The sequence below is a fragment of the Notechis scutatus genome, chromosome 11, assembly GCF_049901735.1.
Source record: "Notechis scutatus isolate UNSWTSFEM ecotype Mainland chromosome 11, rNotScu1.2, whole genome shotgun sequence".
Taxonomy (NCBI): Eukaryota; Metazoa; Chordata; class Lepidosauria; order Squamata; family Elapidae; genus Notechis; species Notechis scutatus.
Genome location: NC_142019.1, coordinates 9,603,004 through 9,668,879, shown reverse-complemented (window position 1 = coordinate 9,668,879; position 65,876 = coordinate 9,603,004). Strand labels below are relative to the sequence as shown.

The 65,876-nt window shown below is 41.9% G+C and overlaps 1 protein-coding gene across 2 annotated transcripts; it reads right to left on the bottom strand.

Moving 5' to 3' along the window:
* Positions 1-5,774: 5,774 nt before the first annotated feature.
* On the bottom strand, positions 5,775-41,988 carry MFGE8 (milk fat globule EGF and factor V/VIII domain containing). Of its 2 annotated transcripts, none has more exons than XM_087972763.1 (10): positions 41,742-41,988; positions 29,385-29,510; positions 28,225-28,350; positions 25,756-25,869; positions 22,797-22,978; positions 20,098-20,253; positions 17,528-17,672; positions 15,093-15,295; positions 11,612-11,767; positions 5,775-9,254 (listed from the first exon to the last, which is right to left on the bottom strand). In XM_087972763.1, the coding sequence occupies exons 1-10, from the start codon at positions 41,812-41,814 to the stop codon at positions 9,111-9,113; spliced, it is 1,425 nt and encodes a 474-aa protein (XP_087828889.1). In that variant the 5' UTR covers positions 41,815-41,988; the 3' UTR covers positions 5,775-9,110. The 2 variants fall into 2 exon arrangements, with proteins under 2 accessions (XP_087828889.1, XP_087828890.1); XM_087972764.1 differs by having other exon boundaries at positions 15,093-15,277.
* Positions 41,989-65,876: the final 23,888 nt, after the last annotated feature.

Here is a 65,876-nt window from a genome sequence, read left to right as displayed (position 1 = left end):
GGAATACTCTTTTTCAATATTCTTATTCCTCTTCCAATGTGTAGATTAGCCTATCCATCCTATAGTGTATTTGCCTTCCTTTTTTGCCACCTCTTTTTTCTGCTACCCCTGATTCACACCAAGTCCTCACCCATCACTATAATGACTACCTGTGGTGGGAACTAACCCCAAGAACCATTGCCAGCATGGGCAGTAGTTTAAGGTGATGGATCTGGAATGCAGCAGCAATTGCCTCGGTAGCACAGTGGTTAGAATGCAGTACTGCAGGCACTTTCTGCTGCCTGCCAGCTGACTGCAATTTGGCAATTCAAATCCCACTAGGCTCAAGGTTGACTCAGCTTTCCATCCTTCTGAGGTGGGTCAAATGAGGACCCAGATTAGTTGGGACATGATGCTGACTCTGTAAACTGCTTAGAGAGGGCTGTAAAGTACTATGGAGTGGTATATAAATCTAAGTGCTATTGCTATTCTCCTCTTCTGAACTATGTAGAATCCCTTGCTTCTCATGTCCTGTCTGATCTGCTCCCAGATGTTTGAAGGTGGCTCATTATCCTTCCATATTGGATTAGATATTGATGGATACATGTCAAGGGTTCTGTTAACTAAAAAATGGGTGAGCAGCAGCAGCTGCTGCCCATTGCAGGTTTGCAAGCACCAACTAAAACATAAAAAGATCTCTTATGCACAATTGGCATAAACATTGGGTTAAGCATCTAAAAACACTGGTTTTTTTTTTTCCCAAGAGTGTTTGCTCTTGTTTCTCTGCTATTTTTGGAAGTGTTGCCTTCCCTGACACCTCCACAATCATGGGATACACAATTTCCTAAAGCCAAAGATGCTGAGTCACCTACTCCATTGTTTCAGGTAAAGGAAAACACTGCCTGCTGTCTTGTGTGTGGCAATGGAGCACAAATGGCTCCCAGGAGGTTTTAAGGAATGTCCTGAGGTGTGCACAGCCTGTTCCTTTTCTTCCTGGAAACAGAACCAATTGAAGATTCATGGTCTTGACAGCAGTTCCTTGCCAAGCATCACAAATCTCCACAATGGTACGAGGGCGAATTTCTTCAGTGTTACAGAAAATACCTTTGGCTTCCATTGACTGGATTGGTGTGACTCAAAAGGATCAAGATAGCTCAACCCTCTGCCAACATGATTAGCTGGCCTCTCCTTACATCACAGAAGGGGGAAATGGCCATTGGCTGCAACCACCTGAATTGGCGGTCCCCAACCAGTCCAGCCCAGCCCAGTGCAAGGCGGGTATGAATGGCAGGCTCAAACTCATAGTTCCATTTGTGTGAACGGTGTGCACATGCGCCCTCTGCTCATGCAAATTGAACTTTGCACATGAGCAGAAGGTGCTTGCACTCTTGCAAAAAGCTCCTCTCACACGAGTAGAGGCTGCTTGAATAGAGGGTGCTTGGGCTCACGCATGAAGCCTCACTCGCATGAGCAATACCTTGGGCTGTTTGTGTGGGTGTAGGTTTCACATACGCGTGTGTATACTTGCCCATTTCTCCCACAGCCCAGTTTTGAACAGGCCGCAGCCTGGCAGATGGGGACCCCTGTCCTGAATTATTATTAGCCAAGAGAGTAGGGTGATAAGGCAAAGTCTAATGACCTTGGGTAGGAAAGGCCTATTGGAAAATATTGACAAACACATTGTTTAATGACCCAGGTCCCATTCCTTTTTTCCCCCCTTTAAAAGCATGTTAGAAAATTAAGTCATTATCAAAGCTGGAAGGGACCTTGTAGGTCATCTAATCCACCCCGACATCCAAGCAGGAGACCCTACACCACTTCTGACAAATGGCAGTCCAATCTCTTCTTAAAAGCTTCCAGTGATGAAGCTCCCATAACTTCCATTGGCAACTTCTGTTCCATTGGTTGATTGCTCTGTCAGAAAATTTCTCCTTACTTCCCGGTTGAATCTCTCCTTGATCAGTTTCCATCCATTATTCCTTGTCTGGCCTTCGGGTACTTTGGAAAACAGCTTGACCCCTTTCCTCTCTGTGGCAGCCCCTCAAATATTGGAATGCTATCATGTCTTCCCTGGTCCTTCTCTTCACTAGACTAGCCTTGCCAGTTCCTGCAACAGTTCAGAACTCCTTCAGAAGGGGTGCACCCCAGGATGGTTATTGTTCCTGGAAATAATTCCAGGGTAAGCATTCAGCTGTCACAGATTGGCAAAAGCATCTAGGTCACCATGACCCCACACATCATATTTAAAGCTGGAGGTAGATGCCTACAGAAGGAAAAGTTGAGCTTAGTCCTTTTTAGAGTCACCCATTGCTCAAATGTGCAAGGACTTCCCTTATTCATGTCCAACAATGATTCAACAAGATCAAGGCACTTTGAGTCTTGATTCTGTATGAACATTCTTACTTTGTTTACTGTGCACAGTTACATGACCTCTTCTCCTACTACAGCCTACCCTGCCAAGTTTTTGTGAGGATAAATTGGAAATTCTGGTTTTTTGCTCCTTTCAGGAAGCGGCTTTCATGATGGACTTCAGACAGAGTCTTTCCAGGGCATTGCTCTCTGGTTCAGCACCATATCTCTGACCAGGAATTTCCTTCTTTCAAGGGAGGATGGCCAGAGCCTTGTGTTTCCGGTGCAGATGTCTTCCAGACACCTGGCAGCACCAGATTGATATGCAACAGTGAGAGACAATGTCTGTCTCTGCAGCACGACCTACAGAGAGACAGGATTCCCATGTATTTCCTGCTTTGATATTCTGGAGACTTTATCAGTTTCTGCTCCACAGGGGGAAAAAATGTTGGAAGGTTGCTGGTAGCAAAAGTCAGAGGTTACCAGGAAAAGTTTGTTACAGGCCATTCCCTGTTAGGTCCATGGTCTGGAAAACATCAAAGTGTCAGTGTATTGTGAGCCAGCTATCTATACACACACAGACAGAGAGAGAGAGAGGGAGAGAGAGGGAGAGAGAATCTGAAATATCTTGTGATATTTGCAAGAAAAACCTGGAAACTGCAATAGACAAAACTGCAATAGACACAACCAAACTGTATCCAGTAAATTCAAGGGAAGGGAGAGATCCAAAGTACAGACTTCACAGCTCTGCTTTCCAACCATCGGTCATGAGGTCTTGCCTGTTTTATGTAGAGGATTAAGGATCTTTGAAAAGCAGCTCTAAGCTCATGAGTGCACCCAACTTGATCACAGAATACCTCCATCGAAAGCCAAACTGTTAACAGTATTATTATTTTTTAAAGGAGCAGAAATAAAGACATTCTCCCAGTATAATGTGAGATCCATAGGTGAGAAAAAAAATGCAGAGAGAAAGACTATACTGAAGCATGAGTTAGATGTGCAAGTGTATGAAACTTTAATCAGTTAATTGATCTGCCAAATGCCAGATCCTCTGTTTTGTTTAACGAGCTGACAATTGTATTTACAGCTTGTGGAACAGAGGTGCGAGGGAGGGACTGACTGAATGGCAGCATGGGTAGGGAGAATGGAAGGAGTAGGGAGAGTGGAACCAGCTGGTAGAGCCATTCTCTCACCTTGGCACCGACTTTTATGATAGCTGTGCCTGTCTCGGACAGCATCCAGGGCCCCGGCATTTATAAGTTAGTGGCTGAGCAATTAAGAATGTCCCATCCTCCCTCCACCAGGAGCACCTCAAAACCTTTGATTCTGGAAGAGCTGCAATTGAATAGTTTCGCTGATTTCCCAGGGAGAGAAGCAGCTCCTTCCCGGACGGGCTATGAGCCATACCCAAATGAGAGCACCCATGAAGCATGGCAGGATGACAAAACCTTGAAGTAAAGTACAATTAAAAATAATGATATGCTGAAAAGATGCCCCTTTTCGAATGGCTCACAAACTGTGAGAACAAGATGGATTTATTCAGCCCACTTTGAAAGGCACTCAGCTTCGGTGAGTGTATTCGCACGATACACTTGCATGTCGTTAATCGTAGTTTCTCCAGCCAATTTTGCACAGTTCACTGAACTACAAACTAATTTCACAGCTTGAGTGATGCTAAATTGCAATCAGTAGTTGGTGGTGTTTGCACAACACAATTTAGCTGTTGCGTTGAGGCCCTGCGAAAATTTCCCACAAAGTGATGGAGAATCTTAAGAACCATTCTAAGAATTGGAAATGGCGTTTCTTTCAGAAATTGAAGTCTTTCTCTCTTCATGGTGCAAACAATTGAAATGGGGAAGAAGCACAGCTTAGTATCACAGCAATCCCTTGCAGAGTCAAGGTGCTAGGTCTCACCTACTTTAAGAGTTTAGCTACCAGTAGTCAATGCAAGAATCCATGTCTAGTTCACACATCACCCAAACCATAGTTTGCTTGGTATTCACACACCTTAGTCAACTATTAGCCATGGTTTACTAACATCACAAAGGCTTGATTCAGACAACACGCTGAGTTACAATATGGCCCCTTGGGTTTCGTTGAAGGGCAAAGTGTAGACTCAGCTGGTAGTTGCTTTGGTTTCTACAGATTTTGAGGTCCAGATGAAAGCACTCTGCAATTTTTTAAGCCCTGAACTGTCTCCAGTGAAGGGTTTAATCCTCTAGAGATCTGCAGTGCATCTGGCAGAGATACTAAGAAAAGGATTTTTCAGTGATGCTATTAAGTTACATTTGGAAAGAAGACGTGGCCTTTGCTTAGGAAAAAAAAGAATACTAAAGATAAACACAAGGGGGAGTTGGGGAAATTCAATATTTTGACCACTGGAAAAGTAAAAGAGGATTAGCAGAGATGGCTGGGTGGAGCTTATTGGTTCCCATAGCGTTCTTCCAAAGTCTCTCAACCGTGAATTTGTTTGGACTGTTCTTCAAATAAACAGTTTGTTATTAACTCCGAGTACCTATCAGTGCTTACCTTGCTACAAGGTTTCTTCACTGCATAAATATCTATCCTCAGCATCTTCCAGCACAGCAAGATTCACACACTTCCACGCTGCACCACCCAAAATCCCCGGAAGATAGTCTGGAGATGCTTCTACTGTAGTCTCACACATCCTATATTCCCCAGCCAAGCACAATTCAATTATTCACTTCTTACTCCTGAACTACATCTGTCCCCTCTTTACTACTTCTTGTACATTGGATTTGTTCCCTGTGCTGTCACTCTCTGCTTGGCTGCTTTGAAGCCTCGCGGGTTCAATTGTCCTAGTTAAAAAAAATGAATATGGAAAAAAGAGAATTGCCCTACAGTAAATTGTCAGAATTTCTTAGTGTGCCTTTGTGACTTCATTGTGTGAAGAGCACAAGGTGTGCTGCCCTTTGCTGCAATACTCAAGGGAATTATTGATTGTGGAGCATTGAAGTTCACACCTGCTTAACAGAAGAATCTTAGCTACATGGGATCAGTGACTAATAGCTGGTCAAGTCCTGCTTAAATGCCTCCACCAAAGACAGGACCACTACCTCTTGATGTTTTTCTTCATATAATATGCTGCACCCCAACATATTGACCATATTGTGATTTAACAGAGCCCTGGAAGAAGGCAATATTGTAGGTTAATTCTGCCAACTGCCAGCAGTTCAATCCAGACCAGCTCAAGTGACTCAGCCTTCCATCCTTCCAAAGTTGGTAAAATGAGGACCCAGATTGTTGGGGTTCAATGTGCTGACTCTTTAAACTGCTTATGGAGGGCTGTGAAGTGGTATATAAGTCTACGTGCTATTGCTATTAATTTGATGGTTTAATCCATAGAGATAGAAGAGGGAAGTCCTACTGGGGACATTGTTAGTATACAGTAAATTTTGGAGGCAATAATGGCTGGGTTATTCAAATTTTATGACATTTTTTATTGATAGCATTTGCAGATGTGGTTTTATTGATTTGGTTTTCATGAAATGATTCAATAATGTTGCACACTGCTTAGAGTGCATAGTGGAAGCAGTTTAAAAGCACTGGGTGGATGGAAGGTCAAGGCGGGCTCAGAAAACAATCAAATCAGAACATGTTGACTTGTGACACAACTGTATCCCAACAACAGGAAGGATGCCCAAGGATTCAACTTGTCCTCCAATTTAACAACCCTTTTTTAACCATGTTTTTAAGCAAAGCAATTGCAATTGTTAAGTGAATCACATGGTTGTTCAACAAATCCAACTTCTCCCATTGAGTTTGCTTGTCGTAAAATTACTGGAAAACTCAGAAATGGATATTCAATGACACCAGGGCATCACAACCATCATAAAATACATGTCAAGAGTCCAATGGTCTCCAACCTCATCCCTCCTCTACCTCATTTCCCTGAAGTTTCTTCCTTTCAATAAACTGAAAGTCCTCAGAAAATAGAGTTCAGGTTCTTAGAGAAGCAGTACACCCCTAAACTCTAAATAGCAACTTCAAAATTTGGGACTTGCAGACTGATATTGTCATCCTAAAATCCATCTTTGAGAGCCTAATCTTCTTCTTTTAATAACCCCATAATCCTTTGCGGGGTGGAGTCGGGGCAACTGAATAGAGCTGAGTATTTTTACTGGCCGGATGCCCTTCTTGTCACCAATGTGGAGTTTTGTTCAGCAGATATATTCTCATTGTGCCCAGAGAAAGAAATATCTGCCTCCAGGATTGAACTCACAGCCTTCTGAATGTGAGGCAAGAGCTCCACCTCTAGGCCACCGCACCACTCATTCAATAGCCTAATGAAAACTCACAATTCCTTTACCTTGTTCTCTGCCTAGCAAGAGTTCAGCAAAAGAAAAAAAAGAGCAAGAGAGAAGTCCACTTTGAGCCAGTTTCAGGTTTCAGAATCAGTTGGGCAAATTAAAAAAAAAAATCTTTTAGCTCTCTTATTTTCCAATGTCAAGCTTCAGGAGAACCCTTGCTTTATAAGGCTTCCCTGACTAACGCCAGTGGCAGAGAACATTCTGATGACCAAGAAACACACATCTCTTTTTTGAGAAAAGTCAAAAGCCATCCAGAGAGGCTGCACCACACATATGGGCAGGGTTGAATTAGGGGAAAGTTTGAGTTTTATTGTTGTTTGCTCAGGTTTTTATGATGGTGCTTGGTTGCCCAGTCTGCCAGATGTTTAGATTGGATTTGGCATTATTATCCATCTATCAAGTCCTTCCCAAGGATCTGGATAGCCAGATGTTGTTTGAAGCTGCTGAAGGTATGATTGCAGGGTTATTTTGCATGCCACACCATCGAAGCTGACAGCGCATAGAAAAATTCAAAGAAATAGTGCAAGATCAGAAGATATGGCAAGACCTGGCCCACAGAATCACCAAGAGTCAGATGTGACTGAATGGATATCATCATCACCACCACCAATGTATGCCACCCAACTTTTCAACAATGCTGGGCTTTGAGCTGTGGTGGCGCAGTGATTAGAGTGCAAGTACTGCAGGCTACTTCTGCTGACTACTGACTGCCTGCAATTTGGCAGTTCAAATCTCACCAGGCTCAAGGTTGACTCAGCCTTCCATCCTTCTGAGGTGGACCCTGATTGTTGAGGACAACTATTCTGATTCTGTAAACTGCTTAGAGAGGGCTGTAAAAGCACTGTAGAGCAGTATATAAGTCTAATATGCCATATTGGTAAAGTAGTCATTTCCATCTGCTTCTTGCCTTGATATGGGGAGAAATTGGGCAGTTTTCTCCAAGTTTAGCCTGACAGGGCACTAAATGGAGATGGAGCTGCCCATCGCTGATGTAGCTTGAATTTCCAGAGATACAAAACTTGGACAAAAGTTTCAGAGAGTTTCTCTGAGTTCTAAAAGTAACCCATCTAGGAAGATGCCTTTTGATGTGTACCACCCCAGCTCCCTTACCCTCCCCACCCCATTGGTTCTTTCTTTCTTTAAAAGCTTTTTTAAAGTTCTTTCTGAGTTCCACACATGGAGAGAGACATCAGACATCAGAGTTTTAATATTGCCCGTCCTTCTTTAACACTGCATCCCATTGCGAAGTCACAGCCGTCCTCAGAATTGCTTACAACTTTGGATTCCTTTGCTCTGGGTTAATTACTTCCAGAACCCACATCCTCATTTCTCCCCACTCCACCCCATAGCCAGCCACTGACTACAGAAAGACATATGTCCCAACCCTCCCCTCCCTCAGCCCTGCCAAAAAGAACGGCCCGCATCTATTTGCGTTGTTTTTTAAATGTTTTTCTTCCCCTCCAGAAAATTCTGTTACTTCTTAGCATCTCTGCCAAGGATCGAGTTGACATGATGGAATAGAATCCTTGGTGGCAGCTGGGATGAGGGGAGAGGGGAGAGAGAAGAACATCTCAGTTCTTTCAGTCAGCAAAAAGTGTAGTACTTGGGGGAAGAGGAAGTGATTGAGTGGCTTCAGAAGAGTCCGGACGGGAGGCTAAAAGAAGACAAAACAGCAGGATCTGTGCAAGTGAAAAATCTCATTCTTGTGGCTAAAAAAAGGGAAATAGTTTCTAGCCCTCATGGTGGCAAAAGTTAAATAGAAACACAGGTGGGAACTGCTTGCACTGGCACGAAGCCGAAAGCACCGGCCTGAGGATGCTATTTAATTTTCAAAACCGGGATGGCAAAACTACCTGTTCCTTTGTCCATAAAATGCACGTCAGCTGTCTAAAAACAGAATCCTGAGAACTGTAATTTCTAGAGAAAGAGTGGATCTGTGCTAGAGAATTCGATGTTTCCCCAAATTACAGTTTTGAGGGTGCCTTGGAGAGAAGGAATGACTGCTAAGCTCCACTTAAATCTACAGTGTATGGTCATGCTCCAGGAGAACCCAAAACTTGGCAGGACCTTAAACATAGAGTCCTGCCACAGAAAAAAGGTCCTTAAAGTGCAGGGCTAGGAACCCATTGAGGAGGCCATCCAGAACTGGGCAACCATGCCTCAAAGAGCCAGCCACATAATTGGAGAAAGTAAGAAGGGCCAGAAAAGGACCAGGTAGGGCATACTAAAATCCCTTCTTTCACCAGCTCTTGGTATCATCTCTAAAAGTTTAGCAATGCCCAACCTGTGAAAGGTAAGACCTCCTTATGAACGGTGCAAAAATAAAAGATGTGGAGGAGATGACGCTGGGAACTGTAAGCCCCGTGGGATCTTGGGGGGGGGGGAAAGAGCATCCGTGGGGAGAGGTGGAGCAGTCTGATTCTTGACACCATCTCTCCTATGTTCAACCATCTACTCGTCGCATCCCAGAAGTTCCATTCGCAATGTGATGCGGTTGTGCCAAGCTTCAGGGAAGATGCGGATGAAGCGGGCATAGATGGGCACATCAAACACATTCTTCTTGTGAGAATTGTTGTCATGGTTACCTTGGAATATCTACGCGGAGAGGGGAAGGAGGAGAAAAGAAGAGGTACATTTTTAAGAAGTTAGCAAAGATCTCCCAAAGGTGCTTTTTTTTTTCAAAGAGGCAACTGGACTTTCTGGTTTTTTTCCTTTGAAGACGTTTTGCTTCTTCAGCTCAAGCTTTTAGGATGAGAAGCAAAATGTCTTCAAAGAAAAGAAAACAGAAAGTCCAGTTGCCTCTTAGAAAAAAGAACCTTTGAGACAACCATGACCTGGAGGACTGAGAATCTCCACAGACGTTTAGCAAAGATCTGAAATTCTCACTAAAAGGTAAAGGTAAAGGTTCCCTTCGCACATACGTGCTAGTCGTTTCCAGCTCTAGGGGGCAGTGCTCATCTCCGTTACAAAGCCGAAGAGCCAGTACTGTCCAAAAACGTCTCCGTGGTCATGTGGCTGGCAGGACTAAACGCCGAAGGCACACAGAACGCTGTTCCCTTCCCACCAAAGTAGTCCGTATTTTTCTATTTGCATTTTTTACATGCTTTCGAACTGCTAGGTTGGCAGAAGCTGGGATAAGTAACAGGAGCTCACTCCATTATGTGGTGCTAGGGACTCGAACCACCAAACTGCCGACCTTTCTGGTCAACAAGCTCAGCGTCTTAGCCAATGAGCCACCGCATCCCTTGAAAGTCTCACCACCCTTCACTAAACAACTTTGGCAAGAAAGAAGCAAAACTTACTTACCCACCGTCTTGCTTAGCAACAAAAAATTTGGGCTCCCCTTGCAGAGAGAAGGGCAGCAAACCAATTTAATAAATAAAATAAGTAACAATATGCAGATTGAGATAACCAAGTTAAATTCATCTGGGATGGTGAAAAAAAAACCAAGCTAGAAACACATTTCTGTTGCCCGAGAGACACACTTTACTTATTCTTATGATGCCTTATATTCATAGACTGACTCCAGATATTTTTACCAAGGGAAACCACAGGCAATTAGGCAAGGGACACCAGTTAAAAAAAGGTAAATGTTAATGAAAGTCTTCAAATGATATTTAACTCCAAATGACTCTGTTGCTTTCTTGGGTACACTATAGAAATAATTTGTTATTGGCTTCTTTCTGGCTGTCTTTAAAGCTTCCCCATCTAGTTTATTGCCCTTGGATTTCCTGATAGTCTACTTTCCTAATAGTACCAAGCAGATTTGACCCTGTTTAGCTATTGTTAGATTAAGTGCTGCCACCTGGTGTGACAATGAAAACACTCTGATGCTAGAGGGCAAGAACACAGACTTGGAGATGTCTATGGAGATTCTCAGTCATCCAAGTCATAGTTGTCCCAAAGGTGTTTTTTCAAAAGGACAACTGGGCTTGGTTTTTCCTTGAAGACGTTTCGCTTCTCATGCAAGAAGCTTCTTCAGTTCTGACAGTTCAGGACTAAAGAAGCTTCTTGGATGAGAGATGAAACGTCTTCAAGGAAAAACAAAGCAAGGCCAGTTCCCTTAAGGGGCATCATTGGTGAATTACATTTTGTCACTTTTTTTTTTTCAAAAGGAAATCTTACAAGCTAACCAAGCCTGGGCAGAAGAAAGGTTCCAAAATTTCATAATATGCCATAACTGAGAAGTCATGAAGAAGAAGAAGAAGAAGAAGAAGGAGGAGGAGGAGGAGGAGGAGGAGGAGGAGGAGGAGGAGGAGGAGGAGGAGGAGGAGGAGGAGGAGGAGGAGGAGGAGGAGGAGGAGGAGGAGGAGGAGGAAGAAGAAGAAGAAGAAGAAGAAGAAGAAGAAGAAGAAGAAGAAGAAGAAGAAGAAGAAGAAGAAGAAGAAGAAGAAGAAGAAGAAGAAGAAGCAGCTAAGGATTTGAAAGAGAGGACTCCGTATCATATCTGAGTGAGGATTAGAAGATTGCTATTATTTCTTCAAAAGAAAGCTGGAAGTCATATTTCATAACTTTTGTTCCTTCCCTCCCTCTCTCCTTCCCTCTGTCCCTCCATCCGCTCCCTCCTCCTTTTCGCCCTTTCACAGAGGAATAAAATTTTGAAGAAACTACAGGAAACATTTCAGGACAGCATTAATGGAACAGTCTAAGAACTACTCCATGACATATACAAAATGTGCTGTGGGGAACAGTTGGGTTATGAAAGAATTAACAATATTCTGGTGGTGTTGTATTTTTGATTAGATATTTGTTGTTTTCATTTCCTTATGTTTGTTGGGAACATTATAACTTTAACAGAAGCTTTTGTCAACCTTTTTGCAAACTGAGCCTGTGTTGAATGAATGAATGAGTCAAAAAAAAAAAGAATAGATGAATGAATGAACAAACAAACAAACGAATGACAGACTCTGCACTGACTCCCAATCCTACAAAAAGATTTTGCCCAATTCTACCTTAATGCTGTTTGTACTGTTGTCATGGTAGAAAGTCCAGGTTTTCCCATCATTGCTGTAGGCCACTTTGTAGGCTGCTACGTACTGAATGTGCCCAAAATCTCGTGCTCCCTGAGTTATAATCCCAGTCACTTTTTTCAATTTCTGAAGATCAATCTGCAGAAAAAAAGCAGAATAATTCCACCGGTAGAAGTAAACCAATCAATCAGAATAGAGCTGGCAGGGACTGTGGAGGTCTTCTAGTCCAGCCCCCTGCTTAAGCCATTTCAAAGAAGTGTCTGTTCAGTCTCTTCTTAAAAACTTCCAGTGATAAAGCCCTTCGATGATTCACTTAACAACTGTGCCAAGAAAGGTCATAAAATGGGACAAAACTCAATAAATGTCTCACATAACCACAAACATTGGGGGCTCAATTTGTGGCTGTTAGTCGAGAACTATCTATGCATACATTTATATGTGAGTCATAAAAGATATAAAAAGTGATAATTTAAAGGAATTCCATAATAGATCCATACAAAGTGTAAAAAGTAAAAAGCTAACTAGGAGTTACTTTTTAACTAAAAAAACCTAAAACTGCCTAGAATCATTGGCAGTTGGGCACCATATACATTAAATTTATTAATCATAAAGAGGATGATTATAACATATCAAAAATATAAAAAATGAGATGGGAGCAACAGAAGAGTATAAGGGAATAAGAGCTACGGAACTTCAAGTCTTTAGCACCCTAAACTGCACTCAAGAGAGGTGGGTTGTGTTTTGCCGTTGTTTGGATCAGAAGGAATATTACCCTTTAAAAACTAAGGAAAAACAGACTGAGCTTGCATCCTTCACATCTCTCCCATCCCTCTTTCCTTTTGTGCTAAGGTATAAAGCAGGGGTCCCAAACCGCCGGTCCGCGGACCGGCACCGGGCATGCGGAACAAGCCTTACCGGGCCGCTGGTTGCTGGCGCCGCCATCTTTTTGGTAAAAAAGCAATTTTTCGCAAAAAGATGGCGGCGCCACGCTCGTGAGCTTTTCGGGTAGAAAGCCATTTCTACCCGAAAAAGCTCACCGAGCGCTGCGCCGCCATTTTTTGACGAAATCGCTCCGGTGATGTCACCGGAAGTGATTTTCGTTAAAAAAATGGCGGCGCCAGCTGCGCGAACCGGCCGGCGCCAGCTGACGCCGGAACCAGGCCGCGGCGTCGAAAAGGTTGGGGATCCCTGGTATAAAGGCTTTGCAAACTCAACATTCTTTGAAATGAAAAGAGGCCCTGAAAAACTTCAAAATAATAATTGGAAACCTGCTGAGATTCACCAATTCTATGAATGAACAGTTGGTTTGGGCCAAGATTTGAGGTTGGAAAGAGGAGGAAGGTGTTTTAAATGTATTAAAGGAATTGCTAAATGAAAAAGGGCTTAATTAAACACTGATGGTCAGTTAAAATATACCCGTTCAACCAAACTGGCATATCCTTAATGTGTTTTTCTCATTACAACACTGGAAATCCTCTTTGAGACTTAATATTTTGGGGTGAGGGAGAAGACGGGGATGCTAGTCTAATGAAAACAAGGACTAGAAGAGACATGATAGCAGTGTTCCAATATTTGAGGGAGAGAAGCAACCAGGAATTAAATAGAAACTTCCTAACAACAAGAGCAATTAACCAGTGGACACCTTGCCTTCAGAAGTTATAGGAGCTTCATCCCTGGAGGCTTTTAAGAAGAGACTGGACAACCATTTATCTGCAATAGTATAGGGCCGTGATGGCGATCCTATGGCACGTGTGCCACAGGTGGCACGCAGAGCCATTTGTGCCAGCACACAAGCCGCAGGCAAACTTACCTCACTGCGCACACGTGTGCCTCACAGCTGATTTTTGGCTGGTTTGAAGCCTTGAAAAAGTCTTGAAAAAGGCCTCTGCAGGCTTTGCAGGCCGAATAATAGGCCTGTTTTGTCACTTCCTGTATTTCCAGAAATGCCGGAAGTGACGAAACAGGTCTATTATTCATTCTGCAAAGCCTGCAGAGGCTTTTTTCAAGCCTCTGGGAGGCTGAAATGGCTTCAAACTGGCGGAAAATCAGCTGTGAGGTGCAGTGCGGGTAAGGGGGCAGCAAGGGGGAGAATCGCATGCACATGCACAGGGGGCATGAGGGGGCTGTGCATTGCCTTCTAGGTGCTGGCACAGGAGCCCAAAAAGGTTAGCCACCACTGGTATAGGGTTTTCCATTCTAGCTGTGGGTTGAACTAGATCTCTAAGGTCCCTTCCAACTCAGTTATTCTATGTTCTCTTCTTCCTGAGACATTAACTTTGTTTAATTGACTCTCCAATAGGGTATGAATCCAACATATTCATTTCTCTCTTTAAAAAAAAAAAGCAATACTACTTGCAGATAGGATGAGAGACAAGCTACTCATACACATATTGAAAAATGAATCAGATCCCAAACTGATCAAGTATAAACCTTTCTGATTTCAAGCAAGCTATTTTTCTAAGTGGAAAAATAACTTCTCTGAGTTGTTTGTTTTTTTTAAATAGTACAGGTGATCCTTGACTTACAGCTGGCTGCTTAGCAAGTTGTTAAGTTAGTAAGACAGCTGTGGCTGAGTTGTTATGGGAATCTGGCTTCCCCATCACTTTGCTTGTCAGAAGGTCGCAAAAGGGGATCACATGACCCCGGGACACTGTGACCATCATAAATACGAGCCGGTTGCCAAGTGGCCAAATTTTGATCATGTGACCATGCAGATCTTACACGGTCGTGTGAAAAATGGCCATAAGTCACTTCTTTTCAGTGCTGTTGTAATTGAATGGTTACTAAACACAAGATTCTAAGTTGAGGATGGCCTGTAATAAGTTCTTCTATTATAAACCATGCTTTTCTGACCCAGCTCCCCGAACACAACAAACCCTCTATAGTTAAATTAATGATTCCTTTGTTAGGAGCGCCAGCAAACCTGGCAAAAAGCTTCTCTCTCAACACAGGCTAACAAGTCTGTCTGGCAGAGAGATGAATAGTTGTTTGCCACATCTATTCATCTCCGCCCCCTGCCTTTTATCCCCAGAGCCAAGGTGGGGCTTCGCTAGCAGCAGTGGCTCTTCCGTCCCAAGGACCGGCCCATAAATTTCCACTGCTCTCCTCTCCTCTGCCTTTTGTGCATCAGGCACTGGACCCAGCTGTTCCTCCTCTTCCTCATGAACCACCTCCAGACCTGGGGGTGTTGACTCTCCATCTGAGGGCTGACGGACAACCCAGGCTCCATATCTCGTTGTGCATTGAACCAGAAATATTTACATTTTTTATTTTATTCATTCTTCGACTTTAGTTTAAAGCTCTCTCTCTCGCTCTCTCTCTCTTTCTCTCTCTCTCTCCCACAACACATGCAAGGAGGCTGGATGGTTACAATAAGGACCACATTTATCAGCCCTATCCCACAGATTCCACTTAAAACAGTTTCTTCTTACGGCAGCTTTTATCCTCTCTGGCAAAGACATACCTGAAGCCACTCGCCTGCCTTGTTGGTGAGGGCAGTCCAGGCATTGGATTTCCCAGTGTTATCAAGGCGAGCGTAGTAAGGGTACCACGACATCTTACTTATGCCCCAGGTCTTGTACATGCTGGAGGCTGTGATATGCCGGTCAGAGATGAGACGGGACTTCATGCCCAGTGGATCAGAGCAACCTGCCGTGTTGAAATACACTGTAACACAACGATTTATAGACATAGTGAAAGGCAAGAGTTCAGAAGGAAGGTGACTGTCCCACAGAAGGAGACTCTCCCAAGGGTGGTGCCTTTAAGGAGACCCCCCCCACCCCGTCCAAAAAAAGTCCCCCAAGAGGAAGATCAATTTTTAAAAGCAGCAACAGTCATCTAGATAGAAACCATCACCAGAGGGTATCTTGATGATTGCTGATACAGAGGATTATTCCAGGTTAGCATTTACGCAGTAACAACCTGCCAGAATTCTACACTCCAGATTAAGGATGTGCATTTATTTATTTGTTTGTTTGTTTATTGAATTTATATTGCCACTTATTCATCCATGGCGACTCGAGGAGGCTTACAGAATGTAAAACCACATTTAAAATAAAAAACAATAAAAAACTAAAAAAAGAATCAAATAAATTAATAAAGTACGATAGAACAAATCTGGAGAAAAAATAAATAAAAAATAAAAAAATCACGCCCCACCCCAACGACAGCAGATTACACAAGCCATTTGATGGGCTCCATCCCGCTGTGGGTTCCCCAGACCTGCTGGCAGAACCAGGTTTTCAGCGCCTTCTGGAAGAGTATTAGAGAGTGAGGACAGTTCTAATCTCTAATCTAATCCATTTAAAAAGAGGGGAACTGCTGGGGAAATGCTTGCCCAAAAGGACATACTTCCATGAATATATAGAAAGGCAAAGTATTTGCAAAAATAATTACTAGGCAAAACTGCAAATGACAGTGCATATTTTGGGGAAATGTGTGCCAAAGATGAGCGCATTTTGGTGCAAATTTTTTTAAAAAATGAAATCAACTTGGAGATTTATAACTCTAGGCCCTTTGCAGAACAGATGGTTTTGTCTTCCATTTGTCATTCTTCTGTATTTTCCTGCCAATTTCATTCCCCCCCCCTTTCTACTAAGGGCATGCAAACATTTCATTTCAAGCCATTTTATTTATAACATTCACATACATATATAATCAAGTCAGGGCAGCCCCCAATCAAAACAGGAGAAAAGCCATATTAAAACTATGAAAAAAACCATATGGCTTCACATTTGGCAATGTGAAACTATTTCAAGTGCAAAATGACCTGTCTTGGGCACTTGGGAATGCACTTGAAACAGGATAGATCACAAAATGCTTTGAAATGAAGTCTTCTGAACATCTCTTTCTACCTAGAAGTCTACTAAGGACAAGGAGGTGGGACTGAGACAACTTCATGGTGTCTTATGATGCTTAGGGACTGTCCATCTGAAAGCAGTAAATGAGAAAGAGATCCAGGCCCGTTTAAGATGGATTATAGAGACTTCACAGTTCCCAGGACCGTTAAGTCAAGTTCATTGAAGCCCAGTTTAACTCAACCATACAGGCAAGTCCCATGCTTCAGCTGAAGGTCCCCTTTTCAAATGATGAGCAATGTCAAATATAGAAGACTTGCCTTCTAAAGAAAATACTTAGCATCCCCTTTGCATCAACATGTCACCATCTAATTAAAAGAGTCAAGATGGTCCATCATTCTAGCCTTCCCCATTTTTGAAGCAGAGCCCCAGATTATGCAAAAAAGCTGACCATGATCATTTACATCATTTATACAGTTTGCAATATTCTGCCTTTCCTGAAGGGTAATTTAAACCATCCAAGCACCCTTTTATTTATTTTTAATACACCAAACTGGCCAATTGTCCCAAGTGTTCCAGGTGTCAAAAAAAAAACACAAAAAAAAAAACCAGGCCCAATTTTCAAAGGCTATTGGAAAGTAGATCACCAAAATGAATTTTTTTATTCCAGAGAACCTATCCAGGGGTTTCCATAATAGCAATAGCAATAGCATTTAGACTTGTATTCCACTTCACAGTGCTTTGCAGCCCTCTCTAAGCGGGTTTTACAGAGTCAGTCTATTGCCCCCAACAATCTGGGTCCTCATTTTACCCACCTTGCAAGGATGGAAGGCTGAGTCAACCTTGCACCTGGTGAGATTTGAACTGCCAAATTGCAGGCAGCCGGCAGTCACAGAAGCACTGCACAGAACCCACTGCACCACTGCGGCTCACCAATCTTCTGTCAGCATTTTTGCTTCCCTCTTCTCAGTCCCCAGTTAAGAAAAAGGATGTCGTACGGAAACAAAAAACTATATGAAGGCATGGGAGCCCTATTGTCCAATTATCCATGCAAGAGTATGCGCCCCCGCCAAAATTCATTAGACCAATGGGAAGCATTTACCATTCATTTCACAGCCAATCAGTTCAAACCGCATAGTGCAGCCACGATAGCACTCCCCTGGATGGATTCGGAAATAGTGGGTGATGATTGGAGTACTAAACATGTTGGTCACTGGGGTATGTTTGTCTTGATTGCCCGAGAAAATCTGCAGGAAGGAAAATACAAAACGAAGAGTATCTTAAGAGTAGGAATGTGAATCCCTTTCCAATGCTACACAGCCCTGGAGATACAACAACATTCCAGATGGACAGATCTTTGATATACAAAATACTTACTTACCCTCTGATCCTAATGACAGCACCATAGGCAAATTTCCTGTGGCAGAATTTAAGACACATCAAGTACTAATATCCTCGATTGCTCTATATTTATTTGTTCTCATAAGCTTTTACATCTTATTGTGCATGGATCACTGAGCAAAATAAAGATTGCATTGTACTAAGATAAGCTGCATGCTTAGGATAATACGACTCAACAATGATACCATTATATATTATTGCTTAAAAATAACTAAAAACAATCCCTATAATTGATGAACTCAAGAACATTCAGCCTTGCAACTGATTAATGTAGAGAAATAAAAACCTGTAACTGACAGATTTTTGTTTCTTTTAATGACCCTGTAATCCGTTGTGTCGGGGTTATTGAATGGAGCTGAGTGTTTACTGACCGGATGCCTTCCTGTTGTCTATGCAGAGTTCACAGCAGATATTTTCTCTTTATGCCCAGAGAGAGAAAAATGCCTGCTGCTACCTCTGCATAGGCAACAGGAAGGCATCCGGTCAGTAAATACTCAGCTCTTGGGATTTTCGATTGTATTTCTATTTATGTTTTTATTGCACTGTAAGCTGTCCAGGGAGATATAGTGAGATGGGCGGCATATAAATTTAATAAACAAAATAAAAACTAGTTAAACCCACTTATAGCATGTGGGATTTTAGTATTTAGCATTCAGCTCAAGAAAAAAAGACTTTTGTTTGTAATATTGAACAAGAGAGCAAGGATGCAACAGTTAATTTAACTAGATCAACAAACTTTGGTTGATTTAGTAAAACTTAGTCCTGGGTAAATATGATGCTGGAAAATTCAAATAAAGGCTTTTTCTAAGAGTTTCAGCAGTTCTGATTGCTCATTAATACAGGGACTTGGAGAATAACTTACAAAGCCATTTTTTTTTAGAATGAGGTCGATTCAGCATTCAGTTTTTTAGAGGCTACACCCAACATGCCTTAAGTTAACACTGGAACTAACTCACTCAAAGGTGCTTTGTATCTTTTTTCCCCACAAGGTGAGAAGACCTTAAATGGGGGCAGAGGGGGGAGAGGAAGAGAAAGGAAGCCCAAGAGGAACTGACAAAGTCAATGATGCTTGAAGAGAAATGTGCTTCTGGTTATCTTGCTAGTCAGGGCTTGCAAAAAATAAATAAATTCAGAACTGCTGGATTTCCAAATATTTAACACCCACTGGAGCTCTTCAAATACCCTCAAGCTATAAACTGAGTGCTACCCATCCATCTGGAGCAGGGTGAAAATTAAATATAATTAGCGTTAAGTATAGGGGAAGGCAAGGTGCTAAAAAGTCAGTCTATAGGAATGGAATTCTAGTAATGCAGATACTAAGTAATTCCCCCCCCACACACACACCTCAAATTTTGTTCCTGTTTGTTTACAATATCACATAACGTATAATTTTCTATACAAGAGCCAGTTTGGTGCAGTAGTTAAGGTGCCAGGCTACAAACCAGGAGACTGTGAGTTCTAGGCCCACCTTAGACCCAAAACCAGTGGGGTGATTTTGGGCCAGTCTCTCTTTCTCTCAGCCTGGGAAGCAGGCAATGGCGAACCTCTTACAAAATCTTGCCAAGAAAACTCCACATGCTACTATTGTAATCCGGACAGTTGTCAGGAATTAATACTAACTCAAAGGCACCCACCCACTCCCCAAAAAACCCGACCCTCCAGGGCTTGGGGAAAAATAATCACAGAACATTTTGTCCCCATGTATGTTTATAATATTTCGTAATGTAGAAAGGATTTCTGTACATCTTACAACAATTTACACCAGTGCTCAGATAAATTGCCAAGGCCTTTCCCTTCTTTTGAATGTAAATCACACTACTTTACACATTTAACTCATACATTTTCCTGATGGGAAACTTGTTCGTGTGTGTGAGAGACAGAAAGGGAAGGGAAGGAGGGAGGGAAGAAAGAAAGATGGAAGGAAAGAAAAAGGAAGAGGAGGGGAGGACAGGGGGAGGGAGAGAAAGGAAGGAAGGAAACAGGAAGAGAAGAGGAAGGGAGGGAAGGGGAAGACTTTAGGCTTTTGTTTCACTAGAAAGAAGAATTAAGGGAAGAATTAACGAAAAGTTAAAGGAAACCAAAGTTTTCCCTTCTGTAGAACACCTGAAAATGCTTTTGTTGTCCAACTTTATGTTCTTGAAAGGATAACATTGTGATGTAAATAAAGCAAATCTGATCATTCCAAAATGCTTACATATCATAAGTGTGGTTTAAAAGAATCCCTTTGTTTTTCTTTCCTTCTTTTGCCTTCAGCCGCTCTCTCTTACCCACCTTTTCCTGGTTTTGGTTCTCATCTTTGTAGAATGTAAATACTCGTCCATCTAGACTGTAGGAAACTTTGTAAGTCTGGACATACTCTGAGAATCCTCCACGGCCTGCCCCTTGAGTAACAATCCCAGAGAGGAACATTGTTTTCAACAGATTTACCTGCATGGAATTAAAATAAAAAATAAAGGGGGGTGTTAAAAGAGGCAGAATGAATCAAATTGGCTGGGTACTTAAAAGAAAACATCAAATGAAAAAGCAAATGAAAGCAACAAAACCGAGTATTTGATCCTGTGTCTAAAGTCAGACTGTATTGAAGTTACATTATTCTTTGAGTCTGTTCTGCATATGTAAACTCTGTTTTGTTAATTAGCTCAACACAGTAGTTTTCATAAGAAAAGGTTAAATTGTAATCTCCCTAGGGCATGGGTCTGTTTGTTTTTTTTAAAAGAAAGCCACTGCCATCTAGAAATTAAAAGTAACACTTATGAACTTATCACCCCAAAATGAAAAATTCTGTAAGAATTCCCATGACAAGCTCTATCTAACGAAGGACTAACTCAAGCTTTATTGTTGTTATTGTTTTTAAAAATGTAAGATAGTTTTGTTTGCCATCTCATTATGAATAAGAGATAGGCTTGTTAAAATTGGTATACTTTTTATATTGCAATGTTGTGTTTCTGTTTCAACGTAGATTAAGAGGTTATTATGTATTTGGATCTATACTGAAGAATGTTGGAAGTCACTCTTTTTGTATTTTTTTTCCCATTCTTTACTTTTTTTTCTTGTCCTTTCTAACCTCTTGATTCCCTTCCTTCTTTTCCCATCATTTTATATTTTATCTCTTTCTAAAACTAATAAAATTGAGTAAAATAAAAAGAGGTAGGATTATAAGGAAGCTTAACAAGGGAGAAGTTTACCTTTCCTTCCTCAGATCTATCACATCACCACCAGCAAATCCTGACACTGTGTTTATGTTTTAAAGAAAGCATTTGTGATATCAAAGGAAGCATAAAAAGATGTTTAATCTTGGCAGGCATGTGTAGTTCTCCAGATGTTCTTTAACTCCATCAGCCTTACTAGGCTTGTCCAATTAAAAAGGTAAAAGAGCTGCAATCTAAGAACACCTAGTTGACTCCATAAACACATGGCACAACACAGGAGAACAAACCCATCAGGACAAGATTTAGCAGTCCATCTCTTTTGAAGACAGTAAAGTCCACATCTTGGACAGAGAGGACCACTGGTTTGAAAGTGGAGTCAAAGAGGCTATCTATGTCAAAATTGAACAGCCCTTTCTCAACAGAAGGGGAGAGATACAATGTCATGTATTGTTGTGGTTCGCTGGCAGCCTGTACAGACGGCAGCGGAATCAGAGAGTGGGGAAGAACGGGGACCAGGCAGGGAGTCTGGAGATGACTCAGATGAGGGTCCTGCATCTGATGCAGAGATGGGGCCAGGACCATCTGGGACTGGGGTGCTGACTCCAGAGCCTCTGGAGTCTGGCAGCAGCGAGGCAGAGGACCCAGGGGAGCCTGTTCCCAGTGCGCATGTGCGCAGAGCTGCTAGAAGGCAACAGCAGCTGAGACAAAAGGGGTGACTTGAGAGTAAGGCTTTGAGATGATTGCCTCTCCCATAAGGTAAAAAAGTCAGGCAAAGATGACAATACCTTTGCAGGAAGCAAAGTAGTTTGATCGGTTCAGAGTCATGCTTGAAGCTCTTTGTACTTTGGTTGGTTTTTTTTGTACTTCAGTTGGCTTCTTTTCTAGTTCATTTGATACTTCTGTTTTTTGGCAGCACTTCACAGAACTGAAAGGTGTGTGCTTATCTTGGGGGACTGTTTGAGTTTAATTCCGGCTGGGAATGAAAACAATTCCCAGCATTGCAATAAAATAAGTCTTGTTTTTAAAAGACGTGTGTGTAATTACAGTTTGGAAGCCTTGGTCAGAACATGTATCTGAAGTCTACCACACAGTCCTTTCAACAGTTCCAAGAAGGTTCCGCACCCATTTGCTTCACTCAGATGACCCTGAGGACACCGATAAACCTCCAGGTGGCGTCCTTCAAGGACTCTCTAAAAGAATGCAAATGGCTACCTTTCCATTCCTCACCATCCAGTCAGAGTTGAAGAAGCTTCTTGGATGAGAAGTGAAACGTCTTCAAAGAAAAACAAGAAAGTCCAGTTCCCTCTTGAAGTGGGAGGGGGAGCACCTTTGGGACAATCATGACCTAGAAGATGACTGAAAATCTCCAAAGAAACTCTCTGCTAATGGTTGCAAGTCTCAGGGTGGCTGCAGGTTGGGTGAAAGAACCCACTGTGTCATGTCATAATTAGCAACATCCACTCAACTCTGAGCCCAATTCATACAGTGATAACAGCAACACCAATAGAACTTCAACTTATATACCGCTTTACAGTGCTTTACAGCCCTCTCTAAGCAGTTTACAGAGTATTATATTGCCCCTAACAATCTGGGTCCTCATTTTACCGACCTCGGAAGAATGGAAGACTAAATCAATCTTAAACCAATCCGGATTGAACTCCAGACTGTGGGCAGAGTTAGCCTGCAATACTACATTCTAACCACTGCGCCACTATAGATAATGGCCAAATGTTTCCATTCCCCTTTGTCAGCCCTGGAGCCATTTTCAGCCCTGACACCCTACTTGCCCCCTGGAACAGAGGCTTCTTCTTGCACCAATACCTGAATCCAAGGGTTTTTGTCATAGCTGCTGGCTGTCCAGGCATTCACAACTCCTCTGTTGTGGAGGCGAGCAAGTTCAGGGCCCCAGCGTTGCACACCCAGGAAGCCATAATACACTGATGACGCTGTAAGCTGAGTGTCTGCAATAGCTCTTGTCTGCATGCCCAACTCATCTTTGCAGCCTGGAGTGGGTGAATTTTGGGGAGGGAGAACGAAGAAAACAAGAGCATTGGAACAAAGCTGGAACAAAAGGGCAGAGGGGAAATGTAAGAACCAGAATTTTAAAATACAAAACAAAACAGGAGACTTTCCTATAAAATTAGGACCCAATTATCCAATGTACTCCTTGGGAACAAGGGCTCCAAACAAGAATTTGGCTTCAATGAAAGGAGCATCATTCACACGTCAGGTAGTTCAAGAAATAATTCAGAAGGAACCTGAATTCTGCAGAGGTGTTAAATAAATTTTAGGGGTTGGGGAATATCTGTAAGGTGGCAAAAGTCATCTTTGATGAGATGGATGGCATACAAGTTAGGAAGGAAGGGAGAAGGGAAGAAGGGAGGGAAGGGGGAGGGAGGGAAGGAGGGAGGGAGGAGATGGGAAGAAGGAAGGAAGAAGAGAGGGAGGAAGGGAAGGAAGGAAGGAGGGGAGGGGAAGGGACGGAGGGAAGGAAGGAGGGAGAGAGGAAAGGAGGGAGGAAGGGGAGGAGAGGGAGGCAGGGAGGGGAGAAGGGGAGGGGAGGGCAAGAGGACAGGAAGGCAGGAGGGAGGGAGGAAAGGAAGGAAGGAAGGAAGGAAGGAAGGAAGGAAGGAAGGAAGGAAGGAAGGAAGGAAGGAAGGAAGGAAGGAAGGAAGGAAGGAAGGAAGGAAGGAAGGAAGGAAGGAAGGAAGGAGAAGCGTGAGCAGAAAATCCCAGTTACCTCCTGAATTAAAAACAATAATAAATCACCAAAGAACGAAGTGGTTAGAAAAACGTCCTTCAAATTTTTAACCCAGATTTCACACATGCTGGACAGCCTTGAGTAAGCCATTAACCGCTGCAATACAGCCTACCTCACTGGGCAGTTGTAGGATTAAACAAACAAAAAAGACAAAGCTCTTTTTGTGCTTTTTTAAAATGCATTTCAAAAAAAAAAAAAACCTGTAAAGCACAATGCCCTTTTGTGCGGCTTGTTTTGTTTTGCGCTGTGCTGCACTGCACTGCCAATGAAAGCAAGCTTTAGCATTTGTTCAGAAAAGCAGAAAACGTCCTTATGACTGAGCCCCGTAGGTTCAAGTGGGAGTATATGTGTGTGTGTGTGTGTGTGTGTGTGTGTGTGAAATCACTCCACTTTGGGCTACAAGGACTCGCTAAAAGGAACAAGCAGATCTTAACCAAATACCTATCTAATCCATTAAAAAGAAAGAAAGAAAGAAAGAAAGAAAGAAAGAAAGAAAGAAAGAAAGAAAGAAAGAAAAGAAAGAAGGAAGGAAGGAAGGAAGGAAGGAAGGAAGGAAGGAAGGAAGGAAGGAAGGAAGGAAGGAAGGAAGAAGGAAGGAAGGAAGAAAGAAAGAAAGAAAGAAAGAAAGAAAGAAAGAAAGAAAGAAAGAAAGAAAGAAAGAAAGAAAGAAAGAAAGAAAGAAAGAAAGAAAGAAAGAAAGAAAGAAAGAAAACTCATTGTGAGGATATCTGCGAGGAGCTACACTGATTGGGAAGAGAATTTTTTTTGCCCTGAAAATTGCTAACTAGGGCATATACCCAGATGCACATGGAATTACATTCTTGCTCCTACAAATTCCCAAATGTTTCCATTTCCTCCATCCCAGGGTTCTTGAGCAGGAATGTTTAAGGCAGGAAAAGGAGGCTTACAAGTTCCCCCCACCCTAAATGCTTGCAGACTGTTAATTTTCCAAGGTGAGAAACAAGTGACATTGAGAAGTGGGGGAGAGCTGGCAAGAGGGCTGGAGAGGACAGCCAGATTGGTCTCAAGACCTCTGTTAATGGCAGTAAACAAGCAACCTTGAATGGCTGGGGGAAGGAAGGAAGGAATAGAGAAGGAAGGGAGGGAGGGAGGGAGAGAGAGGAAGGAATAGGGAAGGAAGGAAGGAAGGAAGGAAGGAAGGAAGGAAGGAAGGAAGGAAGGAAGGAAGGAAGGAAGGAAGGAAGGAAGGAAGGAAGGAAGGAAGGAAGGAAGGAAGGAAGGAAGGAAGGAAGGAAGAAATCCTCTTCAATCCCTAGCTGTAACATCTGTCCATCTGTAGTTTCCACTCTAATATTTTTTTCTCCTTTCACAAATCTTAAAGATTTCCCCAAGCCTGCTGGTGTCTCCAGGATGAGGTCCATCGGGAACAAACTCTCGGAATATAATTGTTATCAACAGAGTATAGACAAAATGCTTCCTGTGGGACCTCTAGCTGAGCATGCCCACCTCTTCTTCCCAATAGCCATCAATATTCATTTGCTTGTCTCTCTTCCCTTCTTTGTGACTGGCTGGGTGAGATCTAGAGGGAAAGGACAAGGTGACAGAGATGTGGGTGATCTCACTGCTATTCAGTAGCTCAGAAGGACAAGCAGAGAGGTGAGAAATGCAAAAAGGAGATTGTGAAGGTCTGAACTCAAGTTGGGTCAGACCTACTTAGGACTTGGATACGAGAAAGGACAGTGAGAAGTAGCCTTCAAAATCAAAAATCACCCTGGAAGAAGCATCAATTGCAACCTTGAAAATTGCCTTGGACATCTCCACCAAATCCACCAGGAATTAAGATCCAAGGAAAGGTTAACTTATGAGTTTAATGTTTTGTGAACCAAAGCTCAGCATTCCTTGAACTACAAGAACTGCCTTTCTCAAGCCAACGCAGGTGACTTTTGTCTGGAAAAAAAAAATCCTGTCTTCCCAGTGCAGACAGATGCAGCATTGGTGCTCTGAGCCTTCTTCATTTCTTAACTCTCTTCCAACTCGCTATCAGGACTAAAGACTTACGTATCTGGCAGGTCTTCCCCACAAATGGTGAGGAGCATTTACAGTTAAAGTTGCCCTTCAAATCCAGGCAGGTCCCTCCGTTCTTGCAGGGCTGGGAAACACATTTATTGTCATCTGTGGCAAAAGGAAATGACAGAGTGCAACACAATTACTCCCAGGTTTCATCAGATCTAAGTCAGATCAAGCCATGCCTAGTAACAGTAGGACTACAGTCAAACACTTTCCATTATTTGAAAAAGGTTACGGATCCGTGTCTCAAAACACAGCACTGGCTCATATGATATACCCGTGATGGCAAACCTGTGGCACGCAGAGCCACTTCTGCACCTGCGCACATGCGCCACTGCCCATCAGCTGATTGTTGGGTATCTGGTGTGCATGTGCAGGGGGCGGGGGATGCGCGGGAGACACACACGCATGCACAGAAATGCACGGTGCATGTGGGGGGGTTGTGCACGCATGCACAGAGAGGCATGGCACGCGGAAGGGTCGTACGCACATGTGCAGAGGTGCATGGCGCATGTGGAGGGGTCACACACACATGTGCAGGGGGTGTGAGGGCCCCCAGCACGCATTGCCTTCTGGGTGCTGGCACACAAGCGTGCACACAATTTTCGGCATGAGAGCCAAAAAAAGTTAGCCACCACTGTGATATACAACATTCATTTAGAAAGACATTGTGTTGCATCTTCATTGTTTTCTGGAAAATCCAGAAAATGTTAAAATGAACATGATGTTTGTGCTCTTTTTCCAAAGAGATGGTTTGGAAGAAAAATAATAAGAGGACAAATGAAATTAAATGTTTTTATGATTACAAAAAAAAAAAAAAAAGGTCGGTCCTTCAAGGTTGGAAGGATGCCCATTGTTTGTTAGTTGTATAACTAGCTATTAAGAGGGCAAAGTTCAGGTCGGTCACACAACAATTTCTCTCTCTCCCTTTCCCCCCCCCTCTCTCTTGTGGGAACACACATTGCATGGCATTACACTATAGCTTTGTTAACCATGTTTCACTGAACATGGTTTCCACCACCATTTCATCATGAATGTTGATCAGGCTGAGAGACACTTTTGTCAGTCCTGCCCCGCAATGAACAGATGTGAACCTGCCCTAGGGAATGGAGGACTAAAGAAAGCACGAGGAGGAGGTGTGTGGCTTTCAGAAAAGATTAAAAGGTAAAGGTTCCCCTTGCACATGCATGTTAGTCATTTCTGCCTCTAGGGGGCGGTGCTCATCTCCGTTATAAAGCTGAAGAGCCAGCACCATCCGAAGACATCTCCGTGGTCATGTGGCCAGCAGGACTAAACGCTGAAAGCGCACGGAACGTTATTACCTTCCCACCAAAGGTGGTCCCTATTTTTCTACTTGCAGTTTTACGTGCTTTCGAACTGCTAGGTTGGTGGAAGCTGGGACAAGTAACGGGAGCTCACTCTGTTATGCAGCGCTAGAGATTTGAACCACCGAACTGCCGACCTTTTCTGATTGACAAGCTCAGCGTCTTAGCCATTGAGCCACTGCGTCCCCTTCAAAAAAGTAATCAGAAAAGATTACTCAGTCCTAAAAGGAAGAAAGCATGATGGAACTGATGATGTTACCTAGTTTGGATAATGAAATGTCTGCAAGAAAACAACCAAGCTCAGAGAGAACCAAGGATCTCGCAGGAAAAAGGAATTCAAAATAACCTAACCTTTGTTTGGTAGAAGACGGACAGAGAGAGAGAGAGAGGAAAAACCTGGACATGCTTTCAAGATTCTGTCATCTACTTTACTACAATGAAAGATATTCTTGCAATTCCTGTGGTGCCTGTTTCTTAACTTGGCCTATCTCAAAGGAGTGACATCCTATCACAAAATGCCCTTTTTATCATTGCAAAAAGAAACACAAGGAGATAAGATAAAGGATGAGGGAATCCGAAATACTGGCTCATTGTCAGGTTTTGAATATCACTGATGCCATGAGGAGAGACAAGGCTCTTGGTGAGTCTTGTAGGTCAGGGGTCCCCAACCGCCGTCCGCGGACCACCGGGCCGGAACAAGCCTTACCGGCGCTGGTTGCTGGCGCCGCCATCTTTTTGGTAAAAAGCAATTTTTCACAAAAGATGAGGGCGCAGTGGTGAGCTTTTCCGGAGAAAGCCATTTCTACCCGAAAAGCTCACCAGAGCGCGCGCCGCTATTGCGAAAAATCACTTCGTGACATCACCGAAGTGATTTTCAAAGATGGCGGCGCCAGCTGACGCGAACCGGGCCGCGGCGCCAGCTGACGCGGAACCGGCCGCGGCCGAAAAGGTTGGGGATCCCTGTTGTAGGTGACAAGAATGGCACAAATGGTGACATTTTTGGATGGACCTGACAGGTAGGAATGCCCATAGTTTTAAGTCCCACTTATGAGCTTCTCAGAGACTGCTCCGAAACTAGCATGAGCTGATCTTCTGTAACCTGTGGGATATCTTTCCAGAAGAAAATCATACTCACAGTACTGGCAGTGTTTGCCATTATACCCAGGACGACATATGCACATGTATTCACTGAAAGCATCACCCCGATTGGGAAGTAACCTGCATTCCCCATCATTCTTGCATGGATTTGGTTGGCAGGGACCTAAAGACATAAGATGCAGAAGGAGGAAGAAATTGGGAAGAAAAGGAACACAATCAGCTTCTGCAACATCCATCTCTTAAGAGTAGTATTGAGCCTTGGTGGCACAGTGGTTAGAGTGCAATGCTGCAGGCTACTTCTGCTGACTGCTGACTGCCTGCAGTTCGATTCTCACCAGGCTCAAGCTTGACTCAGCCTTCCATCCTTCTGAGGTGGGTAAAATGAGGACCCAGATTGTTGGAGGCAATATGCTGACGCTGTAAACTGCTTAGAGAGGGCTGTGAAACATTGTAAAGTGGCATATAAGTCTAAGTGCTATCACTATTGCATTTAAAACAACCCAAAGCAGCTACATAACCCTCTCCCCATTGCCTGCATCTTAACTCAGGATAAAGAATGAATGGCTGCTGAATCCTAAATGTGATTAGCAAACCATGATTTGCATATTATAATGGCCTTTAATTGTGGATATTATTTCCAAACAAATGACTTCTGTAAAGCCTCCATCAAATCTGATTAGAAAACCAAACTGATACAGGAATATATCACAGCTTGTGGCTAGGCCCATTGGTAGGGAAAACAAACCGCAAAGATTGCAGCTTGCAAGTAATCATTAAAGAAACCATCCAGTGAGGTTGAATCATGGCAACTGGGCCAAACTTTGTTCATCTGAGATGTTTCATTGTTCATCCAAGCAACTTCATCGGTCAGAGCAAAATTAGTCTTCGCTGACATCCAATGAGCTGTCCAGATTGGCTGAGCGATCCTCTCCTGCCCCAGAAGCTTAGTGGAAGAGATATGCTATCAATGAAGGCAACATTGACAAGAATTCTGCCTTAGTGGACATTCAAACACGGCCTATTCTATAGCAGAGGGCAATCTGCGGCTCCTGGACCTCTCCTCCATGGACTTAGGAGTCCTCTCTGCTCTGGCAACTAAAGTTCAGCAGCACAGTTGCCAAAACTGTCTGCTACTGGTCACACCACATCTGGAACATTTAGAAGAGAGAACATCTGGGCTAAGAATGTCATACCTACCTTTCTCAGTTTCATTGCAGGTAGGCCCAGTGAAGCCGTCTGCACAGATACAGAAGAACGGAGATTGATCTAGACTCTTGAGGCAAGTTCCTCCATTCTGGCAGTGATTTACATCACAGAAATCACCTATTAAACAAAGATACACATCAGCGCAATAGAGAAGAAAGGGGTTGCTGTCTTCCTATCTGCCCCTTTGAGCATTTATCTAACCTTCTTCTCTTATTTCCAGTGAAAACGGGGGGTGCAGCAAAAGAACACACACACACTTCCATACAAGGGCAGGAAAACCCATTCCAGGCCAAGGGTTGCATTAACATTTTGAGTGACACGATGGCCAAGGCAAGGCAAGAGCAAGATTGCACTTCAAGGCAATGAAGCTTTCAATATCTTTGCTGCTGAGCTAATTATTTATTCATTCCTTTGTCCGGGGGTCAAAAATTACCACGTGGATCTGACTTGGGTCACACCCAACTCACCGAATAGGCACACAAATCTATAGAGTCACAAATGGCAAGGGAAAAAAACTACTGGATCAGATCAAAAGCTGATCAGTTTTGACCCTTCTGTTCACAAAGGAATGAGGAAACAATTCCGGGCAATTCACAACCAGGGGCCTCTCTTGTTTTTACAATGAATGGCATTCAGAGTTGTAGTCATTCTGACCTTAGACATAATATCCACCATCCTAGCCAATAAAGATTGAAAGTCTTATCATCCATGAATTAGTTTAATCCCTTCTAAAAGACTTGGAAAAGAGCTCCTGCTTCCAAACCTCCGGATATATAATTTCCCTTTTCAAGCTAACCATTGGTAAATGCCTATGGAGATTCTCAGTCATTTTTTAAATTTTTTAATTTATTTATTTTGTCAAGTGATTATAAGATAACCGGTATGTATAAACATAGTTATGAATACATGAAATGGATAATTATAAGAAAAATAAAAAGAAACAATAGGACAGGGACAGTAGGCACGTTGGTGCGCTTATGCACGCCCCCTATCAGATCAGAGTTGTCCAAAGGTGCTTTTTCCAAAAGCAACTGGACTGTTTTTTCCTCGTGGTGGTGGTGGTGGTGGTGGTGGTGGTGGTGGTGGTGGTGGAGAAGGAGAAGGAGAAGGAGAAGGAGAAGGAGAAGGAGAAGGAGAAGGAGAAGGAGAAGAAGAAGAAGAAGAAGAAGAAGAAGAAGAAGAAGAAGAAGAAGAAGAAGAAGAAGAAGAAGAAGAAGAAGAAGAAGAAGAAGAAGAAGAAGAAGAAGAAGAAGAAGAAGAAGAAGAAGAAGAAGAAGAAGAAGAAGAAGAAGAAGAAGAAGAAGATTTCATTTCTCACCCAAGAAGCTTCATCAATTCTGATGGTGGGGAGATGGATGGATAAGTACTGACAGTTGAGACCCCCATCAGAGCTGATGAAGCTTCTTGGATGAGAAGCGAAACATTTGCTTCTTCTTCCTCAAGGAAAAAAGAGTGCAGTTGCATTTTGATAAAAGTGCCTTTGAGACTAACCATTACTAAGTCAAGTCAATGTTTATTACAGTCAAAGGCCAGAGACTTGAGCAAGTTAAAAACACCCAAGGAATATCAAGTTTTAAAATCTAGAATAAAAGTAATGAATGATAGATAAAATCTACATTAAAATCACAATTTGGCATCCAGCCTGTCAGCTGCACATGAGCTAAACACAGCATAGCCCAACTATAATATAATATCAATCCTTAAACTGTGAGACCCGTAGTTATTATATACTAAATTACCATTGGTAAATAGCTACCTTGTCCATACCAAATCACTCATGCTTACTTACTGCAGGTTCTACAAAAAGAAAAGACTAAAAAAAGAGAGAAGTCACCATCACAAACTCAAACCCTCTGAGATCAGACCGATGGGGTAGCTTCCCACACACTGGCTCATGAAATGCAATTTTCTTTGGCTTAAGCTACTCCCAAGATCTTTTTATAGCACAAGTTCTTGGGGTTAATCTCACTTCCTGCCATTCCGCAGACTTCATGCAGACTTTGCCAAGGAACTTGGCTTCATACAGGGAGTTCAAAAGTGCTGGTGTGACTCCTACAGCCAATCCTGGAAAGAAAGAAAAAAGGCAGCAGAACTGGGCGAGAGTTCAAGTACTTGCTTGTACTGCTGCCCTAGCTGGTTCTGGATGATTTCACCCTCTATCTATGCATTACCATGAGATAGAGGAACCAAAGGAGAAGAGCTTGGCTTTTGGAAGAAAGCAAGAAACTGTTTTCATCCAGTTCAGACCATCAAAGGCTGGGAAGAGAGTCTCACTCTTGAATGGCTTTCAGCCAAGGATCTCTAAGGTTGTCTGCCAAGCTACTGTAAAAACCCTAGGAAGACAGGAAATGTTTGAATAACCATATGCCTTTATTTGTTTGGATTCTTTCTTATGATTCTTGACTCTTGACAAATGCATCTTTTCTTTAAATGTACACTGAGAGCATGTGCACCAAGACAAATTCCTTGTGTGTCCAATCACACTTGGCCAGTAAAGAATTCTATTCTGTTCTGTTCTGTTCTATTCCTTCAAGAAGTCAAGGTTCATTCACTCACTTCCAACAGGTGGGAAATCTCAGATGCAATGTTATTAAAACTAATTTAAAAGAAGAAGATAAAAATTAATGCAAGCTCAGATAAAGTAAGCAAAATAAAAGGAGAAAGAAGAAAACAAAGAAAACGCTAAAAGTGCAAGAAAGGTGGGGGATTAAAAGAAAGTAGAAAAGAAAGAAAAACGTTACTAAGAAATCCAATGTAGAATAATAGAATTGGAAGGTACCTTGGAGGACTTCTAGCACAACCCTGCTTGAGCAGGAGACCCTATACCATTTCAGACAAATGGTTATCCAATCCCTTTTTGAAAGCCTCCAGTGATGGAGCATTCACACTTCTGAGGGCAACATATTCCATCGGTTGATTGCTCTCACTGTTAGGAAATATCTCCTTAGTTTTAGGTTGCTTCTCTCCTTGGTTAGTTTTCCATGCATTGTTTCTTGTCTTGCCTTTTGGTGCTTTGGAAAATAGGTTGACCCCCTCATCTTTGTAGGAGCCCCTCAAATATTGGAAGACTGCTATCATGTCTCCCCTAAATCCTTCTGTTCATTAGATTAGACATACCCAATTCTTGTAACTGTTCTTCGCATGTTTTAGCCACATTGTTTGGCGGCGGCTACACACTGTTGGCTACCAAACTTTGGCAGTGATAAGTACAATTATATATGTGCATCTTATCCTATGGTTACAATTTAACTCTCTTCTTTCTATCATCTACTAGATAATGTTTAGCGTAAATATTTACTTTCCTAAACAGATAAACAAAATGGCCATGGCTGGGCAAAAAAACATTGACTTTGTTTGTGGGAAACCAGTGGGGAATGTCAGAAATCCTGATCACAGGACCACAGCTGACCATGGTAACAGCCAGAGGTTATGCATACAGCTGGTCTGAAGATCCTTGAAATTTCAATGCCATGGGAGTAATGAGTCCCCAATTTTGTATGCAATCTTTAAGTTAGTGGATTTGAGGCAGTGGTGGGATTCAAAAAAATTTGCTACCGGTTTTCTGGGTGTGGCTTGGTGGGCATGGCATGGCTTGGTAGGCATGGCTTGGTGGGCGTGGCAGGGGAAGGATACTGTAAAATATCCATTTCCTCCCCACTCCACTAACCTGCTTTCCAGCTCCATTCTCCTGTGCAGGGCAACAAAAGGAGACCCAGCCAATCAGCTGGGACTCAATGGGAGGCAGATAATAGATGGGGACGGGGCCAGTCAGAGGTGGTATTTGCCGGTTCTCCAAACTACTCAAAATTTATGCTACTGGTTCTCCAGAACTGGTCAGAACCTGCTGAATACCACCTCTGATTTGAGATAGTTTGATTCAAAAACTGCCGCACTAGGATGCTAACTAAATAGCCAGGACAGTTTTAGTAGTGAACAGATTCTGCGTATAATAATCTCACAGCAATTGTCATATATAAAACAAGAGTCACCTTGAACAGTGGGATATTATCCATCAATCAATCAATCAATAAAAACTGTGACTTTTTTCCAGCTTTGTCCATCAAATCCCCCCAAAGAAAAACCTCTGATTTCAATTGCATATTCATCTTCAAACTCCTCTGGAACCCAGTACAGGTTGTTAAAGGCAGGAAAACTGAATTACCACCTCACACTGCTCAGATGCTTGCAAAGTTGATTTCATCTGACAGGTACAATGTGAACAGGGAGGATTCATGCCCCAGACAGTCAAAAAGGTGACCCTACTTATCCCTTATTGTCTTTGCTGTCAACAGTAGTTGCATTTCTCTTGCAGAGATCTCAGCCTTATACAGAAATCTCACGGAAGAGACATTTGCATGGAATCAAGTTTTGGCCTCGCAGGTCCTTCTTCTACACAGGTAGTCCTTGATTTGCAATCGCAACTGGGACCAGAATTTCTGTTGATAAGCAATGTGGTTGCTAAGTGAGTCACAACCAATTTTATAACCAGACTCCTCTCTAGAACACTAAAAATCTCCACAGACCGTTCTTATCCTGGACATTCATATTTCGATCTGTTACCATCAGGGAGGCGTTATAGGTGTCTTAAAATGAGGACTAATAGATTGAGAAACAGTTTCTTCTCCAAGGCAGTAATTGTATTGAATCAAACAGTGCATTTGTGATTTAGTCCTCCTATTATTATTATTATTATTATCTTAATTTTTAAAACTCTGTAGTGTGATTGTAATGTGGTGTTTGGGGCACTGTTCTGGAGTATCTTTCAAATTTCATTGTATTCATGGAATGCAGTGACAATAAAAGTATTCTATTCTATTCTATTCTATTCTATTCTATTCTATTCTATAACCTTTTATATATATATATAATATACATGTGACTGTTAGATGTATCCGTGCAGATGAAGTGTATCCAACTTCCTACATTGACTTTGCTTGTTGGAAGCTGGCTAGGAAGGTCTCATATGGTGATCACTGCAACCACAAGAAATACAGGTAGTCAACAGTTCAAAGTTACCACGGCAGTAGAAAAAGTGACTTACGAACGTTTTTCACCCAGCCTTTCCAGCATTCCGATGATCATGCGATCAAAATTCAGATGCTTGGTCACTGGTTCATACTTATGACCGTTGCAGTGTCCTGGGGTCACTGATCCCCTTTTATGACCTTCGGACAAACAAAGTCCTTGAGGAAGCCAGATTCACTTAATAACTGGGTAGCCAATGTATCCACGGCAGCGATTCCCTTAACAGATGTGGCTAGGAAGGTGGTAAAACAGGGCAAAATCCACTGAACAAATATCTCACTTAACAACAGAAAATTTGAGCTCAACTGTGGTTGTAAGTCAAGGACGACCTGTCAGTTGCCCAATGCCCAAATGTCAGCCTTGGAAGCCATATTTCACTTAGAAGCTTCGAGGCTGCCATGTTCAGTGCCTGAGAATTTGGGAGGGAGGATTTCATAGAGAGTTGGACAATTAAACACAACAACATTCTTTCTTGGAAGTCAAGGTCTAGAACCCTGCACCTGGAGAGGAGTGTCAGGAGGAATGTCTCCAGTTGGGACAATGTTTGATTGAGTCATGTGATCGACTGGTGGGTGCAGGGGATGGAACTTTGATTTACTTTTGGGAAGGGAAAACCTGGAACTCTCAGATTCAGGTTTTCCAGATGTGCCAATATAACAATTCTAATAAAATGGAACTTTGAGAAAATGCCTGTCTCAGAGTTTATTGGTTTGGAGTTGGTTAGTTGAACTGTTATAAGTTGAGGACTACTTGTAGTTAAGGATTATGAGCATTGCCATGCACATAAAATTGCAGCATGCCAGACTGGAGAAGGTTGAAGGGCATCTCTTTCAGCCCTCTTCTCTTCCTGCTTCAGTAAGCCAAGTATGGTTGGGTCATTTTGATATTTACTTTCCAAACACAAGCTCATTTCTGTCCCTTAATTAAGCAACCATCCTGTCCCTTAAATAAACAGCCAAGGAACAATGGAAACAGAAACTTTATCTGGCAGCAAGGATAACAAGCTAACAAGGGAAGCATTGCCTAAGGATTGCAGCTTCGGGTCAAGAAAGCTGGATTCAGGCCAGCTTCTTGTTGTCATAACTTTGCTCATTATTCAGAAATTGGATGATCAGCATCCTAAATATATATATACAGCCTCTATTATGCAGAAGCTACTCCCTCAAATCTATCCATATTTATGGAGGTTGGAGGGGGTGAACGCAAGAAAAAAATCAGCCAGCTTCAAAAGTAATACTAAGGCATCATCATTTCTCCAAATCTGGCTAAAAAAATTGAATTTGTTGCTCTACAACCTCCTTAAGGCACTTAGAATACAGAATTTGCATATAGGCCTCCTCATCAGATGTTCAACATCTTAATACTGTGTGTCTTTTCCTATCTCTTTCTTTATCTTTCTTTCTTTCTTTCCTTCTCTCTCTCTCTCTCTCTCTCTCCCTCCCTCCCTCTATATCTGTCATATGCTCATTTGCATAATGACCTGGTCATTGGAATGACACTCAGTCACTAAATGGAGAACAAATACATACCTCTTAAGGAAACTTAAAAACTCCCTTTCATCTAGTAATTACTAAATAGACAATAGCACTAGCAGCTACTGCAGAGACCATCCCTTCATTCCTCCCCACTCAGAACTTATTTCATTCCAGAATTATCAATGGGGACAAAGACCATTTAATGCATTTAAGGACCTTGAATTTATCCCTTGATCCGTTCTTGGTTGCAGAAGCTGAACCAGCAACAACTGAAGAAATGACTTCTGTGCAGTACCATGTCAGAAGTGAGAAAATGCGCTTTTGATAGCTGTGTTGCTACCTTCTTCAAGGAGGATCTAAAACCCCTTTATCCATTCCCTCGCTTCTCACAACATGGGACAACCAGTGGCTAACTCTCACACACGTGGTGTTTCCTAAATCTCTTTTATGACTGTTTCGTTCAAAAAATGCCTATCCTATGTTCTTTAACTGGATCTTCCTTGGATAGTTTTTAACTTCTGCAATCCAGGGAACATCTAGTTTGTCCCTGACTTCCTCCATGTTTTATTTACAGAAGTTTCTACGCTGTCCTGCATTTCTTCTGCCCCTTGTTTTTCTCATGCTAACAGCCACACCTGTGATGACAAAAGGCTTGCAAAAAGATATTTGATTGTTTAGATATTGGAAGTTTGCATGATGAGTCTTATTTGTACAAAAGACTGTCTTGCAGGATCCAATCTGGGTCGGCCAACTTTTGGACTCATGTAGGAGCCCATCCTCAGGGAACTTCTCCCTAGCACAGTGTGTGCTGGTCTCTCTGCTAGAGAGAAGTTCCTTGAGGATGGACTTCTGCACATGCCCAAAAGTTCAGAAGACAAAACCTCTGGTCCTGGTGACCGACCCAAATTGGATTATGCAACATTATCCTGGGACATGAATATTTGCCCTGGAGTGGCGTGGTGGCCTAGAGGGGATCTCACAATCAGGAGGCTGTGAGTTCCATCCTAAGTAGAGGCAGTTATTTCCTCTCTCTGGGCACACCGAGAAATATTTCTGCTGAACATAACTCTGCATTGGTGACAGGAAGGGCATCTGGCCAGTAAAACACTCTGCTAGCTCCATTCAGTTGCCCAGATTCCATCCCGCAAGGGATTATGGGGTCATTAAAAGAAGATGTATATTTGCCCTCATTCGTGAAAGTCTGACTTGTTTTTAAGTGGTTCTGACAGCAAGAAACCTCACGCTGAGATTTTCATTTCTCTAACTGGCTTTGCCCAAACCTCTTCAAAACTAACTGGTTTCATTTTCCTTTGTCAAAGGGCTGAAAGTGCTGAATCTGCTCAGAACCATCCCAACTGCCTGGGCAGGTAAATGCTTACTGCTGCAGATTCAGGCCAAACCCCACGCAAGCAGCTCACGGTAGAAATTTAAACAGTTTCTTCCTGCTTCAACATCAATCAGGAATAAAAGTAAAGAAAAGTGCTTTCTTCTTCAGTGCTTGTTTTGGAAATGAGGCAAATCCTTAGCAAAAGAAAAAGCTCTCAGATATAGTGACAAACATTGCAAGACAGTTTACATAAAGCTTGTAACCTTGTTCTGCGCTGAATTATGATCAACATCACACAGCACACTAAGCCAAAACATGAGTAGCTTGGCTTTGACTCAGCATGTTGTACAAAGCAAGCCCCTGTAATTCACAAGCCATGATTTATGACTTATTGTTGTGTGAATTCAGCCAATGAGGCTTCGTCAAGAAATCATTTGCAATATACAAACCATTCTTATAGTTTTGTTCTTCATCCAAATAATTTAAATTGACCTTTTCTAGAATGCAACTTCTTCGCCAACATACCGGCTGTCTGAGACTAATCATATAAATTATGATTTATTCAAACACAGCTTACTGAATAAGCCATAACAGGCTGGTTTCATGCAACCAGCTAAGCTATAAATCCTGGTTTACAAATTGCGATGGCCAGATTTGCAGCGGATGTGAAAAACATTCCTTTTTAAGGCTTAAGCTAGGAATTCTCAAATGATGGGTCAGGATCCGTGGGGGTGCCCTAAGCAAATTAGAAGGCGGTCATAGCCCCCAAGTGGGAATGCTGCAAAACTCCACTGGGCATTTTGCCCTATGCTAGCCTGAGAAAGTTTGAGGGTAGCTGCAAAACCTGAAAAACTTGTGATATTAAGCGTAAATGTTTATTTTATTAAAAGTTAAGTGATGTATTTTTTTAACCATCCATATCCCCAATGTCTACGGAGATTCTCAATCATCCAGGTCATGGTTGTCCCTAAGGTGCTTTTCAAAATGCAAAACTGGAAAGAAAGTCCAGTTGCATTTTGAAAAGCACCTTTGGGATATTCATATCCCCAAGGAAATCCTTAGGTTTATTTATGAGACATCCCAAAAGGTTTGTGAAGCCCGACTTAAGAGTGATGTAGAAACTCAGCTATATTGTCTTCACAGCTGTGCAACCCCATTCATGAAGTGCACTGGCTCTCTAAATAAGGATGCGTCCCAATCTTAGCTTAATGCTTGAATGGGGGTAGGAAGGAACCTGCTTGCACATGTTAGCCTGTAATGGTGTTATTACCAAAAGAGTCTGAGTTTGAAGAACTCACTTTCAAAATATTTATACTCATTAAACTTGGCATTTCAAACATTACAACAAGATCAGAGAGGCAAGCATCAGATCTCCAAGAAGCTGTCAGATAGCAACTTGGTGCAGGAGTAACCAGGATATTTTAGGGACAAGTTGGAATCTGTGGCCTACCTTTTTTTCCAACCCATCTCCAAAACTTAAACCACAATGTATCCAGCTTCAGCTCAACCTCAAGCCGATCTCTGCCACAGTGTGCAAAGGGAGGATGTTGTTATTATCCTTATTTGCCGTATTCACTGGAAAAAAACCACCCTGTTCTCCACACATACAGAAAAATTATATGCTGCCTACTAGCTCAAAGTTGCAAGAGGTCACCGAGAAGAGAAACGGATACTAGCCTAAGTATGGGGGTACTTGGTGCTCTCCGAGCTTGCTTATTTACTTGCAGATGTTTCATTAACCAAACTAGGTAACATCATCAGTGCTAGTTACCTAGTTTGGGTAATGAAACATCTGCAAGGAAACAAGCAAGCTCGGAGAGCACCAAGGACCCCTCATGTCAACCCTGAGTTAAATATATTTTCCTTTATTAGTAGCCTAAGTATGGCTAGGAAAAATAAGTCCTGGTTAGCAATGTTTTGCATAGTCACCTATCAGCAGGGGTGGGATTCTACCAGTTCGCACCTAATCGCTAGAATTGGTTGTTAACATTCTAAGCAGTTCAGAGAACCGGTTGTTAGAAGAAATTACTGGCCTAATCCTGTAAGGAAGGCAGGAAGGAAACATTCTGGTGTTGCTTACAGAAACTGCCTCTCCATTAACCCTTATTACATTCTTGGCAGGACTAGACTTCCTGTCTCAGGAACGTCTCTGGAGATTTTTTCCCCTCCTTTGATGGTACTTTGCTTGTGTGGAGTGACCACTCAAAATTACAGTGGCACTGGAAAAAGTGACATGACCATTTTTCACACTTACAACTGTTGCAGCATCCCCACAGTCATGAGAAGCCAGGTGAAGAGATGCGTGCCTCAATGTGAGTGATGTTGAGTTGGCCACACCCAGCCAATAACATGACCACCAAGCCACGCCCACCACCTAAGCCATGCCCACAGAACCGGTTGTTAAAAATTTGAATCCCACCCCTGCCTATCAGCCATCTCAAATTAAATATTGAGTATCTATAACAATGAAAGTTCCTTTGATCCAGGATTGTCCCTGTCCAACTATGCAATTTATCTTATTTTAAAACTACCACCTCAATAAGAAGAAACTGCAGTGAAGTTGAACCAGCCAACTATATACACTTAAATTAATGAGTTGACTTCACTGCAGCCATGTATGCAGGCGCAGGCTCTATGGGAATGTCAAAAAGCATGTTTTCATCTAAACACTTACAGAGTTTTCTTCTTGCTCTCAGGAGCCACAGTTAGGCAGTGCATATCAAGACAAAAACGTCCAGATTCTCAAGGACAATGAAGCCCAGAGGGATGAGTTGCTTAGCAGTAAAACATGTTTTTCACTGACCAAAGATCCTTGGTTTTTGTCCAAGGGACAGCTCTGATTTGAAACCTCAAAGACTTCTTAGTGATTGCTTTCACCCAGCACATTAACCCATGGATAACTAAACAAGACAGAATAAATTCAACTGCCTGGATTTGCACACCATACTGGACCACAAATTTGCCAAGCATCCTTCAGCTAACATAATGCAAACTGTGTTAAAAAAAATAAACAGCTAACATAATGCAAACTGTGTTAAAAAAAATAAACAGTACTGAGCCAAATTGACGAACAGTTTGGCTGGGTCTAAGTTACCTTTCTGTCCTCCCACATGTCTTTTTGCAAAAGACCCTTGCACTGATGCATGCTGAGTTCACACATCATGCCATGACATCATTGGTTTGAACCAGAGTTTGCTGAACAGCCACCATTGTCTGGATTCAGACATTTCTCTAAGGCTCAGAGCCGAGGTGATTACTCTCCTATTTTTGAGGCCTTCAGAGATCAGCACAGTATTACTTGTTTGAAAGTGCAGGATATATATCACCGGTTAGTGCACTGCAGCCAATTGGTGTCTCCCAAACATACTTCAAGCTTCACTTTCACTCATTATGTGATGTGGTCCCATCAACTTGGCAACCACAGTCCCCAAAATACTAAGTTTGAGTCTTTCTTGGGCATCAAAAGGTTGTTTATCTTGGGCTATAGAAATGTACAAATCCAACCACTGCCTACAAATCGCAACAATTGAGTTCAACACTCTAAACCCAAACCAAGCTAACAATATGATTCTTTAAGATGCAAACAAGGTCAGATATATCTTTAATACCCCAGTGGAAGAAAAAACACAAAAACACCTAGCTCCAAAACAGTTATTCCAGTTGCTGAAGAAAGAACTCTCTTTCAATCATGATTCAGTAGCTGCACTCCCACATGTCAGATTACATTTAACCATAGTTTATTAAAGAAGTCATAATTGGTTAGTCACACTGAACCTTAAAAAAACACCAAAGAAATCGTGCCAAGCACATTGGCAAGGTTCACACACCAGCCCCATTATAAAAACTAACAGCTTATTCACTTGGTTAGCAGTAAGATTGATACAGCATCTGTAGTTTAGACTGAGAAGTTCAACCAACTGTCTTAGATCGCAATACAACGAAGAGAATAATAATTTTAAACTAATAATAATAATAATAATAATAATAATAATAATAATAATAATAATAATAATAATAATAATAATAATAATAAATCCTCAAATCATTAAACAGATGGAGAGCTTTCCTAGCAAGATTTTCATTTTAGTTTGGGAGGGTTACCATCGTAATGTACATCGGCAAAGATTTAAAAAAAAACCAGGATTCTTTGCTGTTTCTGGCAGAGCAAGATTATTTAGCACACCATACTTCATAAAGCAGCTCAGGGAAGACTTAACTGCTAACACTCACGTGCAAAATGGAAACCTTCACCTCGGAGCTTTACCGATTTTCGCGCGCCGAGCGAAACCAGCCCGACCAAAAGCGAAATAGAAACGAGCCGTCTTGAGGCTCAAAAGGACCAGATCCAACCCACTCCGTGGAAAAGAGACCGAAGCCCCGCGCGGCAGGTTTCGACCAGAGACCCCCATCGCGCGCTCCCCCACCTAATCATCGGTGGCGCGGGAGCCCGGAGAGAATCCTAAAAGTAAAAAAATAAAATAAAAAAATAAAAAAAATCAAATCCCGGCTTGCTTCCTTTACCTCTGATGCCGCTGAAGGCGGAGAAGGCGATCCAAAGCCCCAGCAGGAGCTGCTGGGCGCTCGATCTCTCCATGAGGTTCCCTCCGGCGCCGGATCCCTGTCCCGTCCCGTCCCGAACTCCGCGGCTGTTTTGGTGTTTTTGCTCTTCTCGCAGGGATTGATGGAAGTCGGTGAGCGGGTGACTCAGTGCCCTCCGCCCCTTTCGTTCCCCGGGGACTCAAGCCTTCCAGTTACGCCCGGCCTCCACGTGTTCCAGCCGGCCAGCCAATGGGGAGAAGACGGCCCCGAGGAAGCCAAAAGGGAGTAGGCAGGCTTGGCTCCCTCCCACCCACCCACAAAGCCGCCTCTTTTGGCTCGGATGAGCTCGGATGATGGACCGGGATGGGCAGCTAACCGTCAACTTTTCCAAACGAGAAAAAAAAAATCGGTGCGCTCTTTTTCTGGGCTCCAGGGATGATCTTAGCCATTGCGCGCAGCGGCGCGTGATTTATTAGCCGGATTCACGCAACTTCCTGAGAACTAGACTAATGCACAATAAGAACTGACCCTGAACTGGGCTAATTCCACCCCTGAATGTAGGTCAACGTCTGCCAGCACAGGCCAACGTGGTTTTCAGGTTAACACATATTTGGGACTCAGCTGTTTCTACCCTACAGGTAGCAGAGGTTGTATTCAGCAGGCTCTGACCAGTTCTGGAGAACCTGTAGCAAAAATTTTGAATAGTTCAGAGAACCAGCAAATACCACTTCTGACCCCCATCTATTCTCTGCCTCCCATTGAGTCCCAGCTGATCGGCTGGGTCTTCTTTTGTTGCCCTGCACAGGAGAAGGAGCTAGAAAGCAGGTTAGTGGGGTGGGGAGGGACTGGGATTTTGCAGAAATCTTCTCCTGCCACACCTACCAAGCCACGCCCACAGAACCGGTAGTAAAAAAAATGGAATCCTACCACTGACAGGTAGCCCTAGAGTTAACCAAGCAGTTGAGTTCAACATTTACATTGCTAAGTGAAACATTTGTCAAGTGAGCGTTTGCCCCCATTTTATGGCTTTTCTCTTGCCAGAGTTGTTAAGTGAATCGCTCCAGTCCTTAAATTAGTCCCAGGGTTGTTGAGTGAATCTGGCTCTTCCACATTGACTCTGCTTGTCAGAAGGTCTCAGAAGGGGATTATGGGGCCCACTGGGCAAGTCAACCATCATAAAGATGAACCAATTGCCAAGCACCTGAATTTTGATCACATGACCACGTGGGATGCTGCAACGGTTGTAAGTATGAAAAACGGTAATCAGTCACTTTTTTTCCAGTGCTGTTGTAACTATGATGTGTCACTAAATGAATTATTGTAAGCCGAGGACCTATACTTCAACCACTGCTTGGCACATCGGTCTAATTGTTCTATGGATTTTATTATTACATTGTGACCCATGGCAGTTAAAAGAGGAATGTGGTGGCTCAGTGGCTAAGACGCTGAGCTTGTTGATCAGAAAGGTCGGCAGTTCGAATCCCTAGTGCTGTGTAATGGAGTGAGCTCCTGTTACTTGTCCCAGCTTCTGCCAACCTAGCAGTTCGAAAGCATGTAAAAAAATGCAAGTAGAAAAATAGGGACCACTTTGGTGGGAAGGTAACAGCGTTGCCATGCGCCTTAGGCATTTAGTCATACCGGTCACATGACCTCGGAGACATCTTCGGACAGCGCTGGCTCTTTGGCTTTGTAACAGAGATGAGCACTGCCCCCTAGAGCTGGAAACGACTAGCACGTACATGCGAGGAGAACTTTTACCTTTCCTTTAACCCGTGTAAGAGCTCAAGTTTTAATTGCTCTTGCTGGGAGATTTGTAGCGCTCCAGATATTGTCAGACTAGAACTTCCAATTATTGCTTCCACATCAGGGAAATGTGAAGGATCACAGGTTGTTTTGTCTGTAAGCAAAACGCTCATTACACCAGCCTGCAAGACCTGTTGGGGCCTAATCTTCATAGGAGCCATTGACCCACATTTTTGAATAGGGTGTGGCCAAAGCCTTCAATCATTCTCCATGCAGGAATGGTGTAGAAATTGGTCAGATGCTCTGGTGCATCTCTGTATGAGTCACTGGACTAGCTGGCTAGCTTCCTAACTGGAAGCACTTGCTTATGCAAACATGCAGAGAATGGTTGTTGTTTTTGGGGCCTTCTTAATTTTCAGATAAAACAATCTGGGACTCCCTTCGGCCACGGATTGTTTTATATCTTTTCAGAGATATTTCCTTCCCAGATTCCTCAGGGTCTTCAATGCTGGCTGAGCTTCCGATTTTCTTTAAACATTCTTTAGGATTCATTTTATGCCATGTCATGTTTTTATAAAAGTTGCCAAATTTGAATCCCACAGGGAAATATTTAGAGAGGTATATTTGCCTGGAAAGTAGTTTGTTTTAAACTGCATAGCATGGTCAAACATCAGCAGGAAATGTTGGTGACATTTGGTATTATTGCTTAAAATGCTTTGTGATTAATGTTACGCCATGTCATGTTTTGTAAAACTTGCCCAATTTGAATTCCACACGGGTCCCAGAGTTTTGATGTGCTCTGTAAGTTGGTCCATTTGAGGTCCCTTGCTTCCCAAATTTTTACTCTATGATGCACCATTTCGCCCAGTTAAAAGTTACAGACATGTGAGGGTTTTTTTATTAAAAGTTTTTATTTTTATATACAAAAATCCATTCCATTTCAATCGTGTGTCAATTAGGTACATATTTCAAGTGCTTAACAATTACTAGTTTCTCTTATTGCTTTATAGATACATATAGTCCCTTTTAGTTTACTTACTTTCTACCCATTGGTAAAATAAGTCCCATACAATGTAGTATTCAGATTCTTCTTTTTCTTTGATTTCTAATGTTAATCTATTCATTTCTGCACATTCAAATATTTTTTCAATTATTTTTCCCTATATCCCTTTTCCAGTTTTAAGCAAATACAATTCTAAGACATGTGAGTTTTAATAGGAAAGAAATAATGAATGCAAGTTTGATCAGGGAACACTGGAAATTGGGAATATTTAATCTAATGAAGAGAAAGGCTAGGGATGACATGACAGTAATCTTCCAATATTTGAGGAGCTACTACAGAAAGGAGAGGTCAACCTATTCTCCTGTTGTGGTTAGCCGGCAGCAGGTGCAGACGGCTGAGGAGAGCGAGGACTCAGATCAGGGGCCAGGAGCATTAGGGAGTGGACTGCTGCCTTCAGAGATTGTGGGGCTGGCAGCAGCAATGAGGAGGTTCCCGAGGAGCTTGTGCCAAATGCGTATGCGCACAGGATTGCTCGCAGGAGAGAGCAGCTGCAACAGCACAGGTGACTCAGGAGTAAGGCTGCAAGGTAATGGCCCCTCCTTCAAGAAAATAAAAGGCAGCTGTGCAAGGAACATTATTTGTAGGAAGCAAAGACGTTTTGAAACTCAGCCTCGTGGACATTACAATTGGTATTTGAAGACTCTTGTGTTGTAAACTATTTCTTATCTGTTGTTTTTTGGCAGACTTGCAAAAACTTGGCAAGGCTCTTTCTTGTCGGAGCTAATTAGTTGGAAGCAGCCTTTTATCTGTGAAAAAACGGAATTCATATATGAAACATTAAAAGGTTGGCCTGCTGCCTTTGTCTTGTGTTTGCTCTCTTGGAAACAGGTTTGGGTTAGAACATCTCCAAAGCATCTTGAGGGCAGGACAAGAATAGATGGAAACTTATCAAGGAGAGATTCAACCTAGGACTAAGGAGAAATTTCCTGACAGTGAGGACAATTAGTGGAATGACTTTCCTTCAGAAGTTGTGGGTGCTCTATTACTGGAGATTTTCAAGAAGAGATCTCCGAACAGCCATTTGTCTGAAAAGGGTTGGACTAGAAGACCTCCAAGGTCCCTTCCAACTCTGTTATTCTGAATTCTGGGTCATAGAGATATGGAAATCCTCAGGAGTGGAAAAGAGAAGTGACAAAGAAACAAAGGGCAAAAAAAGGTAAATCCAAGTTTATGCCCAACTAAAAGTTGCCTGCAGCTGTTTCCTCATTTAAAGCCACATCAAAAAACTTGCTTAGCAAATCTTTTCATAATCTGTAATTAAGATAGACTGTTTTACAGAAGTGTCTCCACTCTTTTGAGCTGAACCCAAAAGAAATCAAATTTCTAGTTCCTGATACTCAACATGAAACACAACTTCAATGTTTGCGTAGTCTCTACATTTTTAAAAACAGAAGTACAAGAAAAACCAGAGGTTTCTTGAATGCCTATTTATTCACTTCGATTGTGGAAAGCGTATTAAAACAAATTTTAAAACAAAACAGATTTTTTGAAAGTGTTATTATGAAAACTTTTGGGAAAAGTTTACACATCCACTACTAGATGTTTTGATGATGAAAAAAATGGGATAAAAGCAATAAATATTGTTAACTTCTATTATTATTATTAAGCCAACCAACTACCTATTATAAAAAAGATGTTTCCCAGCTATTAAAACAAATTGCTCTCTTTCTTTAATCTGCCTGAGGCCCAGATTCTATTACTGAAGTTAAATAAGAATAAATCCTCATCAAATCAATAACAAATGTATTGAAAACCAACTATTTACATAAATAACTTATTGGGGGGAGGCAGCTCCCTTCTTGAAAAAGCCAGTCTATTATGATTAATTAAGCTACATATATTTCATTAAAAGTATTTTGCACTCCTTACTCCAGAGGTGGTATTCAGCAGGTTCTGACCAGTTCTGGAGAACCGATAGCGGAAATTTTGAGTAGTTTGGAGAACCGGCAAATACCACCTTTGACTGGCCCCGCCCCCATCTATTCTCTGCCTCCCAAGTCCCAGCTGATTGGCTGGATCTTCTTTGGTTGCCCTGCACAGGAGAATGGAGCTGGAAAGCAGGTTAGTGGGGTGGGGAAGGAAGGGGGATTTTGCAGTAACCTTACCCCTGGAATGGAGGGAATGGAAATTTTACAGTATCCTTCCCCTGCCACGCCCACCAAGCTACACTCACCAAGCCACGCCCACAGAACCAGTAGTAAAAAAAAATTGAATCCCACCACTGTGGGCTTACTCTATTGAGAAATAGAAAATATGCCAGAAAAAAAACCTCTCGCAAGCATCAGATGTGGGAGGTCCTTTTTATCAGAGGCTATTGATTTTAACTGAACAACCCAGATAAGTCTGATAGAGGTATCAGTGTCCTTGCAGATACTAGCAAAGTTGTCATGACCTAAGAACTGCATGTGATTGGCAGGCGTTGATTGATTTATTTAAAAAATAAATAAGTTTTATTAATTTTCTATTTATTACATTTCTTAATGCTTAATAAACATTGTGTTGTCTGGGTATTTAAATTATTTAATTTTACAATACAAATTCCCTTCTTACTCTCCACCGCCTTTTCCCAACCATTGGTAAAATAAGTTCCATGTTTGATAATATTCTGTGTTTTCTTTCTGTTTGATTTTTAATGCAAGTCTATCCATTTCTGCACAATCTAATATCTTCTTAATTATCTCTTTGTCTTGCGGTATTTCTTCATTTTTCCAATATTGTGGAAAGATAATCCATGCTGCTTCTAAGACATGTAATATGAAATGCATACTTTTCTTATCAATTTTTTTCTGATATAATCCCAAATAAAAAAAATTCAGGTTTAAAATCTACATGTTTCCCTGTTATTTTTTCTATCCATCTGTGTATTTTGCCCAATTTTTTTTTTTGCTTTAACACAAGTCCACCGCTTATGATAAAATATGCCCATCTTTAAAATTACATTTTCAACATTTGCTAGACATAATTTTAAACATTTTAGCTAGCCTAGCAGGTAATAAATGCCATCTATAAACATTTTATATACATTTTCTTTATAAGAAGTTGCCATTGTTAACCTATAGTTTCTTTCCCATAAAGTTTGCCATTTCTCTAGTTCTGTCATAGCCAAAATTTTTGGGTTGATTGATTTATTATGTGCCATCAAGTCTTTTTTTTACTCCTAGAAACCACATTTTTTTTCTCCATGACAATCCATCCCTTATATGTTCTTTCAAGTCTCCCAACAATGCACTCATCACCACCATAACTAAGTCCATCAACCTTGGCTCTTATTCTCCTTCTTTCTACTTTTCCCAGCATTGCAGTCTTTTTTACACAGCTAGATCTTCACATAATATATGTCCAAAGTAGGATGCTCCTGTTTGCAAGTAGTAAACAGCATGCAGAATTTTAGAAAATTAATTGAGGATTTGAGTCCTGGAGAAAGTCTATAAGTAGCCAAGTACATCATTAGAGTGATTTATGCCATTTGGGTGATAACATCTCTACTATATACAAATTAGGTACAATGATCCCATCACGTAAATTCAATAAACCAAGACCTGATAAATTAGGGTTTCATTGAACTTGGCAGACCGCAAAATGTTTTCATTGACATTTGATGGTTGAAAATAGAATAGAACAGAACAGAACAGAATAGAATAGAATAGAATTCTTTATTGACCAAATGTGATTGGACACACAAGGAATTTGTCTTTGGTGCATATGCTGTCAGTGTACAAAGCAAAAATAAATAAATACATTCATCAAGAATCATAAGATACAACACTTAGTAATAGTCATAGGTTACTATAAGCAATCAAATCATATATACGTTACTAATACGCAATCAGAACATACTAGGAAAATAAAACAATATAAAATGTAAAGATACAAGCAACACGGTTATAGTCATACGACATAGGTAATAGGAAGGATGAGAAGAATAATAGCAATGCAGTCTTACTAAGTAATTTGACAATGTTGTGGGAGTTAGTTGTTTAGCAGAGTGATGGCATTTGGGGGGGGGACTTATTGTGTCTAGTTGTTCTGGTGGGAAATGGCCTATAGCATGGTTTTGAGGGTAGGTGTTGAAACAATTTATGTCCAGGATGTGAGGGGTCTATAGATATTTTCACAGCCCTCTTTTTGACTCATGCTGTATTCAGGTCCTCAACGAAAGGCAGATTGGTACCAATGTTTTTTTCTGCAGTTCTAATCATCCATTGAAGTCTGTGTATGAATCATTCTGTGTGTCAATAATTGTGGTTGTGCTGCAGCATTTAAAGAACTAAAATAAAATGATGGAAAGGTCTAAGCCCAAGGAGAAAGGATTTCCCACTCTGGTCCTGTCCTTCCAATGGGCAATTGCATTATGCTTTGTACAAGGCTGGGTCTACTTAGGCATGAGTTACTGAATCAACAACACTTTGTAGTATTCACACAATGCTTTACAAACTTCAAGGACTGGATTCATTTATCCTCCAAAGCCAAAAGTACACAGAGTCTTTGACTTGTGATCATAATTGTGACCAGGACTTCCATTCCTAAGCAAAGGGTTTCTTAAGTAAATCTTGCCCAATTTTACTATCTTTTTTTGGCATGGTTGTTAACTGAAGCACTGCAGTGGTTAAGTGAATCATGCCATTGTTAAGCAAATCTGGCTTCCCCCATTGACTTTGCTTGTCCAGCTGGGAAGATTACAATAGCAATTTCCTGACCCCAGGATGTTGCAACCATAATAAATACATTCTGGTTGATAACTGCTGAACTTGTGATCATATAACCATGTGGATGCTACAATGGTCATAAGTGTCAGGAACAGTCCTAAAAAAAATTCAGTGCCACTGTAACTGAACAATCACTAAAGGAATGGCTGTAAGTCAAGGTCTACATCATCTGATGGAGAATTTCATAAATAACCACAACCAACCAATTTATGAAATTCTCCATCAGATGATGTTGATCTGTAGCTTACCTGGCTTGATATATTTAAGGAAATGGACCACACAAACTGAACTGGTGTGCCACAGAATACCACAATCTAAAATAATTGAATGATGACCAAAGAGAAGTTTCATAAGAAACCTTCAATTGCACACTTTGCTTGCAAGCTTCCTAAAGCATCTATCTGGCCAATCGGGATCAGATTGCTAACTTAATTACCCCAATAAAGCACTAATATGTTCATTGATTCCATTTCCCTGACTTCCTGACTTATTTGTGTTTGATAGGTCATTCTAATGGCCAGTTCGCCACCAGCCAGCTTTTTAGAGCATGAGACTGATGATGCAAAGAATGAGTGTAGATTTGTCATGATGAAGAAAAAAACTGATAAGAGCATTCCTTCTAGCTTATGATGCTTCGTATCTGTTGCATCATTAAGCTGTGAAGTTTCAAGGTTGACCCAACTTCCCCTAAAATAGACTTCATATATAGTTGTTATCCAAGCACGATTGTTAAAGACAAAGGATAGTGTTCATTGTTTCCACTCTTTATGTCTACTAAGATGGCATTCTATAAACATAAAATATCTCAGGGACTTCTACAAAGAAGAGGGAGTCAAGATGTTCTCCAAAGCACCTGAGGGCAGGACAAGAAGCAATGGGTTGAAACTAATCAAGGAGAGAAGCAACTTAGAACTAAGGAGAAATTTCCTGACAATTAGAACAATTAATCAGTGGAACAACTTGTCTCCAGAAGTTGTGAATGCTCCAACACTGGAAGTTTTAAAGAAAAGATAGGAGAATTATTTGTCTGACCTGGTATAGGGTTTTCTGCCTAGGCAGGGGGTTGGATTAGAAAACCTCCAAGGTCCCTTCCAACTCTGTTATTCCATTCTAAAATGATTTTATAAGCATGTAAGATTTACAGAATGCATAGAATTACTAAGGTCACTCCAAGGTTTTAGTTGTATCCCATCATCAAAATAACTTAGTTGTCTCTTCCTCATTTCTCCTTCTCACAACAATCCCACAAGGAGATTAAAATCAGTACTAGAGAGGTGTGAGAGACATGTTTTTCTTTGAAGATGATGGAATGAGAAGTGAAACGTCTTCAAAGAACAACCAGAAAGTCCAGTTGCCTCTTGAAAAAGCACCTTTGAGACAACCATGTCCTGGATGACTGAGAATCTCCACAGACACTTCCATCCATTGCTTCTTCTTCTGACTTTGGGTGCTTTGAAGAATAGGTTGACCTCTCTTCTTTATTGCAGCTTTGAGATATTAAAAAACATGAGGAATGTTTTGGTGTTTGCATTGGCCGTATACCAAAGTTGAATAATATTTGAAGATCTGGGGGCTCTAGCAGGCTACTCAAACAATATTCTATTCACAACTTTGAAAGTTGGGGCACATGGAGATAGACAGTCTTTGAGCCAAAGTCTGTGATGACCAGTGGTGTTTACAGCAAACTGCAATGACACCAAAGTGAGAACACATATGCACTACCATCACACAGACACTGCATGACTGCTGATGCAAATATGTGATGGCATCGCACGATGAATATTGTCTTGAAAATTTTATCATTGGGTTCCACTACCATCATTTGTTCTCCTCTCTTGGTTTCCCTGAGTGAGAGCTGAAGCCAGCTAGGCTGCAAATAAAAGGTGCCAGAAAGTGCACAATGCTGTTATCTAGACATTGCACAGATGTCCACAGTATTCAAGGCCGACAAGCAGACAGCAAAAAGTTGATTACTACATAAAAAACAGGAGTGGCCTTGGAGCTAGGAGATAAATATTCTGTGATCCTGCAGAAGGCCTTCAGATAATGTTTTTGACTTTTTGGTATAATTTGTTCTATATTCAGATCAATTGGTGGTAAGTGGCTAGAAGGTTTTTATTTGCAAAATCTCCATTATGTTCTTTTGGGTTTTTTTTCTACTTTGGATAGAATAGCCACAGCCTTAACAATAACAATAAAAATAAAATGGATAGGATAGGATAGGATAGGATAGGATAGGATAGAATAGAATAGAATAGAATAGAATAGAATAGAATAGAATAGAATAGAATAGAATAGAATAGAATAGAATAGAATAGAATTCTTTATTGGCCAAGTATGATTGGACACACAAGGAATTTGTCTTCGGTGCATAAGCTCTCAGTGTACATAAAGATATAAGAGATAAATCATTATCATAGTCATCATAAATACATTCATCATGAATCATAAGATACAACACTAAGTGATAGTCATGGGATATTAAATAAGCAATCAAAATCATACTAGGAAACTAAATACAACAACATAAATCGTAAAATACAAGCAACAAGGTTATAATCATAAGTAGAAAAGGAGATAGGTAAAAGGAAGGATGAGAAGAATGATAGTAATAGTCTTGATAAATAGTTTGACAGTGTTGTGGGAATTTGTTTAGCGGAGTGATGGCATGTGGGGGGAAACTGTCCTTGTGTCTGGTGTGCAATGCTCTATAATGTGTTTTGAGGGCAGAAATTGAAACAATTTATGTCCAGGATATGAGAGATCTGTAGTTATTTTCACAGCCCTCTTTTTGATTCATGCAGTATACAGGTCCTCAGTGGAAGGCAGGTTTGTAGCAATTGTTTTTTTTTTTTTTTATAATAAGCAAATATAAATTAATAGGCCCAGTTCTGGCAACCATCATCCCTCTGTTGGGGTTTTGCTTAATTTTAGGCATGTGCCCCCAGACATACCCTTCAAAGCAGAGGTGGTATTCAGCAGGTTCTGACCAGTTCTGGAGAACTGGTAGTGGAAATTTTGAGTAGTTCGGAGAACCGGCAAATCCCACCTCTGGCCAGCCCTGCCCCCATCTATTCTCTGCCTCCCAAGTCCCAGCCGATCAGCTGGGTCTTCTTTTGTTGCCCTGCACAGGAGAAAGGAGCTGGAAAGCAGGTTAGTGGGGTGTGGAGGGAATGGAGATTTTGCAGTATCCTTTCCCTGCCAGGCCCACCAAGCCATGCCCTCAGAACCCGTAGTAAAAAGTTTTGAATCTCACCACTGCTTCACTGTTAGCCTAAGAGATAAGACACTCTAGATAGTTCAGTGGTAAAGCATTTGACTGCTGATCAAGAGGTCTCTGGTTCAAATCCAGGTGTCACATTCTCATTTTTTTCAATCCAAAAAGAGATCACTTTGACGAAAAAACAAATCTGGTCACGTTGCCAACTTCAAAAGCCGATACAAAAATCTATGCCACCAGATAAAAACTGAATGCACTAATTATCACATTAAACAAGAGGAAAACCTTCTATGCACAAATTCCACCCGTGCTTTCTACGATTTTGTAAACAACAAACTAAAAGACTCAAGGTCCATCCCACCCCTGAAAGGACCTAATGGCAAAGACTGCAATGGATGACACCATCAAAGCAAACCTCTTTAACACATTTATTTATTTATTTATTTATTTATTTATTTATTTATTTTATTTATTTATTTATTTATTTGATTTGCCAATTGTTTACAAGATAATAAGTATAAGTGTATACATAGTTGTGAATACATGAAATGGGTACATATAAGAAAGATAAAAGAAGAATAAGAGAAACAATAGGACAGGGACAGTAGGCACGTTGGTGCGTTTATGCACGCCCCCTACAGACCTCTTAGGAAAGGGGTGAGGTCAATAGTAGACAGTCTAAGGTTAAAGTTTTTGGGGTTTGGGGAAGAAACTACAGAGTCGGGTAGAGTATTCCAGACATTGACCACTCTATTGCTGAAGACATTCTTTGGCTCAGTATTTGTAAACAGCAATGGATCAAGCCCAGTGTCAGCTTTAAAATTCAGCTGTCACATTTCATGGAAGGGGGGTGGAGGAGTTGAAAAGTTCAAGGTTATTCTGTATGTCGTATTAAGAAATCCCATTTGCAGTTAATTGGTTCTCGTGATTTATGAAGTGTAGAAGTGGGAGGAGAGAAGGTGGATTCTGTGTAACGTGCGAAAATAATTTCACTTTGGGAAATTCCCTTTGACATGCCAGATCTGTTTCTAAATAAATCAATTGGAGAGAAAATGTCTCAGAGTGATTGATATCATGGATACTTTCTGGATGCCTTATACCCAGTACTTCCTAGTCAAACCACAGACAACTACAATGATCTAATACATATCAATTTTACAGAAGACATTGTTGAAAAAGCACTACGCAATCTAAAACCATCCCTATCTATTGGACCGGACGGAATATGTGCCTGCTTCTTTAAAAAGCTATCCACTGCCATAGCAGAACCTCTAAGCATAATCTTTGAAAAATCTTTCAGGAGCAGCTCCTTGCCAAAACTATGGTCACAAGCCACGGTCATCCCTATCTTCAAAAAGGGAGACCCCAGCCTAGTTGAAAATTATAAACCAATCTCCTTATGCTGCATCACCTGTAAAGTCATGGAATCAATTATTAACCAATCCATTATCCTCCACTTAGAGACAAACAACCTACTCTCTAATAAACAATTTGGTTACAGAAAAAAACTATCCTGTAATCTGCAACTCTTACACTGCAAAAACATATGGACGACACATCTCGATCAGGGCAAAACAATAGATGCAATCTACATAGACTTCTGTAAAGCCTTTGATTCAGTGGTACACGACAAACTACTCCTAAAACTAAAATCTTATGGTATCTCTAGACACCTACATAACTGGATAGAAGCATTCCTGTCAAACAGACAACAAATGGTCAAAATTGGGAGCGTCCTATCAAATTCTGTACCTGTCAACAATGGTGTCCCCCAAGGCAGTGTTCTAGGACCAACTCTTTTCATACTCTACATAAATGACCTCTGTGATCATATCAAGAGCAACTGCGTTCTCTTCGTTGATGATGTAAAGCTATTCAACACCACAGACAAAACTGCTACCCTTCAAAAAGACCTTGACTATGTATCACAATGATCAAACAAATGGCAACTTCAAATCTCAACAAATAAATGCTCTGTCCTACATATTGGCAAAAAAAAAATCAGAAAATAAAATACAGGCTGAATAGTCAAGACCTTGTTGATGATCCAAACTCTGTCAAGGACCTTGGAGTACTCATCTCTAATGACCTAAGTCCTAGAGCCCACTGTAACTACATACCAAAAAGGCATTAAGAGTTGTTAACCTAATCCTACATAGCTTCTTCTCTGGTAATATTGTATTGCTAACTAGAGCATACAAAACATTTCACAAGAAGAGTTCTCCGCTCCTCTACTCATTGCAGAATACCTTATGCCACCAGACTTGAAACTCTAGACCTAGAAAACCTAGAACTACGCCGCCTTCGGTCCAATGTAAATATAGTATATAAAATCATACATTGCAATGTCCTACCTGCAAATGAATACTTCAGCTTCAATCATAACAATACAAGAGCACACAATAGATACAAACTCAAGGTTAACCGCACCAAACTTGATTGTAGAAAATACGACTTCAGAAACAGAGTGGTCAATGTCTGGAATACTCTATCTGACTCTGTGCTTTCTTCCCCAAACCCCAAAAACTTTAACCTTAGACTGTCTACTATTGACCACACCCCTTCCTAAGAGGCCTGTAGGGGGCATGCATAAGCACACCAATCGTGCCTACCGTCCCTGTCCTATTGTTTCTTTTTATTTTTCTTATAAGTATCTATCTCATGTATTCAAAACTATGTTTATTCTTATACCTGTATCTTGTAAGCGATTGACAAATCAAATAAATAAAATAAATAAACATCTTCTGCTTAATTTCCTGCTTTTAAGATCTGAAAGCGAGGAAGCTTCAATCTCTGTCCCTCTGTTCTGTCTTGTTGAGCCACAATGGCTAATTATCAGCCTTGGAGAAGGAATCTGGACTGCAGGATAATGAGATTATAAAGCAGGCCCTGCCTTTAGTCATTAACAGGGTCCAATTTCCTGAGGGATTACTTGCAACCCGCCTTGACATGATCCGGGTGGAAGCTTTGTCATGTGGTGAGACGCAGGAGGTGCCAGGTCAGCCTGGCAATAAGAAAACAACACAACAGATAAAAGAACCTTCCCTAGCAGCAGCTGCAGAGGTGTAAAGTCAAGAGAAAACACAGATGGGAATCCTCTGCATAGCTCAACATACCTCCCTTTCTCCTCTGTTCATAAAAATGAAAGCCAGAAACAAAACAAACTTTATTATTATTTCTTCTTCTTCTTCTTCTTCTTCTTCTTCTTCTTCTTCTTCTTCTTCTTCTTCTTCTTCTTCTTCTTCTTCTTCTTCTTCTTCTTCTTCTTCTTCTTCTTCTTCTTCTTCTTCTTCTTCTTCTTCTTCTTCTTCTTCTTCTTCTTCTTCTTCTCCTCCTCCTCCTCCTCCTCCTCCTCCTCCTCCTCCTCCTCCTCCTCCTCCTCCTCCTCCTCCTCCTCCTCCTTATGATTTCAAATCTACTAGTACATCTAAACACCAGCAGGGTGGAAGCAGAGGACAGGTTCTGTTCCAGAGGACAGGTTCTGTTAAAGAGAAGGTCCATTTTGGGGGATCCTGAGATGGCACAGTTTAATGGAAGGAATCCAGAGCATACCAATCCTGCCAGATTGGATCAGCTGGGCCTATACTGTGGGAGATAGGAGCTCCTTCCAGGCCACATGCCATGTAGGACTTCATCTTGAATTTCACCTGGAATCAAATGGGCAACCAGTGCAGCTCACGAAGCAGAGATATCATACGGTTATGCGAAGGCATGCTTATTGCTGCCTGTGCCACTGCATTCTGGACCAGGTGAAGCTTCCAAGTAGTCTTCAAGGGCAGTCTACTGTAGAGAACATTGTAGTAGTCAAGCCTAGGAGAATGTTAGAACTTGGGGGGGAAAAAAGTAGGACTTTTTCCCAGTGTGAAAAGCTGGTTGGGGAATTTTTAGAATTCCTAATGTATGATAGGGGTGACTGACCACCGTGGAGTTCTGCTTATGAATTAACACACTTTTATAGGAAGGGTCCTTGGTGCTCTCTGAGTTGGTTGTTTTCTTGCAGACATTCCATTATCCAAACTAGGTAATGCACTGATGATGTTACCTAGTTTGGGTGATGAAACATCTACAAGAAAATAACCAAGCTCAGAGAGCACCAAGGACCCCTCATTTCAACCCTGAGTTACAAACATTCTCTTTTGTCAGTACACTTTGACAGGTCCCACATTCTGAGGATTACAGAACTGGTCCTGCCCCAGAAGACCTTCTACTTACTACATGCCCTTTTCTTTGCTTCTGGTTTCACCTGCCAGTATCTGTGACGTTGAATGATAAATTTCCTCCCTAATCCACATATGTATTTCCTTGGTATCATATAGCTGTTATAGAAGCCTGGGGAGAGGGAATGAAAACCTCTTTAGGGAGGCCCTGACAGCCATTTTAAAGCATCTGCATTTGCATCTGAACCTCTGTTTATGGCTATCTTTTTCCTGCCATAAAGCCGTTTAACATAAGCAGGAAGGATTGTCAGCTGTCATCTAGCACATGGCATTTAGCAAGTGGCTATGGGCATCTTGCCCATTGACACAAGTTATTATATAAGGATGTGAGATCTCTTGCCAAGTTTGGTTGCTACTTTGATTTGAAGAAGATAACAGCATGGCTAGCAAAATACTGTCAAGCATTCATTGTTTCACGTGGCATCATTTAGAATTTGTTTCACCAATAAATGGCAGTTCTGAAACCCTACACTCTGTAACACGAGTGAATGTCAACAGAGGGATAATGTTCATACCCAGAAAGATTACAAGGAGATTCCTTTAAAAAACAAAAACTAACAATCTATCCATTATCACATGAAGTGTTTAGTACCGCTTTGTAAGGCTTTGGTGAGATCATGCTTGGAATACAGTGTCCAGTTTTGGTCACCATGATATAAAACAGTGGTCGCCAACCAGTGGGCCAGGGACCACTGGTGGCCCGCAAAAAATAATTTGGTGGTCCACAAAGAAATGTCCCCCCCAAACCACCCCCCAAAGCAATTTATCCAGGCTGTGTGGGAACACAAGGCTGTGCTGCCCACATGGCCCACCCACTGGCCCCCACCCTTCGGCTGAGTGCAAACTTTATCTTGAGTAGAGCCACGCGAGCTGGAACTGGAAGGTAAGACCAATGGCAGGGAAGGGATATCCACCCCGGGGTGGCTGCTCCTCCACCCGGACTGGAGGAGCAGCTGCTCCGGGATGACCATAGGGGCCAGTTCTGTGACTACTTCAGCTCTGGAATATGGGACTGACTTTCCCATCGTCAGCAAGCCACCGTCAGTCAAAATTCATATTAGTGGTCCGTGGGATTTAAAATTATGAATTTGGTGGTCCCTGAGGTCCAAAAGGTTGGCAACCCCTGATATAAAAAAGACTCCCGAAAGAGTGCAGAGAAGAGCAACAAAGATGATTAGGGACTGGAGTCTAAAACATATGAAGAATGGTTTCAGGAATTGGGTATGTCTACTTTAATGAAAAGACGGACTAGCAGTGACAGGATAGCACTGTTCCAATATTTGAGGGTTGCTGGTAAAAAGAGTGGGTCAATCTATTATCCAAAGCACCCGAAGGCAGCACAAGAAGCAACTGATGGAAATTAATCAAGAAGAGAACCAACCAAGGAGAAATTTCCTGATAGAACAATTAATCAGTGGAACAGCTTCCTTTCAGAAGTTGTGGGTCCTCCATCACTGGAGGCTTTTAAAAAGAGATTGTGTTGCAGAAAATCTTGCTTCCAAAATCAGGACACAAGACCACGAAAGGTTGGAGAATACAGGTTTATTTGTGCACCAGGTTCAGAGCATTAGCATGGCAAATTCTGAACCCCCAACTCTTCCTGATACATTACTTTTATACATATCATGACCTCAGTCTAGGCCGGGGCGTTTCCTCTGTTACATTTTACCAAAAAAGGAGAATAATGTATACATTTCTATAAAGGAAATATAAAGGCAATGAGAAGTACAATTTTTGACTACTCAGTTATCTTACACCATCTGTTATTTTCCATGTCCACCCTTGTTTACAGTAACGTGGTTAGATCTAGTTCCTTAGTTCAGCAGTTTTGGGGTTTTGCACAATATTTTTACAAGAAGCAAAGCATGGGGTCAAGGGACTTCTGCTAAATGTGTACCTTCTTTATTAGAAACTTTTCATACTGCTTCATTCCCCCCTTTGAAACTATATCCAAATCTACTGATTACTGTGGAGATAAGCTCTTCATAAGTATTCAATTTTTCATATTCCCATAAAGCCATAGCCTTGGCAGTAGCTTTCTTCTCTACTAACATAGAAAGACTGTTAGAAATTGTTTTGACAAAGATAGGGAGGATACATGGTAGAATTACACATCCTGCAGCAATCATACCAACAAGTGCAATTATGGCTTGAAGACCAGGCAGTTTTGGAAACCAAGTCCCAAAAATGTCACCAAAGTCAAAGCCATTCCACTTCTGGACAGGTACATGTGCGAGATTTTCTATACGTCTAGCACGATGTTCAGTGATTTCACCGATATCATCAAATTCTAGACAACAGTTGGTGAAGTTAAACTTACCACATACACCACCCTCAGCAGCCAGTAGGTAGTCCAGGGCTAGACGGTTTTGATAGATTGCATCTCTAAACTTTTTCTGTTGGACTGCTAGGGTGCGCAGAGACTGAGCTGTTTCATTGGCAATTAGTTCTACAACCACTTGGAGTCTGATGATACGATTTAGCATATAAATTGGGGTACGGTACCCCCAAGTACCATCAGCTGCCCAAGTAGCTGGACTATAATAATGGATGATATGCTCTGAGAGCCACTCATCATCCTTCCAATCTCCTATTTTATAATCTGCTTTTAATTTTCTATTCTGCCACTGATCGGGATTCATTACTTGAGGTATATGTAAGGGTAACATGAAGAAAGAAGGATTTATCATTCCCAAGGTACATGCTCCTCTCCAGTTCGAAGGGAGGGTGCTATATGCCACATCACCACATATCCAGTGTACCCCAGGAGGGGCTTCGGTAATGTTGCTCAAGGAATAGTTAGACCAGAATTGGTTTGTGTTATTGGGCCAGTACTCCCAAGATTTGGTAGAACGGTTCCATTCATGGACTTCTATGAACTCTGTTTCCCCTACAGTGGGCCCTGTTCCTTGTGTATTTGCTAAGCACCACTGAGCTACAATAGGATCAGTTAATCCCCACCTGGAGAGTGGCTGGTGTTTTGGCATTGCCGATTGGTTGTAAGCGATCGAATAATTCCATTCCTGTGCTGTCCATGGCCATTGGTCCCCAATTTTAGTACCTCCACATATGTAACAGTTGGTGACATTAAGTGTGAGGGCTATGGTAGAGGCCAGTTCTAGGAACAGGTTTCGTGCTTCCTATGAAGGTTGGAACTCAATTTCTACCTCCTGCCAAAATTCAGAGAAATACCTGTAATGGGTGGTTTTAGTAGCATGTGTCTTAGTTTCGAGTGACAGGTGGATGATACCTCTGGGGTCAGTACCTGTGGCATATATTCTAATTCCCATTGTTGGACCATACAGATTAATCCAGAGCTGCGGGTTAAGTAAAGTGATGTTGACCCAATTACAATTATATAGGGTACAGTCCTTGTTCTGATGTACCCTTGATATCTGGAGATCAGTTCCCTTTCCCTTATCTGAGTTATAGGTAGCCCACCTCACACATTTCCAATCTAAGCAGTACATTTCACCTGTGTTACATTTCTGAGGCGCCATGTGCTTAGTTCCTGAGGTACCAGCAGGGTGGTTATAAGGACAGACATAAATATCATTTTGTGCATATGTCCTATGCCATGATAAGTCAGTACCACAGGACTTAGGCCAGTAAGCAGCTTTGCATATATCAGATGTAACGTTACCCAGACTCTCGGGTGTCTCTATTCTTGTCTGGGAGATTATGTTGCCGTTGGCAGTTTTACTTCTGGCTATTAGCCATGTTTGGGCTGGAGTAACCCTTGGATCATAACATTCATTCTTTGTGGGCAAATAGAGTACCAGGTTTCATTATAGCAACAAGGGGTTGCTGTTTTTACACAAGTATAATGAGTATAATACACCAAAGTTGTGGTGATCGTCCTCCCTTTCATCACAACTTTAAGACATACAGTACAATTGTTTGGGCATAAGGCATCTTTAGTAGCAGGAGCATTTGATCTCCCAGGTCGCACTCTTGCGGTATTGGCGTGGTGTATTGGCCGGGAAAATTTTTGTAATTTTGGGGGGTCCCCTGTAGGGTGCTGTAATCTTGGGGGGTCCCATCTTGGGTGCGGAGGTAGAGTTGGATCATTATATATATAACATAATACACTCTTCGTCCCATTGCACTTTTTGAACATCGTTTTCGTCTTATTAATGTATGAGCCATGTGAGGTCAGTTTTCCATATGTCATACGATAACATGATGATGTTAGATTGAATTGTTTGCAGGAGGATGGCTTTCCAAACGTAGCGTGAAGAGAACCCTTATCAACGACATATGGATGGCATTCATTATCTTGCCTTCCCTCCTCCCCTTTTGCGAGGTATGCGAACATGTCTAATTGGTACCCAGGGGGTACGTAGGAGGTGACACCTTATGGTATTGTTGTACACACACTGTCAATATCTGGTTCCCTCGTGCTCACACTGAGGGAGATTGGTAGTGGAACAATTAGGAAACCTGGTTACACTATAAGTAAAATGTCTTCCTGTAGGCTGTACCATAAAACACATATCACATGGCCTCATTTCCGCCCCATCCTCTAGTGGTGGGGGTTCCTCATCAGAAGGGTCTGGGGAGTACCATTCATCAACTGCATCCTTACCAAGGGGTATTACCTTATTTGTGTTATCATCTTTACCCACCAGCAGCTCGTATAAGTACAGGGAGTTAAGGACAACACTAACCACTAGCAGGATGGTTACGATCCAGATAGAAGGCATAAGGCCTCTGCGGATGCATGCGGTCTCTCGCATCCTTTGATTAGCCTCCATATTGCTATGGGGTATGTCTCTCACCACCACCAATTCCCCCCTTTCTAAAGAGTTCCTAATTTTGAGTAGGTTTGGCTTGCAATCGAAGTTTCCAGGGGAGACCCGTGCGATGGGTGTTAGCTTCCAAAGTAACACCTGCAGGGGTCGTTTCCTCGTTGTCTCCCGTTGGTAGAGGCACAGCTTCCAGATATCCCGCAAGATCTTCCGGAGAGTTACTTTTAACGGGTGAATCGGATGGGATTTTACTTTCCAATGGGTAGGTGCGGCCAATTTAACTCAAGACCAATGAATCCACGGTTTTATCTCAGCTACCTTAATGGCAAGGGGAGAACACATAATGACAGCGTACGGCCCTTTCCACTTTGGGTTCAATGTTTCTCGTTTCCAGTCCTTGACCCAGACCTCCCGTCCTGGGTGGATGGTATGTGGGGAGGTTACTAAGACATGGGGTTTACAGGTCAATACATATCGCTGTAAATGCTTCAACATAGACCCCAGTGGGGTCAGAGGCTTACTCTCTCCTCCACCCATGAGCCACCCAGGTCACCAGACAAGACAATCGGGAAAGGGGGTTGGAGAGGAGGGTATGGGGTCCCTCCTTTTCCGAAAACACCAGGGATTTACACACACTCACGTCCGACCCAGGGAGCCGGATGCACACGGTCTCCGGTGGGAACTGCAGACGACACTCACTTTCTACTGGCCCACGGCGCTGGACACTCACAGTCACCAATGGGAACCGCAGTAGTCATTCACCTCAGTCACTTCTGACAAGTCCGCCCACCTTTACCTTAAGAGAGGGTGATCAGTCCTCCCCTCCGTCCCTGCTTACAGGGAGGGATTATTTTCCCAATTCAATAGTTGCCTGCAGGCGTCTTCCTTCTCCACCAGCCGGCTGGAAGATGTCCTGGTCTCCTAACGTTTCACCTGTGGTTCTTGGGGGTGTCAACCGCCGCCGCCAGAGAACAGCAGTTTCGGGAAGTCCCTTGGATTCAAAGGACCGATGGTGCCTGGGAGGTTCCCTTCAACTCACCAAAGCACTGGCACCCAGGGTGGACCCTCCAGTGGGCCTCAGGGCCCCTTGCGTCCTGCCGCAGTTGCCATTAAATGTTGCAGAAAATCTTGCTTCCAAAATCAGGACACAAGACCACGAAAGGTTGGAGAATACAGGTTTATTTGTGCACAAGGTTCAGAGCATTAGCATGGCAAATTCTGAACCCCCAACTCTTCCTGATACATTACTTTTATACATATCATTACCTCAGACTAGGACGGGGCATTTCCTCTGTTACATTTTACCAAAAAAGGAGAATAATGTATACATTTCTATAAAGGCAATGAGAAGTACAATTTTTGATTACTCAGTTATCTTACACCATCTGTTATTTTCCATGTCCACCCTTGTTTACAGTAACGTGGTTAGTTCTAGTTCCTTTGTTCAGCAGTTTCAAGGTTTTGCACATTTTTACAAGAAGCAAAGCATGGGGTCAAGGGACTTCTGCTAAATGTGTACCTTCTTTATTAGAAACTTTCCATACTGCTTCAATTGGACAACCATTTGTCTGAAATGGTATAGAGTCTCCGGCTTGCGCAGCGGGCTGGACTAGAAGACCTCCAAGGTCCCTTCAAACTCTGTTATTCCTTCCTTTGTTCTTTTCTATAGGCCAACAAATTTGGTGAAGGAACAAACCACATTCAAACACTGAACACATGAAGGATTTTTAGGGTGGGCTAAGGGGAAATGATAGGCAAATACCCAATAAAGGCACTTTCCCCCCGCCCCCCCCAAAAAAAACAGTTGCAATGAAGAAAAGAAGGTAATCTAGACATCTACAGAAATAATAATGTAGGAGATAATCTTAAGCAACTAAAACATAATTGGCGTGTACAGGGTAATTATCTGAGACGGAAATCTAGCTTTTTGCAAAGTCTAAATAGATCTTGTGCCCATGGAAGAATTTTCTCCTGCAAATCTTCAAGCTGTTTATTCACAAGCTGGTGTTCATGGGGGAAATGCTATTTATATCACAGTGGAGGAAGTTATATGCCATTTCAATTCTCCCACAGACGTGTGTTGACCAAGGCTTGTTAAGCTCGCATTACAGTTACCCCAGCCAAAGTTAGAGAAAGGGAAACATTTGGTTCCGCTTTTCACTGTTGCTTAGAACTTCTGAAGAACAGCTGGATAGAGGGTGGGTTTTTCTTTTCGTTGTCCTGCACTTTACCCCAGACCACTTTCCCTCTTTAGGGAAAACAGAACCAGCTTCACAACAACATTTCTCTCCCATAAAAGGCTTCTGCGGGGGAACAATCTCACTGTAATGTTCTTCCTAGATTTCTGGTGGGAATAGTCTTCTTCCAAGCATTGTCCCAAACCTCAGTCTCTGGCTGTCTCTGCAGTATGAACAGTTGTATGCTACAGCAGATATTGCAAAAACAAAAAAACAAAAAACAAAAACAACCACACACACAGCATTCTTCCCCACCATCCAGTCAGAGCTGAAGAAGCTTCTTGGATGAGAAGTGAAATGTCTTCAAAGAAAAACTGGAAAGTCCAGCTGCCTCTTCATAGTTTCATGGTTAATTAACATTTTTTATTGACTTATAAGATAAAATAAGATACAAAATACAAAAGTAAATAGGAAAACGGTGGGGAGGAAGAGGGGGAAGAGAAGGGAGGAAGAAAAGGAAAAAAAGAAAAAAGTATTGACTCTCTATTGTAGTAAAATAAGGCAATAAAAATTCAAATCACAACTTTTCATTTTTTTTCATAATAATAGGAACAAGCAGGGGTGGGATGCTACTGCCCGGCTCTATAGAACCAGTAGCTCTGAAGAGCAGCAGACACCCAACCAGTTCTGTGTTTGCTGCTGTTTGGCCCACCTGGGCTCTTACCTGAATTTCCTACTTTTTCAACTTCAGCTGCTTTGCATGGCACAGCTGATGTTGAAAAAGCAGGAAAAAAGAGGCTTTTGGACACACGCACCCGCGTGTAGCACTGATCAGCTGTCCCGGTGGCTCAGCTAATGGTGTAGTACATGCACGCGCAGCACAACACAAATACCGAACCGGTAGTAATGCCGGTTGGATCTCACCCCTGGGAACAAGTCATTTCTATTAAGATCTATCAATCTAATCAGTAAAACCCAAAATCAATGTTTCATTCTTTTCCGCTTCAAGCACAAAGTTCAGAAGCAGTCGCCATGTGGAAAATGTGGAAACAGTTGCCTCTTGAAAAAGCACCTTTGGGACAACTATGACCTGGATGAATGAGAATCTCCATAGACACAGCATTCTTAGAGTTGCACATCACAGAACTACCTCCACTACCTCCGAAGCAATTTGCTTGGCATGCCCTTTTTATTTTAAGTTCTCCTTGGGTAGAAGGCAATGTTAGAGAAGATGTTTTGAGGTGCAGCAGAAGTTATGGAGAAGGTTTTGCGCCAAGAGACCACAGTCCGTGAGGGTCATTGACTGTGGGTTGCCCAATAGCAACAGATGAGACTAGAATCTTCCATGAGGAGAATAATTGTCTATGATAACTTTTAGAAGTAGTTGATAAAAATAAACCTAGATAGAGACATTCTTCTGTCTTTTTCTACTGAATAGTGTCTAGTTTGGTGGGAGAGAATTTGTTGTAGAATGTTCAGAGAAGTACTCATAAATGGATTATAATGTTCTTTTGCAAATTATGAGATATTCCAAGGATATTGATGAATGTCCTCTCTTTCATTGTATAACCATTGTTTCCACTGCTCTTCAGCCTCCCTAGCTTCCCAGGTAGCCATTCAACTCCAAAAGCATAGCTATTTCAGGAGGTTACTTCTCTCTGTTTTATCAGTAGCAATGTTGCTATCACCTCAGATATGTAAGTCCTTTCTTTGAGAAATGGTTGGAGAATTTCTCTTTTCCCTGGAGACTTCTTGAGAAGTTCTCTCCCCTGTTTCCCTGCTGACAAATTTGGTGGAGAATTACAAAAATCTGTTTGTTGTAGAGAGGAGGACCATCTGTGGGGTGGACAGTCATCCATAGCCCACTTCAATGTGACATGTCTCTCTTGTGCAGGGAGAAGCAGTTTACAAGCCTAATCTGCTGTGATAAAGAGATGTGAGGCATCACTTTATCATTTCACTTTGAAGGAACATGCCAAGTACAGCTTTTGAGAAGCAAAATACCACTGCACAGCGTTATTATCTGGGTTCCATTTCAGCTAGGCAACAAACTGAAACATTTTTGAAGGGTACCACCAAGGCAGTGCCAGCTCTGATATATTTTCAAATGGATCACTTTGGTTCTTAAGTATAGCACAAGCCACAGGCACATGATAAAGAAGCCACAAAGATGTTAGGTGTGTCCTGATATCACTGTGCAAAGGACTCAAATTTGTCACATGTCACAATGCATTTGATAC

Bases quoted from the DNA above. Each gene is read 5' to 3' on its own strand.
- MFGE8 (XM_087972763.1), bottom strand. From the start codon at position 41,814: ATGGAGAGATCGAGCGCCCAGCAGCTCCTGCTGGGGCTTTGGATCGCC. The intron at 25,870-28,224 runs GTGAGTATGATT...CTTTTGCCACAG, and splicing joins TGGCAAACACTGCCAGTACT to ATGACAATAAATGTGTTTCC. The intron at 15,296-17,527 runs GTAAATGCTTCC...GTTGTGTTACAG, and splicing joins GATTGGCTGTGAAATGAATG to TGTATTTCAACACGGCAGGT.